We start from the raw sequence: 57,372 nt of genomic DNA on the forward strand, positions 1-57,372 counted from the left end.
GTCGCTTCGGTCGCCCACACGGATTCGACTGAAAAAGAGAAATGGCTTGCTTTGGATAGCAGTTTTATCCCCTCGGTGGGCGGGTCCGAGTGCATCATCCAAGGGAGGGACCTATTGGCGGCTCTGGTATAGAGAGCTCAGCAATTACCTACCCAACGGGCAGGCGTATCCCATACGTAATGTCTTTGGTGGTTGTCTTCTCTTTCAGGGAACCAGGGTTACGGTAGGTAACATAACGTTTTGCAAAGAACAGAAAACACAGCTGCAGGAGTTTGAATGCATTTGTACTGTGGGCTCAGTTTTGAGGTGCTGGAATGTTTTTTTTTTCTTTTGTAGAATCGTTTTCATACTAACTTTTGTAATAATATTCATTTAAAAATTAAATTGATGCCTATGATAAATACGTTTTTTTCACTAAGTAGCTATTAACATTTAAAATATTGAGTACTTTGATGTATGTTTAAATATTAACTAAATCAAATTATGAATCAAACTGATAAATCTTGTTACATACCTGTAATTGATTTATTAAAATGTTTGGATATACTGCTATTTTATTGATTACTGGCTCGCTCACAGTCATCTTAAAATAATGCTAGCATATTTTTTGTTGGAAAATAATAATATTCTAATTTTTTTTTTTTGGGGGGGGGTGGATGTTGCAAGCCCACTGAATGTGATTTTGCAAGTTGTATTTAGTTGTGCAGAGTAGTTGTGAAAAAAGTAACTTATGCAAGGCTCTTGTTTCCTTCTGTATTGTCGGCATGACAGTTATCGTATGAGGTAACAGCTGGAGGATTTAGTTACACAGTGTTCAGAAATTAGGATTTAAGAGTTATGTTTTTATGCACGTTGTACTGGTTTTACTCAAAAGTGATTCCTGTTCAGGTATTTATGAATGGGAATAATAAGAGACATGCACTTTCGTGTTTGACCAAAAAAAATAACTGCATTTCTATAATTTTCAGTTATACAAAGGTACCTAATTTAAAAGTTTGAAAAACGTCTGTTTAGTTTTTGCAATTTATTTTATTCACTATAATTAAAGTGTTTACATTTTTTTTTCACTCAGTGCATATTCTGTGTGATTTCCATCTTTCACAATATTTATTCAAATGAATAAAGGACAGTTTAGATTAGCTTTATTTATAATGTTACAGGTTTAAACATATACAGTGTTTTTAATTTGACATTTTCACAAGGAGTGCTAATAGTGGGCCGAGTGCCTAATGCAGCTGAACAGGTGTGACTCAGGTAAAAAAAAAAAAAAAAAAAAAAAGTCTGGGAACCCCTGCAATAAATTGTCTTGTTGTCTTTTGTCTTTAAGGATAACAAATAGGCTCTTGTTTCCTGCAGAAAACCACTGATGCTATGCATGTTGATGTGGCGGAGTGCGGCTTGTGTCCTCCAGTCTGGGGGTTTCTGCTGTTGAAGACATCAAACAGTCAACCCACAGTCTAAAAGAAAGACAGAAGACAAACGTTATATAGTACAAGTCACAATTACCATACACATGACACAACAACCCCATTCGCCTACCTCAATGAAATGTACAGTTGGCATACACCTGGAGAATTTAGATTTCAGATATAATTCAACATTTAACTGGCATGTTAATCTGGGAATATAATAAATCAAACCATGAAAAAATACATTAAACTTAAATCAGATTTTTACACTTGGCCAGTCAACATTTAGCTGACAGATAAATCCGAAATAAATCTTTGAGGTTAGCAATTGAATCTGAAAAAAGAAATCTGGGAAAAGAAATCTGGGTTTTGTCCAAATAAATTATTTATCTATGACCAAGGTACTCGACTCTTTACTTCATTCTGTCACACTGCGTGCAAAGGGTTGTGAGATAAGGAGAGAGCACATTTTGCAATTTGAAGCTGTCTCTTCTTCTTATCTGTTTTGTAATTTGCTTGTTTGGTATTTTTTCCATTTCGCAATTTGAGCAGAATGATTTGCTCAAAGACCGAAATAACCTTTAAATCTGATTTAAGTTTAATGTATTTTTTCATGGTTTGATTTATTATATTCCCAGATTAACATGCCAGTTAAATGTTGAATTATATCTGAAATCTAAATTCTCCAGGTGTATGCCAACTGTACATTTCATTGAGGTAGGCGAATGGGGTTGCTGTGTTGTGCATATGGTAATTGTGACTTGTTCTATATAACATTTGTTTTCTGACTTTCTTTTAGACTGTGGATTGACTGTTTGATGTCTTCAGCAGCAGAAACCCCCAGACTGGAGGACACAAGCTGCACTCCGCCACATCATAGCCCCAGTGGTTTTCTGCAGGAAACAAGAGCCTATTTGTTATCCTTAAAGACAAAAGACAACAAGACAATTTATTGCAGGGGTTCCCAGACTTTTTTTTTTTTTTTACCTGGGGCAGTAGTGTGGAGTAGTGGTTAGGGTTAGTGGTTAGGGCTCTGGACTCTTGACCGGAGGGTTGTGGGTTCAATCCCCAGTGGGGGACACTGCTGTTGTACCCTTGAGCAAGGTATTTTACCTAGATTGCTCCAGTAAAAACCCAACTGTATAAATGGGTAATTGTATGTAAAATAATGTGATATCTGTATAATGTGATATAATGTATAATGTGATATCTTGTAACAATTGTAAGTCGCCCTGGATAAGGGCGTCTGCTAAGAAATAAATAATAATAATAATAATAATAATAATAATTTCGTTCTTTGATAATTTGTAAATGCTTAAATTGCGAAATGGTTATTTATATTTATATATATATATATATATATATGTATATATATATATATATATATACATACATACATACATACATACACTGAGTGTACAAAACATTAGGAACACCTTCCTAATATTGAGTTGCACCCCCTTTTGCCCTCAGAACAGCCTCAGTTTGTCGGGGCATGGACTCTACAAGGTGTCGAAAGCGTTCCACAGGGATGCTGAACTCATAGCTCAATCGTAATTAATGTACTCTGGAAATGTAGTTTATTGGTGTCCACTGCCCACTGTTAATCACACATTAAAAGCTACAAATCCCATACCCTGCCAATTTCACTGATTTATCAGTGCGATGGCTACTAGTTTCCAGACAGTTTTTCAAACCAAAATGAGGAAAATAACAAATTCAATAATGTGGGCGTCTTTACAAGAAATGATCAATGCAGGTATGTCAAAAGATGAAAGCGAACAGGGAACTTTGAGTTAGTTACAGCGTGTTCATAGTTGTAACCAACATTGGCTGAAAGATTTCCCCTGGCTTAAGTTTGACAATGTTAAAGGAAGCCCCATGTTTTGCACGTTTTATCAGGATGCAGGGGAACTGATGGCAGGCAAGACTGCATTTTTAACAGGGAGCCAGAAGTTCAAACATGAAAATATATTAAACACAGTGCTTCAAAATCGCACACAATGTGCCTAGAGGCAGCCCAGCTCGCTACCATAAACAGGCAAGCAGCACATTCTCAGGAACATGCTACCAGGCAGCTAAAAAACAAGTTGTCCATTTTAATTTTGTTGATGCAAAAGTATTGAACTGCACAAGTGTTATGTAAAAAAAGAAAAGAAATGTAAGGATCTGTAGATATTCAACAATACATTTGAGCAAAAATTCTATTATTATTATCATCTAAATTTTTCAGTGCACGTTTTTTTTTTTTTTTTTTTTTACTCTGGTGCACATGTGCCTAGAAAAAGTTAGCGTAGAGCGTTTGTTACGTTTTTGTTGTTGTGGTTGTTTTGTTTTATTATTGCTATAACGTATTGGATACGATTATATTAAATCCCGCCAATAATTGTTGGTCATAGCTTACTGGTGGATCACGGAGCCCGTTGAGATCCACCAAAATGGATTGCAGTGTTTGGTGTACTGGCCACCACTGTTCTACAAAATACAGTCCTCCATTATAACAACGCTGCCTATGAGCTCTGCGAAATGAGTGTACAAAACAGCGCCTTTAAAACAAGTGTTTATTATTATTATTATTATTATTATTATTATTATTATTATTATTATTATTATTATTATTATTATTATTATGTCTTTCCCTTGGTAATGGATTTGAATATTTCCTAGATTATTATTATTATTATTATTATTATTATTAATGCTTCTGGGAAAGTTGCTTGTAATTGGACAGTAGAAGGAGTGTGATCTTGCTGAAGATGCTGACTGAACGTCACCTGCAGCAGACAGTGCTTGGCCAGGTTTTGCCTTGTACTTCGTTGATGTTCCAATAACTTTTAAAGCTACTTCCACATCGATAAGCAGTCACAGACCTGCTTTGTAAACTAACGCTGGACAATAACTGGACCTAAATGAATTATTTGTGTAATATAGAATTTGTGGAGATATTGTAGGGCATGTTCACCTGGTATATCCTGGATCCCTTGATTACTGAACAAATGCAGTAGGTTACTTAAGCACTGCTGCAGATCAAGTGCACCGAACACTGCTGCACTTATACCCTGATGCAGATGATAATGCACCCATGCACCGTGCCAGAAGCAGGGGCAGGAGCATGACAGAGACTTCAGGCATCTTTCATGGCCACCACAATCCCCAGATCTCAATGATGAATGATGCATTCATCACTCCAGCTTGTTGAGTCTATGTCACGTCAAGTCAAGGCTGTGATTACTGCAAATGTTTTTCAACTCGATACAGGGTGCAGGTCCTAATAACATGTCAGGGTAAATTAAGTGACAATGAGCAACTTTTCATGTTACTGATGGATCTCATTTTAAATTTCCATTCAGCCATGCTTGTTATTTTTGCAGAAGAAATAAAGACAATAATACATGTCCAGACCACAGTAGTGAGATATTTTTTTATTTATTTCTTAGCAGACACCCTTATCCAGGGCGTCTTACAATTGTTACAAGACATCACATTATTTTTTTACATACAATTACCCATTTATACAGTTGGGTTTTTACTGGAGCAATCTAGGTAAAGTACCTTGCTCAAGGGTACAGCAGCAGTGTCCCCCACCTGGGATTGAACCCACGACCCTCCGGTCAAGAGTCCAGAGCCCTAACCACTACTCCACACTGCTGTCCCGTAGTGCTTCAACGCACGCTGCCCTTACAGTAGTATTTCAGCTTTAAACCACTTCCTGAGGTGGTCTGAAAACATCTTTAAACAAGCCTGCACTGGTTGGTCAAAGTGTGTGTGGATGTGTGGATAGGAACATGTGCAGCTCTTCCTCTCTTCATTAGAGCACTAGCTATAGAGATGGAACACATTTACACTGAGCTGCAGACACCAACTCAGGATATGTACTCTGGTATCTCACCAGGGGTGAAAGAGCCTGGAAGACACACAGGTAATTAATGATCCTGGATTTTCTCATATATATATATATATATATATATATATATATATATATATATATATATATATATATATATATATATATATATATATACAAATATAAAAGTGTTTAATATTGATATCTCTGTTTCCGCCCTGAGACATTGCACAATTTTATTAATTTTATTGTATCGATACAGGGATGGTTATATATATATATATATATATATATATATATATATATATATATATATATATATATATATATATATATATATATATATATATATTAGTTCATATTTTTTATTATATATTTATTATATATATATAGAAGATAAACGCTTAATAGAAGTTAACGATTCAGTCACAGACAGTTCCACATACAGTGGTAGTGACTGTTGGGATGATAATCAATAAATCTATATCACTCTGAAAGGGGTTCATAATACAAAATACTGAATTTTTACATTATTGCATTGATCAGTTAACACGATGATTGCCATATTATGTAATAATGTACACAATCAAAGAAAAACTATAATGAATGCATGTTTGATCTGTAGAAACATCAACCTGAAGTGAGATTCTGTGAATCTATCCCGCTGACAAATAGACCAAAGCCAGGAAACAACATAGCCGTGCTAGTATCATCTACCTTTCTATTTTCAAAATCTCAATCCCACCACTTCTAGCTCGACTCCACGTGTTGGAAAACCAAGCATGGATGTGGCACGACCTAGTAAAGCTACTTTAATTAATGTTTTTTATTTGCCATCCCATGTGTGTAATAACCAAAAGAAAATACCTGCAAACTCCACGGGCAAAATGCCAGAAGTTCATAATGCTTAAAGTAGCTGTAATATTTGGTTAATTGACTCCAGATTAAGTATTCTCAGTAGCTTGTTATAGGTGTCCTTAAGGTAAACATATAGTCAATTAATCACTAGCTTGTTTACGTACATATACAGTATATATATATATATATATATATATATATATATATATATATATATATATATATAACCAAAAGAAATGAGGTAAAATCTATGGAAATAAAATAACGTCTGGTAGATCAGGGGATCTCAGGAGCAATGACATTCTATGTGTTTTTTTCTATTAATAGCGAGAAGCAGGCGTCGGCGGCAGCTGCAAAATAAAGTGTAACAAGGGAGTATTGGCGGACTGTCAATCAAAAGCAGAAATTCACAAATCAGAGCTAACAGAGTGCCTACCTGTAGGCGGGATGTAGAACGAGAGCTCTGACAATAGGGCGGTGTTAAGGTCATGTGATCGCTCTGCTGGCAGATGTAAAAAGTGTAATAAAATTACAATATCTCGAATCTGCTAACAAAGAATACGTTTTGCAAAGTATAAAGAACAAAAAAAGCTACAACAGATTGAATGCATTTGTACCGTGGGCTCAGTTTTGAGGTGCTGGAATGTTTTTTTTTCTTTTGTAGAATCGTTTTCATACTAACTTTTGTAATAATATTCATTTAAAAATTCAATTGATGCCTATGATGAATACGTTTTTTGTCACTAAGTAGCTATTAACATTTAAAATATTGAGTACTTTGATGTATGTTTCAATATTAACTAAATCAAGTTATGAATCAAACTGATAAATCTTGTTACATACCGGTTTACTTGCTCTTATTGCGCTTTACTTGCTCTTATCTGCCCCCAATTTTACTGCATTTATAGTTGTAGTATTTTATATTTAATTATATCCTGATGCAACTATCACTGTTGCTGTCACTATCATTATCTGCTCCATTATTGAATCATATTTTGTCATACTTGTACTTGCTAGAACCAAAGTCATTGTATTTATCTTGCACTTAATTGTATTATTACTTGTACTGTGATTCTTGAAATAAATAATAAATAATATGTTTTGTTGGAAAATAATAATATATATAAAAAAAACGTTTTTTGACAGATTCAAATTTCACTGCAGATGGATTTATTTTTGTAAGTTTTCTTTTGGTTAAGTGGCGCAGCTGCACTCCAATTTATTTATTGTTTTTTTTTTGGGGGGGGGGGGGATGTTGCAAGCCAACTGAATGTGATTTTGCAAGTTGTATTTGGTTGTACAGAGTAGTTGCGAAAAAAGTAACTTATGCAAGGCTCTCGTTTCCTTCTGTATTGTGTGCATGACAGTTCCCTTTCAATTCGAAGATGACCAACAAAGACATTACGTATGGGTTATGCCTGCCCATAGCGTACTGATAGAAAAAAAGCTTCTCGAGACGAATCGGGTCGATTGTATTTCCCTTGCATTCGTGCTGAAAGCTGGCTTGCTCACTTTCCCGGAATCAACGACTTTGAAAAGACAAGCCTTTTTGCCTTTCTGTCTTTCAGCAGCCTCCTCGCTTGCATGGTAGGCCGCTCTTTGTATCTGTCTGTCGTGTGTGAGCGAATCCGCAAATGGTTGTCTTTTCTTCCGGAGAGTACACAGTTCCTCCACAGGGGTAGGCCTTGCTGCATCCCCGCTGTCGAGTAGACCCTCCCGGCTGTGTAGACCCGCCCACCTTGGTGAGTCGGGCCTTGTAAACAAATCATGTGCTCTCCCCTATACTATCTTTTCACGTGTTGCTGTCTGCTTCAACTCGCCCACCGTGGCTTCGGCTTTGTGTCCCCCTGGTACAAGCTACGCGCTGACCAGGTGTGTTGACCATGCGGTTAGCGTAGGCACATTGCGTAGCTGCATCCCCGGTGCTGTGGTACCATGGCGCACGGATAGCCCTTGATACTCAGGTATCTCGGTGCACGAGTGCTCAGTGCGTACAGCACACAGTGCCCAGTGCCTCAGCGTCAGTGCTCAATCACAGCGCTGCATAGTACGCGGTACTCGGTGCGCACGGTGCTCGTGCTGCATACGAAGCTAGTATGGGCAAACTCAGAGCTGCACGGTACACAGTGCGCACAGCCCTCGACGGTGCATGTGGTATTAACCACTGCCTAGACCAGGCACATCAGCTCATGGTGTTGCACGTTACTCAGTGCACGTAGTGACATGGTACTCGGTGCGCACGGGCTCAGAACACGGCGTTCACACTTAACCAGTGCTCGAGCGCAGTGTGAGTGGTGTGTTTCTGCATGTCCCATGCAAAACAACCGGCCCATGTCAGGCAAGTCAGGTTTCCACCCTTTCACAGCCTGCAACACCAACATCCCGCAGGAAGACAAGCATTCCCTCTGCGTGCGATGCTTAGGCGTTCAATATGCCACCATGGCCCTCGAGAAGGAGGTGGCTTGTAACTTCTGTGAGGCCCAGCCCCGGGTGAAGGAAGCTCGTTTGGGGAGGGCCACGAGGGCGAGCTCTGCGTCCTCTATGGCCGGACCGTCATCTGGTTGATAGTTTATGGACTGTGAAAAAGTTTAGTTAGTACGCCAAGGGGAGTTAGGTTTTTGTTTTATTATTTTGTCTTTGTGAATAATAAAATTGCACAAAAGTGCTAAACTTACACATTACCATTTTGTTCCCCTGTCACTCAGTGTAGTGTTGCCAGATTGGGCGGGTTCACGCTCAGTTGGGCTTGTCTTTTATTTAGTGTGTGTAAAATGGCTTTTGACGGGTGCCTAATTTTTTGGTTAGTTTTGGGCATTTGTGTGGGTATTACGTTTTGGATTTGTATTGAATAGTTTTAAAGTCTTAACAATATTTAAGCAAAATACTAAGCTATATGTACACAACCCTTAGTGTTTACATCCTGTTGCTAAACAATGTAGCAATAACATGGATCAATATTTGTGGATGACGTACTTTCCATTATGGGTAGCGTATTACTATTACGGCTACAAATATATTTTAATCAAATAGGAAAACACTCCACTCACATTTCCACCCTCCTTGTTTCCTCCCATTAACCACAACAAAGGAACCCTGAGCCCCGCCCCCTCCGATAGCTAGTTCAGTCACGTCGCCTCCAATTCATGACTGACACTTTGCTTACAGTACTAGGGTGATGACTCCTTGTACGTAACTGCCGCTTTCTTAAATGGACGGCTTCCGACTGCCCCTGGAATGAACTACCCAACCATTCAGTACGAGGTGCACAGTTCCTGTTGTACAGCACCCTCACATGTCGAGGGGGAGATTGTTGATTCAGATTAATTCGCTGTCTGTCACATATCCCATCGCTCAGAGTGGAGCCGAAGGAACACTCGGCTGAACCTACCTTGCCCATTACACCCCCCTCCCAGGAAAAGTAATCTGCATTTTGATGATCTTTCCCTGCACGGTGTGTCATGAAATACATGAAGGGTTGCTTCTATACAAGATGTTGTTCTACTAAGGGTGTTCTACTCCATCGACTTGCTGGGACAAGACTGCTCCCAGACCAACATCTGAAGTGTCGGTGTGGAAGATTAATTCCTTATCAAAATCTGGTGTGATCAGAGCCAAGGCTTGGCAGAGTCGTCGCTTAATGTTATCAAAAGCCCCCCTGACATTATCATGTCCATTTAATTAAATTTGGTGCATTCTTTCTAGGAGGTTCACTAGAGGGTTGACCATTGTGGCATACCTGGTATGAATCGTCGGTAATAACTGGCCAACCCCAAGAGAGACCTCACCTGGGACTTGGTTTTCGGGATTGCAGTATCCACCAAAGCCTGGACTTTGGTGGTGACAGGTTTCAACATGTCCCATAATAAATATTAGGTTTCTTCTTTGGCAAATGCACATTTACCCAAGTTGGCTGTCAGCCAGGCTACCCTCAGAAACTGCAGGATGGCTGTGACCCTATCCAAATGCTCTCACCGGTGGAGCTGAAGATAACCACATCATCAATATACGCTGCTGCATATTCAAGATGTGGGTGTAAAAGCTGGTCCATTAGTCTCTGAAAGGCAGCGGACGCACCATGTAGCCCAAACGGCATGGTTGTGAAATGAAACAGACCATCAGAAAATGATGTTCTCACATGATCTGCAGGTTAAGGGAATCTGCCAGTATCCCTTCGTCAGTTCTGAAGTCCAGATGAACCTTGCTGTCCCCAGTCTGTCGAGAAGCTCATCGACCTGAGGCACAGGATATGCATCGAACTTTGAAATAGCGTTCATCTTGGTAGGTTTCCCATTCATTGTGGCGATCGGGCTGCCGAATTTCATAATTTATTTTCCCTACAGCCTGAATCACCTCATGTGGCCCCTACCATTTAGCATATTGTTTAGATTCCGATGTGGGAAGCAGCAGCATTACCTTGTCTCCTGTTCGATAGGTCAGAATCCATGCATTTTGGTTCCAAACCGTTCCACCAAACCGTCCATCTGTGGATGATAAACAGATGTCCGGATGGGATGTATTTAATATTTTATACAACTGCTGTAGCTTTTGAGACAGAAAGTTAGTCCCATGATCCCTACTCTCGACATAATCTGCACTAGTTATTTGGCTATTGCAGCGGCACTAGTGGACCTCAATGGAACTGCCTCTGGATATCACATTGATAATCTACCACTACTAATGTGTGCATATACCTGGAATCAGAAGGTAGCAAAGGGACCACTATGTTCATTGCAATGCATTCAAAGGGAGTGGAAATAATTGGCAGTGGGACTAAAGGGGCGGGATGCACGCGACCTGGCGCTACTCGCTGTCAGTCTGGGCACGTGGTTACATATTTTGACACTTCCTTATGAAGCCCTACCCAATAAAATCGAGCCAATATGCGTTCCTTCGTCTTGTCGGCTCTCAAGTGTCTGGAAAAGTGGATGTCATGCGCCAACCTCGTGACCTCTGGCCAACAAGACGGGAGAACCATCAGTTGTTACAGGCTGTCCTGTGTGCCTGTGGCAAGGTTTACCCTATACAGTAATTGCCCCATTTGAGTGGCATTTGATACCATCTACGCTCTCTCCCACCAGTCCCCAGCCTCGTTTTAGAGATGCACCTTCCCATTTTTCGACTTTTACGAAAAAGGGGAGAAAATAGGTCAGCTTGCAGGGGGGAAATTTCACCAATAGTTTCTCCTGCTGTGTCTGCCTTTTGGATGAATTGCCAATACTATGGCCAGTCCCAGCCTAGAATTACGGAGTGCAGCAGCCTTTCCACCACCCCCACTGTGAGGTGGCACTGTGTCTGACCTATCGACACGTATGCTTTTAGGGTGGAGTATGTCGCCATATCTCCATGGATACAGGAGATCGCCAGCTTGCCTTGTGGCCGCCGTGACACACCGCCTGAGAGAGCTGATTGAATTAAGGTCTGTGCACACCCTGAGTCCACTAAAGCTTGTGTAGTCACATTACCAACCACCACATCAATGATACAAGGCCCCGCCCGACCATTTCTCTGTTCCTTACTTGCTTCAGATGCCAGATAGCACGTCACCATGTTGCACTCCACTGCCGAGGGGCACAAGAGGGTGATGTATCCAGGTTCATGGCACCTAAAAGAAACAATCGGGGCAGAAGGTGCTGGGGTTAGTAAATCTAGCCAGCCGTCAACTCCATGATGCACCCGTGCCTTGGGTATTGCCATCACGGGTCCCGCCGGTGCTGATACCGACCCTCTCAATCAGAGCCGTGTATCCCTCCTCTCTCTCTCTCTATCTGCAACCTCTCATCTGTCAGCCAGTGCTTTCAGCAGCCTGGATAGTGCAGAGACGTCCATCCCACTTCCATAGTGCACCTGTCGAGGCGAGGCAGTGATTATAAACAACAGTTCAGTGGTCAAAACAAAGCTTTATAGTTGCTTTCAAATCATACGACCGACTACTGACTAAACACAACAATGTGAACAGCCAGTCAAAACCACGGGGTTCAGTCATGAAATAACACACACTTTAAAACACCTACGTGATCATGTGTCCAACAGTGAGTGCTCCAGGTGCAAGTGGTGTTTTGAACAGTGAACAGTAACTAACAGTGCAGTGCTGTCTGGGTTTGATGCTGGGAATAACATATTTGTCTTGGCATGTTTTATGTTTATATAAAAGTATTACATAAAGGTCGGGGCCCACAATAAGGTACCAGCATTTATATATTTAACATATTGCCTTTTTAAAAATTGTAATCACATGTCATAGGTCATAAATCAAACAGGGAATACATTTCTCAACATTTGCCAGAAGAAAAAACATCTCTTCAAGATCATAATGTATCCAGATTACCAAAAAATGAACTCGATTTGTGTTTCTTTTTTTTTTTTTTTAATGTGCCACTACCAGACCAGGCAAGCGCCATGGCTTCACATGTAACAGTTACTGTTACTCAGAGTTCCCCCCTGAACAGTGCTGGCCAGGCTGCACCAGGAACAGAGGCAAGACAGCTGCCAGGGTCGATGCAGACATTTCTACGAGGACAGCCCAAAGCTTTGGGGGTAAGTCAGCAAAATATTCACATTGTGTGTAGCGATTTCTTAAGCTTAGAGAGCACAATACTGGCAGAAATACTGTAGCACTGTATATGGCAGGGGTTCCCGCACTGTGGTCCGCAGCCCAAAGGTGCGCCGCGACACCGTCCCGGGTGGGCCACGGGAGCAATGACATTCTATGTGTTTTTTTCTATTAATAGCGAGAAGCAGGCGTTGGCGGCAGCTCTAATTATAGGAAAATAAAGTGTAACAAGGGAGTATTGGCGGACTGTCAATCAAAGCAGAAATTCACAAATCAGAGCTAACAGATTGCCTACCTGTAGGCGGGATGTAGAGCGAGAGCTCTGACAATAGGGCGGTGTTAAGGTCATGTGATCGCTCTGCTGGCAGATGTAAAAAGTGTGTTCAGTATTAATAAAATTACAGTATGACGAATCCGCTACCAAAGAATACATTTTGCAAAGTATAAAGAACAAAAAAGGCAGCTGCAGGAGTTTGAATGCATTTGTACCGTGGGCTCAGTTTTGAGTTGCTGGAATGTTTTTTTTTCTTTTGTAGAATCGTTTTCATACTAACTTTTGTAATAACATTCATTTAAAAATTCTATTGATGCCTATGATGAATACGGTTTTGTCACTAAGTAGCTATTAACATTTAAAATATTGAGTACTTTGATGTATGTTTAAATATTAACTAAATCAAGTTATGAATCAAACTAATAAATCTTGTTACATACCGGTAATTGATTTATTAAAATATTTGGATATACTGCTATTTTAATTACTGGCTCATTCACAGTCATCTTAAAATAATGCTAGAATATGTTTTGTTGGAAAATAATAATAATTAAAAAAAAAAAATTCACGGATTCAAATTTCACTGCAGATGGATTTAGTTTTGTAAGTTTTCTTTTAAGTTAAGTGGCACAGTTCTGATTTTTTTTCTTTTTTTTGGGGGGGGTGGGGGTGGGGGAGGATGTTGCAAGTCCACTGATTTTGCAAGTTGTATTTGGTTGTACAGAGTAGTTGCAAAAAAGTAACTTCCGCAAGGCGCTCGTTTCCTTCTGTATTGTGTGCATGACAGTTATCTAGGAGGTTGCGGCTGGATTTTTATGTTTTTATTCTATATCATGTGTTCCCAGACTTTTTTTTTTTACCTGAGGCCCACCTGTTCAGGAACTGCAGCCCACTATTAGCACTCCTTGGGAAAATGTCAAATTAAAAAACATTTATATGTTTAAACCTGTAACATTATACATAAAGCTAATCTAAACTGTCATTTTATTCATTTGATTAAATATTATCAGGTAAAAAAAGTTTGGGAATCCCTGGTATGTGGTATATATATATATATTACACATGCATACTTATATACACACACGCACGCTGTAGAGAATCAATTATCCGATCTTTGATCAACCTTACTGTCTTATCAACCAAACCAACTGATGACTTACGCGTGGTGTATTACACACACAGCTTCTGCTGCTAAAACGGCAACGAAATTTAGCTACCAGAATAAAAGGACCAGCAGACTGAGGCAAATGAAAGTTACAGAATTATTCAGACCATCAAAACCTTAGTGGAGCATTGTGTGCTTTAAATTGTTGCAGTTAAGCAAATTAAAACAGTCACCTCGTTCTTGATTTTTCGTCTATTTTGTCAGTAAGGGCTGGAGATCCTATCTATGTTCCTAAAGTTCTGTAATTTGTCAAAGTTGTGCTGAATTGTATTTGATGGATTTCAAAGTTTGGTATACGTTTAATTACAGTATTTCATTGCCTTAACTGTAGGTGTTTCTGAATTGCTTAAATTTCATGATTTATAAGCTTAGTCATTTTGTATGCTTAATGTGATAGAATAGGTTACTAGCTCTATATCATCAGTAGGTACTTGTGTACTAAAGTACAGATGAACCTGCTTTATATCACGATTGTCATGCAGGCGTAATCTGTAATATAAGGCGGCTCATGATGTAAACGGAGTTTCACGTTTGCCTATGACAGCCTACAAGTGTGAGGAAAAAAAAAAGAAAGAAAACTAACGGTGAATTAAAGAGTCATGCTTTAATACTATACGTTCAGTCATTCTTTACATTTAAACACATGCCTATAGTTTACTAGGACAAATACGTTTTATATCATTAATTGGAACAAAACAGTTTGTGTCATTATCTAAAAAAGGCATGAATTGTCGACTGATGAGAGCTATCAGTCAGGCGCTGCACCAGGCGCTGCACCTGGTGTTTTTTGTGTGTATTTGTATAAGACTGTTGAAGAAAAATTTGGCGACGTTGGTGTTTTGTAACTGAATTGTATCCTGTTAAGATTGCTCACGTAGCATTTGACAGGCTGCACAAAATGTGAAAATAAGCAGGTTTGTGAGACAATCGTGATAATAAACAGGATATGATATTAAGCGAGGTTATATAAAACAGATTAATCTGTACTTGTGTATGTTAACTTTATTCTAATCATTATTAAAGGTACAGTAATTGTTATTAATACCTGTTTGATTATCCATACAAATCGATTATGTGAACTAGTATCGGGCCAAATTAGTTTGGATAATTGACTCTACTGTATGCGTGTGTAATTATATATATATATATATATATATATATATATATATATATATATATATATATGGAAGGGTGGTGGGCAATTCACTGACACAAGGAGACTTTATTTGTAACGCCGCTCAGACGCACCAATTTATTTTGTATAGTAGATGGCGCTGTTGTCCGTGGACTGGATACTGACAACAGTAACCAGAACCACGGTGTTTACCAATACAGGTACAGGCACAACAAGTGCTCGTAAATAATAATGAAAACCAAAGGCGAAAGAAAAAGGAAAAATAAAACACAGTAATAAAACTACAAACAAAAGTGCTGTTATGCAGTGCCCCCACTGCCGCTAAGCCGGTCAGAACGAGCCTCCCTCCTACGCTCAGTTACCCTATACATTGGGATGGCCGGAGTTCCCCGTACAACTAAACACGTCCCCTTGGGTATGTGATGATTTCTGTTATTTATTTCCTCTTTAAATTATTTTAAGGTCAGCTGTTTTCCCCAGCCAGGTTTTCCTCGTTTTGTTTTAAAACTGACGTCTTCTGTCAGTGTCACTGTGTGTTCCCAAACACAGCCACCCGAGTGCACAACCGAGCCAGATCTTAAGGGCCGAGCAGTCTCCCAAGGCCCGCCTCTCAGCCACTCAGAGAGTGGGAAAGCACACACACCCTCTTCCCCACCTCTCCGTGTCTTCGCCATGACCGACAGGCGGATCCCATGAGACTGCTGCCCTCCACCTGCAATAATACGGATGTGCCAGATAGTCAGCCAGATCTCCCCTGTTACTATATTTTTCTTCAGAAGGATTAATTATTATTATTATATTAATTCTATTATTAGAATGGAATGTTCATTCCAAGAGGTTCCAAAGTTCCCAGTTTGAAGATAAACTCGCGTTCCTTTTGTTTCCGAGCAACATTTGTTCCATAGCACTGATTGATCACACCGACTGTGATGTCTTCAGCAGTGTGATCATCACTGTTGAAGTGATGGGCTACTGGAAATGCAGTGGTGTTAATGCGAATGCTTCTGAAGTGTTCTACAAACTGGTCTGCTAAATGCATTTTTGTTTCCCCAATATACAATTTGTTGCATTTCTTGCAGATAATGCAGTAGCTATCCCTGCACATGTGAAAGTGCTGTGTTCTCTGCACTACTTAGCCTCTGGTTCCTTTCAGACCACACTTGGAAATGTCTGGAGGGATAGCCCAATCCACCTTTCCCAGAGTGCTAGACACATTTCTGGATGTCACGTTCAAAAGAGCAAGCCAATACATATCATTTCCTAAGGATACAGTATTAGCATAACTGATGTGTGATTTGTGTTTTTTTTTTTTTTGTTTGTTTTTTACATTTTGACCACTTTTTTAAACTTTTAAATTGCATTCCCTGCCTCAAGATGGCTTCACAATATTATTATTATTATTATTATTATTATTATTATTATTATTATTATTATTATTAGTAGTAGTCGTAGTAGTAGTAGTAATAATATGAGAACATGTCAATTATATGCCACTGTTAAAAAATGTAAGTGGCACTTTATTTTATTTAAAAAAAATAAAATCTTTACATATATTTTTGTACTTTTGTATCTAGCCAGTTTTTACAGAGGCTGTGCCCTTAATATAATCTGAATCCACATTTGAATGAATCGTTTAGCTCTACGATTTAAACAACAATGTGTGATACCAATTAAATGTTTTCTCTATTTGCAAAATGTGTAAAATGTTAAAATTCATGAGTTTTCTTATCCTGAAATCTGCTTTTGTTTTGCAAGGTCGTGCAAATAATGATTGGTATTGTGAGTCTGCTGTTTGGTCCCGTCCTGATGAATGCTGACACGGTGGAAGGAATCATTGGATTACCTTTCTGGACTGGTGTATGGGTAAGGAAAATAAGTAATACCTTCTTTTCTTCATGGATTTTACCCCAGATTTTCTTCACAATTTGAAATGTCACAGAGTATGCTCCAAACAGGCAGAGAGATAAAATAACCCTTACATCCAGGATCAATTCCAGTGGAGACCCAATAGGCCATTCTGTACATTTCTAGAAGACTGCTCTCAATTTACTTGAGGTAGGCACGGAATATCTGGGTTACCGTTCCAGAAATGAAAGCTCACATCCTGCATCTTCAGAAGATTCTCAAGGGTAACAGTCCCATGCATGGCGCTCTGCGGGATCTTACCTTGCTAGATATATTGTTTGCAGATTTTTTTCAACCTTAAAAGATGGAAACCCAGTTAGTTCTGCTTGTTGCACTTTAACCAAAACGTACAAGAAAATGTCAATATAATGCAGATAAACTTGTCAAATCATGTGGCCTGGTTTTCCACTGTGGCAAATTGCACACCTACCTCATTTCTATGGCACGGGCAGTTTGCATTTTGGCCACAGTGGAAAATATAGACCAAGGACTTGCTCAGTTATGCAGAAGTAACAAATATTCTGTTCTACTTGGCTTCTTCAACAACAGACTAGAACAGTTAATAATTCCAGAGTTAACGCGTGTGGAAAGGCTCCTGCTGTGGTATGTGGTGTTTTTAATAAATAAAGTGTGTTCACTTTATGTTTTATAATTTCACTAGTTAATTCATTTTGGTAATGTTTACACGTTCATATTGACATTTTAGTGTTGGCTTGTTTAGTTGGTAAGATACTATTGCACTGGAGGGTAAAGGGGCTGCACTGCAGTGTTGATCCTAATTGACTCACTGATCTGTTTTGTCACAAATTCTGAGGGTTCAGATATCCTACATACTCTTTTTATTTGCTCAGCACACACTCTTATCTCAGGGGAGACGTTAGGAGGACAGAGATGTTATTACTCCTTGTGGGGTATTGTTCATGCACTGGACCCACAATATATCCAGATGACTATTTTAGTACTCAAGAAATTCACAGACTCATGTATTTAAAGTTTTTTTACGAATCAGAGTATGATCAGTACTCATTCGATTTATTAACGGTTAAATATTGGATTGAGTAGCTACAGGCTACTTCATATCCCCAGCTGATAGACGCTCTGGGCAGTCCAGTGTCTTAACAGATATCAACGTTAACACTTTAATACATTAATATGTATTTGCAAGGCCTGCGGGCAGGCCAAGAACACATCACCCAAAGCACCCAATGGTATATTTCAGCACATTCAACAAAATACTCTCCTATTTCTAAAACATAGTGTGAGTCCTTTATAGCAAGGCATGCGATACATGTGAGATAAAATAATAATTGATTAATGCTTACCCTTCGATACAATATAAATGCAGCATTAAAATACAAGAATTGTCTTCACCAAGCAAATGAAACTGAGTTCAATCAGCTCAATTGTGTAAGTCTGCAAAGGATGGACCACCTCACCCTGCCTGGTGTGAGTGGGGTACTCCATTGTAATTACTTAGGAGTTATATAGGTTTTTCATCTCATTGGAATACATGGGACGCCTCAATTAAATCCAATCATTAATCTGTTGAGACAGTTCTTATCTTTTTTACAAATAATAGTTTTCAAAAGATCCGGGCCAACTTTTCAGAATTAATTGGAGTCATGTACCAATAAATTCAAGACTTCTATTTGTCCAACTCCAAACCTATGATCTCATCCCTTCTTTCCTCCGAGCCCCTCCTTTATCTGAAAATTCAAGTGAACCAAGGTTCCCAGGATCCTGGTTTATAATATAATATAAAAAACACTACTGTTATATGTGCATGCAAAACACTATTTTTTATATGTGTTATATATGAGAGATGTTTTAATAAGTGACATCATCTCTAATTGATTATATTTTGTTAAATTAAAAATATGTGTTTCTTTTAACCTCATTGTGTTTCAATATGTTTTTAATGAGTCAGTTTTGATTCTATATACTATTGTCTAACAGAGTATTTGACAAAAGATTGCCTCATACAATATTCAATTAGTTTCACCAAGTTTAAGTGGTAATAATTTTCATTACAATTATTTATTTCTTAACAGACATAATATACCAGGCTTCTGATCTGTATCTGACTCTGAGAATACGCTATTGCAAGCAATTTCGACAGTCTCTTGTTTTTTCAAGGCTAAAGTCTGTGCAAGCACTTTTTTTCAGATATATGACCTATCAATGTCTGTTATGCCATAATTTTTGCATATTATTTCAAGATATATTTTATCTGTATTAAACCACTAATTCCATAAACCTTAACACTCGCAGTTTTTTTTACTAAAGTGGAATGTGAGAAGACCCCTCCTTTTTCTACAGCCCATACATCTTGATAAGGAGAGAGGCCCCTTTTTCTCAATGCTAGGCAGCAGTTTTAAAGAACCACATTATAATGACTCCATCTACCATCATTAGACAATAGTATAGTGGATTAATAACAAGGTACATTATAGTATATTATTACAAACTAACACAAAAATATAGCATAATACCTTTTTATATTCTGTAATTTAATGGATATTATAATGTCTAAAGGTCTTTTTGTTTAATAGAAGGAGAAAGAAACTGAACCAATTCCCCAATTAATTAAATTGAATACTGCTCTGGCTTTTAATCTTTTTATCACTACAGTAAAGTCATGAACAGGCAATAACACTCGTCAGTTTAAATAATATGTTTTCCCATTATACCAAATACTTAAAACATATTATTAATCCTATGAAATCAAATAGGTATTTTTAGTTTCAAATATCAATCTAGTCTAGAAAAGGTTAATCATTTATTTTATTAATTTGCAATACCTTTGTGTCTAATTTCTATTTTTTGACCATTATAAACTATAAACAGTGTCAATTAGCACTGAACCTTCTTTAACTATAAATGTCATTTTAAGATACACTTTAATTAATTTACTTCAGTTTAACAGTCACTCCTAGAATTTATAATATCACTTTATTTCTTTGGTGATTCCCTCTAAGATTTGAATGGAAATACAGGCCAGTATTAATGCATTCAACTTCCATAGCACTGTAATGTCTGAACTAAGTTTGACCCTGTCCTTTGTTCATACAAAATCCAGCCGAAACAGGTTTTTTCTTAAGACCTTGGCTGCTAAGTTTTAATGTTGATTTATATGTTGCAAAGAATCCCTTCCTAATCTTGTCTTTGGAAACATAAATTTATAGGTGGGATTAACGTCCACTTTTTTAGCCGAAATTGTGCATTTTTATCAAGCGTCATGCTTTCTAAAGATAAGATATACCAGCAATTATTTTATTTTCTTAAAGACTCCAGGTTGTTTTCTGGACAAAACAACTAATGGACTGACCTATTTCATGGAGCAAGGGAGCCATCTACTGGCGGGATGCTCTTTCTTTATCCTTCCTTCAAAAAAACCCCTAACCCTTTATTTTTTATATCAAAGTACATTCCATATTTGAAATCGTCTAGTACATGTCCAGCATATCCACACATTCCCAGCAGGATTTAAATTCTGTACCAGCTTCAGCTCTAGTTGGTTCCATAACAAGTCCCTTGATCCAAAGTTTCTCATCACAGATGTCGATTTCCATGGTCTGACTTTATTCCTATAAGATACTTGGACACGTTTAGCTGTACATATTATTTCTATATATTTCCTTTTTCATCCAGAATACTAAAGGAGGCCAAAACCCACTGTTATTCATATTTCTGAACATCCAATTACTGTTCTGCTCGACTTCATCAGTTGGCAAACTTAACATAACTGAATCTGAATCAGTTGATGAACCGTGTACTGTAGCTTACTGAGATGCTCCATGCAAAGGAGTCCAATGTTTTACTACACGGAATAACTAGTTCAGCGTCACCTGCGACAGTTTGATAGTTCATAATTGTCTTAGTGGTTGTCTTATTTAAACCGGCTTGGCCCACTCACTCCAGGGAAAAGGGGAGGGCAGAGGCAGAGGCAGAGGCAGAGGAAGATTTGACCCAGATGGTTTCTACCCTATTCAGACCGAAAGTATAGTCTGTGCGATTATAATTTGTAAGAAGTTTGAATTCTAGGCAGACTTGTAATATGGTTGCCTGTGTTCTTTGTTGGGTCCAGAGACTGCAGTCTGAATTGGCTTGGTACTTGATATTGCTGCTTTCTGGGAGGACACAATTAGCTGACAGCTGTTTACTGCTGGTTGATTACTGAACCTCCACTAAGTTTTAGAGTGAAGTATTGACTTTGTGTTTTATTTCTCTCTCTTGTCTGCTCATTTTGTGTAGGAGGCTTTAAACAGGAAGTAAAATTGATACTGGTTAGTTATCGTTTCACGGGGCGTGAGCTGGGTTGAAGAGTAAGGCAGAAGAAGCAGCAAGGAGCTGTTAGTAGGACAGAAGGTGGTCACTGACTGAGGGCGACGATGCCGACACATCCCAGGGGTAGAGGACCCAGCAACCGAAATGAGATAGACAAGATGATCGCTGACTGAGGGCGACGATGCCGACACATCTCAGGGGCGAAGGACCCAGCAATCGAGGACAGGATAGAAAAGAGGTCGCTGACTGAGGGCGACGATGCCGACACATCCCAGGGGCAGAGGACCCAGCAACCGAAAACACTAATGAGGGTTATGACTCGAAAAGCCGCCCCTCGAGAGGAGATTGGAGAGGTACCCAGCATCTGAGACTTCTGTAAGAGGCGCTTGTAAAACCCCTGATAGGCCGAGACGTCACGCTGCCTGGGACCTGAAATAAGGACAAAGCATTGAGGTTAGTATAGGACTCAGCACGAGTGACCACGTCCTGAAAGAGAGGCAGAATAGAACAGAGCCTCGAGTAAGGCAAGATGAGCGCAGGAGCTGCGACAGGACAGAGTTTGGCCGGGGGTCCGCTCTGACTCACATGGTGAGAACACCCCTGAAGGTAAGGGAGGCGGATGCCTAGCCCTGAGGTCGGGGAAGTGAGACTCACTTGCCCCCCAAAGGATGGACCCCCGGCACCTCACGAAAACTCCCACACCGTGCGACAAACAAGAGACAGTACATGCCTACGCATAACAAACAAAAGACCAGAAGGACAAACAGGACAAACAGAGGGAGATTAGTAATTTGTTAGTAGGATGCGACTATGTGTATACCTGCCGCTCAGTGTAGAGGAAAAAAACCCCTGAGGCCGATTAGGGGAAAACCTCTGGTGGCTCCGGCAGACAGGTAGCCCCCACTCCGGGCATGCTAGCGATTTTAAAATGGGCTGCAACTTTATGAGAGGAGAATGAATGAATGAAAGAATCCACTGCAGAAGAGGGCCAACTCCCCACACTCATGATCTAACTGTGATTGATGTTGGCCCTTGCAGCAGAGGGGGCTGTGCCTACAGAATGATTTGGGGGGGGGGGGGGTAGGGGAGGCGTGCTCTGGAGGTGAGGTAGGTTGAGATCCAGTGACGAGTGATCCGAGGAGTGGGGTAGAGTAGAGGAGGGAGGCTTGCTCTGGAGTGTGGAGAGGTGGGTTGAGAACCAGCGATGAGAGATGATAGGAGTGAGAGGAATCAATGAACTGAGGGTCTAGGGGGCGGGGGGGGGAGGGGGGTTTAAGGTTTCTTGCTGGGGAGATACCTTGATGTTGAAAAGAAGGGAAGATAGGGGATTCTACTTGACAGCTGAATGAACTAACCATGCTGAAATTGATCCATCTTGGAGGTACGGCAAAATGATGAAGTAAATTAGAAGCAGAAGAAACTTCGAGTTCTGAGGAGACTGAAGAAGGCTGAGATGCAGAGAAATACCTTGACATTGAAAAGAATGGGCAGATAGGGGACTCTGCTTGACCGCTGAATGAAGTGACCACGCTGAAATGGATCCGTCGTGGAGGTACACAACTGAATGATGGAGTAAAATTAGAAGTAGAAGAAACTGTGGATTCTGAGCTCCTGAGAAGACAGAAGAGGGCTCAGATGCAGATGATCTCCATAGGTAGATCCTTGTATGGGGTGAAGTGGCATTTCCGAAGAGTAGAATGAGCAAACAAAGAATGTTCATTGATGTAGACAGGTGGGAAGGGGAGGCAGAAGGGAAGGCTCTTAAGAATCTCACGGAGGGTCAGGCGAACTGCTGGTATGGAGAAAATGGGGGGGGGGAAAGAGAGAGAGAATCCCTGCCATGGATGATGAAAGCCAGGATCTGGTTTTGTTTGAAGGAATAAGATTAATCTGATTCTGGGCACAGAAGGCTGAACACACTGATCAAGCTGTCGAATATGAAGCTCTCGAAGAAGGGCAAGGGATGCAGACATGAAATGCGGAGCAGATTGAAGCAGGTTACTGAGAGTAGGATTCAGTCAAATAGCAGCTGATGAAGCTGGGGAGTCTGGAGGGGGGGGCAGCAGACGGGACCAGCTGACGGAACTTGGATACCAAAAGTAGAGGCCGAAGGGGAGCTGGAATTGAGGGTTGAGGTAGCGGCTGGAACTGAACGAACATTGTAAATTGACAATCTGGAAACAAGGGAAGAGAGATGTCGACCATCCTATGTGTTAGTTAATACAGGATCGATCAGCGGTCTGCTACTATCCTGTCTGCTTGAAATGGAAAAGGTGAACTCACGTTCGGAGATTGGGTTTCACAACTCCAGTCATTCTCCTAGTAGTGGAACTCCTTAACTCATAATCAAGACGGATTTCCAGTCCCATACCACGTCTCTCACCATGCATTAATGCTGTAATATTTGAGAGAATGTGAGGACATCCGAATAGATTGCTGAGAAGGTCAAGCACCTCGTATTTTGATTAGATGGGGATTAGCATTAGCCTTGATTGTGGAATGCTGCCGTGATCTGCATATTGGAGGAAAGCGGAAGCGTTGGAAGCTCTGGAGTAGTGCAGGTACAGATTTAAACTGTAAACTAAAGCAACTTTGCATGCTATAATAGTGAGTAGATCTGAAGAGGAAGCAGAGATCTGCTGCAGTGAGGAGCAATTAACAGAGAGGACGGGATCTGCTGAATGGTGCGGAGATCTAAAGAAGTAACGATGAAACGCGGTCAATGATGAGCAGTGGTCTGCTGCAGAAAGAGAGATCTGCTGAAGCAGTGATCTGTTATTGTGAATGGTGGACTACCATTGGTAGAGTGTGGTGGTCTGCTGCAGAGCGCAGAGATCTGCTGAAGCAGTGATCTGTAATGGTGAACGGTGGACTGCCATCGGTAGTGTGGTGGTCTGCTGTAGAGCACAGAGATCTGCTGAATGCAGTGGATATTGGTCTTTGAGTGAAAAGTGATTTAGATAAAGCCAGAGATGAAGAATGCATAGAGCTGAGGCCGCTGTAGAACCTGAGAGGATAAAGAATGCGTTGCTCTGAGGCTATTGCAAAATCTATTGATTTGGTCGGGAGCAGTCTGAGTGTATTGTCTAATCGCAGGGTAGGAGGACACTTGACTGAAATGATGATAGTTGTAGGACATGGTTTCCGTTTCTGACTGGCAGCTCACGTTGCTGAAATGAAAACTTGAAGGTTGAATAAGGTGCCTTGGTGAAATTTGTCGGTTTGAAGGAGAGAAGCCAGATGAGGAAGCACGAATCCGGGAACAGGAAGAGGTCGCTGGAATGGAAGCCTGGTGCAGGGAAGCTGGAAGTTAATGTGACGGTAGATTCGGAGCATCTCAGAAAGCCGACAAGTGCGTGGCTTCATGACCATGTCCTCGAAGGGTGGTGGGGGGGGGGGGGGCAGGTAGAGTTGAAATTGAAGAATGTCGGTTGATATAGATAGACAAAGGATGAGGCAGGAGTGGAACTCCCGAGAATAACTGCGAGAATAAATAGAAAAGCAGTAGTGTCCGAGCTTCGCAGCGATACCAAACTCGTTTAATATATAGAGAGAGAACTTGTGGTATTATACTGCCATCCAGAGGTTATGATTGGAATTAAACCATTGACTTGAGTGAAGCAGGGTAGAATCTATGAAGTTATTACGATTAAAATCCTTGTCTATGTAGAACAACATTTGCTTATTCCCTTAGATTTAAATAATAAATGTTCTAGAGATGTTAGGACAGTTAGTCATGTATATAAATAAGTAAACGCAGTACTTAGAGGTCATGATTCGGCGCATTGAATTCGTCTCCACCAGTTGTGAAAGCGCAGCAACAGGAAGCCGGAAGACAGCAGTACTGAGGCACAGAGCACGCAGAGCCTGATGAAGCTGCCTGGTCACCATGACAACTTACCACTCCCGCAGTCACTCAATGACGGCGTTACCGTGGTAACCGTGGTCTGTAAGGCGCCGGTGGAAAAGTTTCAGTGCAGCACTGTCGTTGGAACATGTTGTGACCAGTCAAACCACGAGCCGACACTGGTTAAAATGGGCAGGATACGTCTTTTAAAAGGTTGAATGTAGCTAATGGAGGTCCAGGGCAAATTATATCATGAAGATCTGAGTGTGGTTCTGCCATGCTGTATTTATTTTTCTAACTACTTTAGTGTATATATTTCAATCTCAGCCATTTCAATTAAATCTATACTTTTCAGAGCTATTTAAGGTTAATTGGAGAGAGTGTATATTGTAGGGAATCATATTTTATAGCTTATGATTCAAGTCCAAACGGTGATTAAGAGTATAACATAGTTCCCTTTATTGATTCCAATATTCAGTGGTTACTCACATATTATTAATATTATCATTAGCAACTAGCTATATCCCCAGCTATCCCGGATTAACTCGTTTAACTCATTTGCTATCTTCCTAATTGTAGCTGACAACAAACCGCTTCCTTCTCGGTTCTGCAAAATGTGTTCTTCTAGTTGTCTGGAAATGTCCCAACCACAAGGCTTAAACTGTCGTTGCCTTAGCAACCTACTTTTGTCAGCTTCTGTTCAGCTAAGATTGGTTTCCTGTTCAGAGTACAGCTGTTTGCTGAGCAGGCCTTATTAGCAGACCTGTTGCTGAGCATTATCATTGCTTTTCCTTACATAGATTTGAACTACAAACATGTTTCTCTCTATAAATGGCACCTACTGATACTTTTCAAAAGGTATTTCCCTACAATATTAAGTGTTTATTTAAGTGATAGTGCCCGTCGATGTTTTTATTAAACAAATGTTTTACTTGTCAGAGTTGCTTAGAGTTTATCTGAACACTGCCAGATATCTGAACAGCACAATGTTACTGAGCGCCAGTCAAGCTGACAGACTATGATTGGCTGACTCTGCAGGTACAGGATTGGTTGCTTTGGTAAGTGCAAAGAATTGATTGACTGGTTTTGCTCAATAATAAAATATATTTGGACCAATTGTCTCTGTTTAGTATTTGCTGTCCAATAGATATGAACTGAGCTTTCATTAAGGCAAGTCAAAATGAAAAAGCTGGCACTTGCGCGGATTAATTTTAAGTTTGATTCACAGTAGATGCCGTGACGTTCTAGAGGACATCCACTGTCTGATAGAAGCCAGCTAGAGCTGGAAGCTGATTGGCTGATAGTACTGAAGTGTTTTCTAATATTTGATTCAGTATTGCTATTTATAATCTATATCCGATTTATAGTCAATGCTTAAATGTGAGGTCTGTTTATTGCATTAGAGGTTGTTTACCAATTAAGGGTAGGGATTCAAGTATTTCAGTTCTATTATTTATATGAAATACACATTTCCATGCTTAAATTATTAAATACATGTATTACATAAGAACATAAGAAAGTTTACAAACGAGAGGAGGCCATTCAGCCCATCTTGCTCATTTGGTTGTTAGTAGCTTATTGATCCCAGGGTGTCAGCTTCAACAACATTACTGGGGAGTTGGTTCCAGACCCTCACAATTCTCTGTGTAAAAAAGTGCCTCCTATTTTCTGTTCTGAATGCCCCTTTATCTAATCTCCATTTATGACCCCTGGTCCTTTTTTCTTTTTTCAAGTCAAAGAAGTCCCCCGGGTTGACATTGTCTATACCTTTTAGGATTTTGAATGTTTGAATCAGATCGCCACGTAATCTTCTTTGTTCAAGACTGAATACATGTATTAGTATGTGTTGAGTTATTTATTGGTGTCTTCACTAAGGTAGTTCTTTTACATGCATTGAGAACTATTATTATTGTATAAGTGTGTCTGTGAACTTGGTCCCTCCCATGAGCTTTAACTAATTTGATTGTTTCTTTCAGTGCTGTATTGACTGTGTCCTGCCTGTTGGAAGTCCTATACTACTGAATCTTTTTACAGTTTCAGTTGTTTTTTATAATCATGGCTTACAATGGAAATCTTGTATCTCTTACAGTATATTATCTCTGGATCCCTGGCTGTTGCAGCGGAGAATACCCGCAGAAGAGGTCTGGTCAGTATACTGATACACAAATAGAAATACCTGCAATCTGTAACACACACTTTTTGTGTAGCTGAACTTTCTTAAATCGACTAATTCATTTAATGTGTAGTTAATATTAAGGCTCTTCCTAGGTCAGCATTTCTCAAATGCAGCCACCAGTGTTATTTTGTGCAGCCACAGCAGCCCCCAGCAAGTCCTCTTAATCAACCTTCACCTTAATAGGCACCGCAATCCAGCTTTCAACCACCTTTGACCAAAAGGCCAACCCAATATTCCCAGAATCAGAATAGGTTAATACCAAAGACTATTTAAATAACATTATAAAAAGTAGATGGCAGAAAGGGAGATTGACAGCAAAAATAGGATTGCTAGGTTTAATTAACAAACTGTTTAATTTCTGTACCACACACAATACTTGTTATAAGAGTAATTTTATAAACACCAGTAAACCAGGTAAATGCCACACAAGTGAGCATAGAACAGAGTGAGAAACCAAATAAAACTATTGAAGCGCAGAGAAGGGCCAAGAGGAAAAGGAAACAATAATCATCATTGCCAAATCACTTTTGCCTTCCACCCACGTAACAGGGAGTAGATGCAATGAATATAAAAATAGCAAAACAAGCAATACAAAACAATGTCCCCATTTATAATATCATCAGTTCGGTCTCACCGGCTGGTGTGGCTGTCCATAGGCACTCCAGTTGGCAAAAAAGAGGAAAACAGGTACTGTCAACAGCAAAACATCCACAAGACCAAAACGCCTTACAGTCGAATTAGAAAAAACAATGGCTTTTTTCCAGGTAAACGACAAGGCAAAAAAAAAGTGCCAGCCAGCCAAGTTGCTAAACAGAAGAATTTTTTTTTAAAGCTGTACTAACAAAACAAAAGCTAGTCAAATGTAGTGAACTTTCTAACTTAATGCAGTTTTACATTAGCATAGCCATACTTACTGTCGCAAATAAGATGGATGAGAAGAGACTTTAGTAGTGTGACATGAAAATAGCGGTAAGGAATAATATTATTTTTGTTAGTGCTGGGACAAATATCCAAATATTATAACAAACATTGCCCCATCTGTATTCTAACAAACACTGCTCCTTGTGTGCATCCATCCATAAATTACATAGTTGATAGATATTAGAAAGATGGATCTCAAATTAAAACTGTTCATTACTGTTCATACATACCTCTGCTTAACTTGCCAGCACTTCGAGTTGATGACGCTGTCCTCTTTGTAAACACTCATATGTGCAGCTCTCCACATAACTTTCACATGTCATTGTACAGTGTGTCAGTCGAGGTGAAGTGTTTCTTACAACAAGTCTGCATTGTCACCTTAATACAAATGAAAGGGTACATGTATGCAAATAGTTAAAAAGGAGAAAAGATACCTGTAACAATTGCTAGGTTTACAATGACTTCTGGCACCCAGAATGGAGCGTTCTTCTAGAATTGTGATGTCATCATACCGTTACCTTACTATACTTTTCTAGATTTTGGAAACATGGCTGACTAAATTATCGTACTTGTCTTACTAGAATTATAGTAGCTATGACCTTTCTTTGACAAAGTAATTAATTTGGAATAAAGAATCATAGATCTTTAACCAGAAAAATGTTATTTTACTTAAAGCTGTACAAATTTGACAAAGGGTTGTATTCATATTCCAGTGAAGATATTGATACTGCTGATCTCATTGCTGATGAGGGTTAATTAAGCACATGAAACACATTAACAGCACACATGCAATTAGTAGTAATGGAAACGTTTAACAAATAATGACACGTAGCCATCCTCTGAGACCAGTAGAACGAGCCAGTTCCACCTGGTAACCTGGATGGACACTATTAGGTAAGTACAATGAGAACTTGTGTAATATCATTCACATCATTATTGAAAACCCATGTCACAATAAAAAAGGACAGGGTCAGTAGATTTTTTTTTTCAGAAATAATAGAACTACAATCAGTGTGCATGTTGTAAATGTAGCCCTTGTGAATATGTGATCATATAAGAGATAACGTAGACACTAGTTCTGAATGTATTGATCTGATTAAGAATAAAACTTGTATTTGTAATGTTGTTGTTTTATTTCACTTCTAGGTGAAGGCATGTTTAGGGATGAACGTTGTCAGTTCTGTTTTTGCTGGATTTGGAATTATTCTCTATTCAATAAGCGTGACCATATTATCTTTCCGCATATCTCCACCTTATAACCAGTTATTAATCGACGTGGATCACATGGTAAGTGTTTGCACCGCCTGCAATCTTCAACCTCTCTCTTCTTTTATCATTTTAGTTTTTTTCCTTTTTTATCACCTCCTTTTCAACTCTTGTCTCATTCATGTGCTTCTCTTTCACTGTTTCACTGTCACTCCCTCACATACAACAACAGAAATTTTTTGTCTGATTTTTACCAGTTTCTTTTCTATATCATTTGTACATACCATAAAGAGTAAGTAGCGGGTTTCTGGAAAAGAAAATAGTGAAACACGTCCGCACGTGTTGCTACAACTGTTTAAATAACGTACCTGTAATTTTTCTTTTCAAAATGGCCTCTCTAGTGCTCAGGTAGTGTAAGGATTATTGTCCAGAGGTAACACAGCAATAATGATCCATGATGTTGTACGGAACAGAAAAGCCAGAGCACGGGTTTTCTTTGGTTAAGTGGTGCAGCTGCGCTCCGATTTATTTTTATTTTTTTTGGTTAATTGGCACAGCTCTGATTTTTTTTGGAGGGGGGGGGGGGGGGTGTTGCAAGCCCACTGAATGTGATTTTGCAAGTTGTATTTTGTTGTACAGAGTAGTTGCGAAAAAAGTAACTTATGCAAGGCTCTCGTTTCCTTCTGCATTGTGTGCATGACAGTTATCGTATGAGGTAACAGCTGGAGGATTTAGTTTACACGGTGTTCGGAAATTTGGATTTAAGAGTTATGTTTGTGTGCGCGTTGTACTGGTTTTACTCAAAGTGATTCCTGTTCAGGTATTTATGAATGGGAATAATAAAAGACATGCACTTTCTTGTTTGAGGATCCATTTAAAATGTCTTAGTTTTTGCAATTTATTTTATTCACTAAAGTGTTTTTTTTTTTTAATTACTTGGTGCATATTTCCCTCTTTCACAATATTTATTCAAATGAATAAAGGACAGTGTAGATTAGCTTTATTTAGAATGTTACAGGTTTAAAACATAAGATGTTTTTAATTTGACATTTTCCCAAGGAGTGCTAATGCAGCTGAACAGGTGGGCCTCAAGTAAAAAAGTTTGGGAACCCCTGATTTAGAGGACAGATCTCAAACCCCAGTACACTAGAGCAGACATTTTGAAAAGAGCTTTGAAACAGACTTTTAAGTTATAAGTGTAAAAAGTTGTCAGGATGTTAACAATGAAAATAAAAATTGCAGGTAAGTTATTTAAACAGTTGTAGCAAACCAATTCCAAAATGTTTTTCCAATATTATAACAGCAAGAGAACATTCAAAGAGGAGGTTAAATGTCTAAGAGACACAAATGGCAAAATCAGAGATAAAGAAAAAAAAATAGCAAATATATTAAATGATTACTTTTCACAGGTTTTTTACAAAGGAGGACACGGACAATATGCCCCGCATGTCGACCTGTTCCTATCCAATTTTAAATAACTTTAGCATAACTTTAGCATGTTAAAGGGACTAGGAGCTCTTAAAATAAACAAATCCCATGGGCCAGATGAGATCCTCCCAATAGTACTCAAAGAAATGAAAGAAGTTATTTACAAACCGCTAACCAAGATCATGCAACAGTCTCTTGACACAGGGGTTGTACCGACAGACTGGAAAATAGCAAACGTAATACCGATCCACAAAAAGGGAGACAAAACCGAACCAGGTAACTACAGACCAGTAAGCCTGACTTCTATAATATGTTAACTTATGGAAACTATTCAAAATGGAAAATTACCTATATGGTAACAATATCCTGGGAGACAGCCAGCATGGTTTTAGGAAAGGGAGATCATGTCTAACTAACCTACTTGACTTTTTTGAGGATGCAACATTGAAAATGGATAACTGCAGAGCATACAACGTGGTCTATTTAGATTTCCAGAAAGCTTTTGACAAAGTCCAGCATAAAAGATTAATTCTCAAACTGAACGCAGTAGGGATTCAAGGAAATGCATGCACATGGATTAGGGAGTGGTTAACAGGTAGAAAACAGAAAGTACTGATTAGAGGAGAAACCTCAAAATGGAGTGAGGTAACCAGTGGTGTACCACAGGGATCAGTATTAGGTCATCTGCTATTCCTAATCTATATTAATGACTTAGATTCTGGTATAGTAAGCAAACTTGTTAAATTTGCAGACGACACAAAAATAGGAGGAGTGGCAAACACTGTTGCAGCAGCAAAGGTGATTCAAAATGATCTAGACAGCATTCAGAACTGGGCAGACACATGGCAAATGATATTTAATAGAGAAAAGTGTAAAGTATTGCAGGCAGGCAATAAAAATGTGCATTATAAATATCATATGGGAGATAGTGAAATTGAAGAAGGGAACTATGAAAAAGACCTAGGAGTTTATGTTGACTCAGAAATGTCTTCATCTAGACAATGTGGGGAAGCTATAAAAAAGGCTAACAGATGCTCGGATATATTGTGAGAAGTGTTGAATTTAAATCAAGGGAAGTAATGTTAAAACTCTACAATGCATTAGTAAGACCTCACCTAGAATATTGTGTTCAGTTCTGGTCACCTCGTTACAAAAAGGATATTGCTGCTCTAGAAAAAGTGCAAAGAAGAACGACCAGAATTATCCCAGGTTTAAAAGGCATGTCGTATGCAGACAGGCTAAAAGAATTGAATCTATTCAGTCTCGAACAAAGAAGACATTCAAAATCCTAAAAGGTATAGACAATGTCAACCCGGGGGACTTCTTTGACTTGAAAAAAGAAAATAGGACCAGGGTTCGTAAATGGAGATTAGATAAAGGGGCATTCAGAACAGAAAATAGGAGGCACTTTTTTACACAGAGAATTATGAGGGTCTGGAACCAACTCCCCAGTAATGTTGTTGATGCTAACACCCTGGGATCCTTCAAGAAGCTGCTTGATGAGATTCTGGGATCAATAAGCTACTAACAACCAAACGAGCAAGATGGGCTGACTGGCCTCCTCTCATTTGTAAACTTTCTTATGTTCTTATGTTCTTAACATGTGATGATGTGTAATGCTATATTTTTTGGAACCCCACTACTTACTCTTTAAAATTGAGTTTTATAGTTATAGATCATTATTGTAGTTAAAATCCCATTATATTATTATTAACTGCCTTGTATGTAATATTTAATATTATCTATAATATTACTATACTAGGATGCATAGTACGGACATAACACCCCTGACATGCAGTCGAATCTGTAACTATTGCTTAAAGTTAAGATCATTGTTGAGAAAAGACTACTCCACAAAGTCCTGCATCAGATCTCCGGACTCACTACCTTTACCATCTTATAATGAAACCCAGCCTCTAGTATATCCTATAATAGGCTTCATTCTTGTTATAATGTGCTGTTTAGACAATGGCTTTTTAATGAAATGATTTGTGTTTTACAGACTTTAGGCATTGTAGCAGTTCTTTTGGTGCTGAACATTTTGGAGATGTGCATCGCTATCGCTACATCAGCCTTTGGATGCAAATCTGAATGCTGTTACACTGCCATGGTAAATGTGTATCATTATTATTATTATTATTATTTATTTCTTAGCAGACGCCCTAATCCAGGGTGACTTACAACTGTTACAAGATATCACATTATACACATTATACATTATTTCACATTATACAGATTACATTATTTTTTACATACAATTACCCATTTATACAGTTGGGTACTGGAGCAATCTAGGCAAAGTACCTTGCTCAAGGGTACAGCAACACTGTCCCCCACCTGAGATTGAACACACAACACTCCGGTCCATAGCCCTAATCACTACTCCACACTGCTGCCCTGTATTCTATTCTCCATAAACATGCACCATCATCCTATTCACACTACCTGGACAATGGGTGAATAATCATGCTGTTGTGTGTTTTCTTTAAGTGTAATGTAACAAACTTAATAATATGACTCTGCTGTTAATTTCTATGTAAGATAGCCTGGGGTTTGGCTAGGATTAAAGGCAATTGAACATATTTACACACCTATGGAAAAAAGTAAAATGCAGGTAAAAAGCAAAGCTGCCCTCAATGTTCCACAGCAAGTGCCTGTAGTCAGAAATCAAGGCCAGCGACCACATATGGTTTCTTTTGATATTTGTGCAACATTAAGGGTTATTTTCCAAGCTCATTTCATTTTATTTTTCTGAAAGGGAACATTTTCAAGTACGATTCTAATTTAGACTGCTTGCAAGTTCTAAGAAATGGCTGAGTTGTTGTTTTTGTTTAATTTTTGGAAACAGGCTTCACACTGCTGTTTTACTGGACTTTCCCATCCTGTACACTTCCAGTTTTCACTGTTACTGAACTAAAGATATTCTCATAATTTTGATTTTACCCCGGCAAAGCTGAATTTCACTTGCCACCCCGACCCTGCTCGCTCAGCAGCACCAGCAACGCCTTGTCAGCAATAAACGTTCATTTAGATGGCTTAGACAATCGCTCCACCACCATTGCAGTTCCTCCTTCAGCCTCTTGTGCTAATCTCCACCCCCTCCTTCTGCACTGCCCTGCGGTCATAGACACACATACGCTCTGCACCGCCCCACGCTGACAGACAAACATACGCTCTGTACCGCCCCACAGTCAAAGACACACATACGCTGTTCATCGCGGTCTCCCACGGTTTCTCTGAATCACCCTGGACACTGTCAAATCCGAAGCCAGCCTCCCACTCGACAAACCTGGCGTGCATTCGTCTGCGCAAGTATCAAAATCAATCTCTAAACGCAACCCGTTATCTCCCCTCGGCTAATTCAATTTTGCAATGCACATTATTCCCCAAGGCAGAACATTCATATCGCACCTTCTCACTCTCACCTCAACTGCAAAAACCTGGATTCTCATGTAAAAATATCTTTCATGATCAAGAAACCCTCCTCCAGAGCTTCCAGTACTCCAGCTTTCCTCCAATAATCGGATTATGGCAGCCATTTCTGCAGTCAAGGCTAACGCTAATCCCTATCTAATATGTCCGCTCATCCTTTCAAATACTACAAGCATTAATACATGGTGAGGGACGTGGTACGAGACTGGAAATCTGTCTTGATTATGAGTTAAAGAGTTCCACTATTAGGAGAATGACTGGAGTTGTGAAACCCAGTCTCTGAATGTGAGTTCACCTTTTCCATTCCAAGCAGACATGATAGTAGCAAACCACTGATCGATCCTGTATTAACTAACACATAGGATGGTGTAGCAGGGCGATTGCCCTGCACGTGTGTATTTAGTGTTGGTATCATTTGTATGGGGAAATGGGTTTATTGTGTATCGTTTTGGAGTTGATTTGTTTAATTACATTATTGTTTACAGACGGGCGCTCGATTGAGACTTGCTGCCTGCTAGGCTTGGTTGAGGGGAAGGGCAGCAAGTGATTGGCTGTGCTGGACCTCAATCAGCAGGTGGGCGGGTCTTGACCGAGTGTCCGTCAGTTCAAAAGCATCCGCGGGAGATGGTCCGGGGTGACTGTAACACCATGCCAGAGGGGAGCGGCGTATACTCGAGAGCAGAGCGTCCGCGCTGCAGGAACGACAGCTACGCAACCCTGAGACTGCAAGCGGTGCTTGTGAACGCAATGCCCAGCCAAGGCTGTATGAAGCAGCACGAGTCGTTGTATGAATACCGGCTCATGAGTAGGTTAGTTTAGGGGATAGTGATCCCATGTGATGTATAGCGAGGGTTACGTAGTGTAGCCGGTTCCTGGAGCGGGACGCCTCGGTTTAAGGCTAGCGCTCGATCTGTGGCACCTTTTATTTGTAGTTTTTGTACTGTGTTTTATTTTGCCTTTTGTACAGCTTGCTGTATGTGTCCTCTGTGCATTACCATGGCTGGTAACGGTACATGACCACCTTTTACTTCCTTTTCTGTTTGTATTAATAAATCCTGCGCGCCTGTGCCGGCGTTTCAACTCCACCCCCAGTTGTCTCTCTGTACTTTGTAAACAGCGGCTACCCACGCACGTGACGTAAGACCCTGTCACAGATGGTCAGCACCTCATGTCTCTAGACATCAGTATGTGGTACACCTTGCTGCAACACTGGAACAATCAACGAATAAAGTTCCAGCAGCTCATCTTTAATTGTTTGGATATCAGTTTCTCACAATTTCATCAAACAAGCTCTCCATCTTCCAAGCATCTACAATAATGCATCCATCCCAGCAGTACATCTGACACTCCGAGGAATCACTGCAGCTCACCAGTCTATAGCTAGTATGCCCGGAGTAGGGGCGCACTCTCCACCAGGACCACCAGAGGTTTTCCCCTAATAGAAGGGTTTTTTTTTCTTCTCCACCGGACGGATGGCCGACACATAGCTTGTTCCACTAACCATCTATTTTAGTTATTTTGTTTGTCTCTTCTTGCTTTTGTGTTATACTTTGGCACATGGTCTTTGTCTTCACAGGTGCAGGTTCAGTGGGGAGCCGGTGGTCCATCTTTTGGGGGCATAGTGAGTCTCACTTCCTCGACCTGGAGTCCCAGTAATTCTGCAGGTTCTTTGTGTGGTCAGAGGGGACCACCGTCCACACTATTCTTTCGCAGCTCATGCGCTATATCTTGCCTCAAGAAAGAAGGCTCTGTCTTACTTCCTTCTTTACCCTCCTGGGACGTGACCCTCTTACTCTTAGTACTTGAGTCCCGTAACTAACAATTATTTGTGTTCTTTCAGATTCTCTTTTGTTCCTTACGTCAAGGCTTCATATGAGCCATTCCGTCCTCTGAGGGTCAAACCTGGTCGCTAACTGGGACCCAGTTGCAAGGCTGGGCCTATAATGACTCTCCGAGAAGTCAGAGGACTCTGTTTTCAGCGGCCTGGAGGCCCGACAGGGCCAGCCTCGACTCCATAGGGAAGGCTCTGTCGATTGCAGCCCGTCCCGTTCTCTCTCTCTCTCTCTCTCTCTCTCTCTCTCTCTCTCTCTCTCTCTCTCTCTCACCCCTGCTCTAGAGACTGCGCCTTGAATCCTAAGTTACAAAACACTCACTTCCTCTTGCAGCCCTGGTTCCTGCCCCATGAAATGAGAATGAAAGAGAGAGAGAAACTCTTCTAAGTTCAGTAATGTGCATTTCATTGTCTTTTTCAGCCGGAGGTTGCTTTTCCACAGCCATGAATCCAGTGACCTGGGTGCAGATTTGCTCAATCGAACTATAAGAAGCATGCAGTCAAGAAGACAACTGTCCCTCCGTCTCCTCTAGCAAAGCTTAGCCAGCGCTAAAGACTTCATCTCTGCAAGGTGTTATTATCAGAACAAGTTAAACAACAATGAAATCCTCCCATGTGTAAACTGTCAGGGAATTTGTATTGATATGAAAATGTGTTCATTTGCTTTGGATTTGTTGGTTTTGCTTATGATTTCAGTAAGATAATTTGTATTTTGAGTATAAGTTAAAAGTTGAAATGTTTCACATGTTCATTTATGATATTGTTTGTATATTTTAATATGTTTTCTGTCAAAATAATGAAAAATAAACATGGTAGGAAAATGGTATACAGAAGTGATAAGTTGAGATATGTTTTGGTGTTTTATGATATATTGCTTTGCTTAATAAAAAAATAAAAAACTTCTTTGAATTTTCAAATGCCATCCCAGGCAAACACTTTTAGTCTAGTTCTATTTGTATCTAAAGATAATTTATATCTCTTTACCTGTTAAACCCGGGGTGGAATAGCCCTCCAGGACCGTGATTGGACCCCTGCTCTAACACTAGGGCACAACGCGCATGCACCTCATTTTGATGAGCAAACTGCCTTTGCCCTGTAATGGATTTGTGGTGACATGCTTTGCCCCATCCTTGTCTGCGTTAGTGTCACAAGGTGACCAAGGCAAATTTAGAGGTTTGTTTTGTATTGCACAAATGTTTTTTTATGTATTATATTTATGATTTTATAAGCACTTTGTGTGTTTCCTTTTTCTATTTGTGATTTAATATTATTTTGGCAATATTGATGTTGGCTTATTTGGTTTTGATTTAGTAAATTATATTTGTTTTGTTGCACGAGTGTATTGGTGAATGACATGCCCTCCTGAGATGGATTAGTACTACCAGCTGAAACTCATTGAAAATTTAAAGGGGATTTGATTGAATGTGACTAGGGATTGGATTAATGTGGCCAGGAGGCCGCAGTGATTTTTGTATTTCTAGGAAGTAGCAGTGGATACAAGATGCTTGTTAAGAGAAGAGAAAAGCGATAACGAGAGACTCGTGACAGAAAGAGAACGGACAAGAGATACTGAAATGAAAACTAAACTGCAATTGAAACTTAGACGGGGAAGAGCTGCAAGACGTAAGTGATACAGAGATAGAGCTGGAGTGGGCGCAAGAACAGCTATACTGGATGTGGGACAAAGCCGGTCAGGAAGCAAGCTATTGGAAGGTTATATAATAAACAAAAAAACACGGGATGAGAGAGAGAGAGAGAGAGAGAGAGAGAGAGAGAGAGAGAGAGAGAGAGAGAGAGAGAGAGAATACATCAGGCTCAGCCAGAGAGTGTAAACAACGCTATGTGTTCGCTTTGAGCCAAGTGTTCACTTGTTGATTTGTATGTTTGGTGTAATTGGGTTTATAATTGCAATATTTTATTGTTTACTTAGAGCTCGCTTATGTGTACTTTTAAGTAGAAGTGCCTGACACGCAATGTGTAGGTGATTTGCACACGGTTATAATCGGACTATAAGCAATGCTACGTGTTTGCTTGGAGTTAAGTAATTATTATTATTATTATTATTTATTTCTTAGCAGACGCCCTTATCCAGGGCGACTTACAGTCCTAAACAAAAATACATTTCAATAACTATATGCTTGATATCATTGGGTTTAGAACTATAGCGCTTTCTAGTCTAGTTCAGCCTTGTTTATGTGTACTTTTAGTGTTTGGTATGCAATGTTTAAGTAATTTGCACACCGATTTACTATATAGAATGTAATCAGAGTGTAAGAGAGTAATAGATATTTGGCTGACTTAATTAATTGTGTGCACGCCACTAGCGTAGAGGAGGGAGACTTCAGACCAGACAGGGAGAGAAAGCTGGGTGACTGTGGGTCGAAAGGGAAGGAAAGGGTGTGCACGCCGTACAGGGGCGACAACTCCAGAGATTGTTGTGTCCAACCGGTACCAGTCCTTACTGGATGAGGATTTGGACTCTGACAGCTCGGAGAGAACTGGGAGGTTAAATGGGCCCCTTGGCACCCAGGAACTTGCTGCCCCCAGAAAAAGGGAATCAGTCTTAGGGGGCGATTCAATTCAAATTAGGAATAGACTTCAACCCCTTAGTCAACATGAGAACTGAGACACATCTGATAGCAAGATGCTCATAATGGGAGATTCTGTTATTAGAAATGTTAACCTAACCCTTAAAAAAACTCTCATAAGGTGGCAGTAAATTGCTTTCCAGGAGCAACGGTCTCTGATATTGAGGCCAACTTGGATAAGATGGCTGGAAATCATGATTAAATTAATTAATTATTCATGCTGGAACAAACGATATAAGATACAGAGAATCTGAGATTCTCAAAATTATTATTATTATTATTTATTTATTTATCAGCAGACACCCTTATCCAGGGCGACTTACAATTGTTACAAGATATCACATTATTTTTACATACAATTACATTATTTACAATTACAAAAAAAGTACATTTCATTGTCACAAGGCGAAGACATTGTGTCAGAATCTAATTGAAGCATTTAGTAGACTATCTTCCCTAAATTACTGGTTATCTAAATGGTGTACATCTGAGAAACTAGGTTTTGTAGATAATTGGGATAGTTTTTGGGAGAGGCCAGGTTTCTAAAAAAAAGGTCTCCACCCAAATTGGAAAGAATCACCTAGGTTAACAGAAAACACAGGACACTACTGTAAAAATGTGTGACTTACTGGATCATCCTTTGGGACTCAGTTACCTAAGCAGATTCAATATTATTATTTATTTCTTAGCAGACATCCTTATCCTGGGAAACTTACAATTGTAACAAGACATCACATTATTTGTATATACAATTACATTATTTTTACATACAATTACCCATTTATACAGTTGGGTTATTACTGGAGCAATCTAGGTAAAGTACCATGCTTAAGGGTACAGCAGCAGTGTCCCCCACCTGGGATTGAACCCATGACCCTCCAGTCAAGAGTCCAGAGCCCTAACCACTACTCCACACTGCTGCGCTTCCTATTAAAATAGTATCTGTCCCCCTTCTTAGAAATGTATATTTTACCCAGGGTGCATGTACTGGAAATTCAATCAGTATTAAAAACCTAGCCAGGAGTAAACCTAAGAGTACTACACAAACCTCTTTTCAGCTTTCTATTCATATTGAGGTTTCTGTTGAAGGTGGCATAATACCATTGAAATCTTTAGGGCAAGTCGTAGGCACTATTCTGGTATATCTAGTTTAATTCAATGGTCAAATGTTAATAATCTTATTAGAGTTCCTTTAAATAGAGCTACACCTTCTACCTTCTAATAGAGCTACACCTTCCTCATCTGAGTGTAACACATTACATCTAGATCTAGCTTTTATTTTGAACTGAGACCTGGCATAGTGTGGATGATAATACTTATTTAATTGAAGCCTCTCCCTCCAGTTATACTTTCATCCAGCAAGCACATGCAAGAGGATGGGGAGGTGGGCTAGCTGGTATTTTTCTTGATATTTATAATTGTAAACAGAACAGTATTGGGGAATTTTCATCCTTTGAATCTTTATCTTTATTAGTAGCTTATTGATCCCAGAATCTCATCAAGCAGCTTCTTGAAGGATCCCAGGGATGGGGAGTTGGTTCCAGACCCTCAATTCTTTGTGTAAAAAAGTGCCTCCTATTTTCTGTTCTGAATTCCCCTTTATCTAATCTCAATTTGTGACCCTTGGTCCTTGTTTCTTTTTTCAGGTCAAAAAAGTCCCCTGGGTCGACATTGTCTATACCTTTTAGGATTTTGAATGCTTGAATCAGATCACCGCGTAGTCTTCTATTTTCAAGACTGAACAGATTAAATTCTTTGATCTTGTCTGCATATGACATGCCTTTTAAACCCGGGATAATTCTGGTCGCTCTTCTTTGCACTCTTTCTAGAGCAGCAATATCCTTTTTGTAACGAGGTGACCAGAACTGAACACAATATTCTAGGTGAGGTCTTACCTAGAGGTTGAGTTGCTGGGACCCCACACGGGGTCGCTGGGGCCCGTGCGCTTGGTGGGAAGGTGGCAGGTATTGTTTCCTGAGCTGCTTGGACCCCGCACGGGGTCGCTGGGGCCCATGCGCTCGGTGGGAATGTGACAGGTATTTTTTCCCGAGCTGCTGGGACCACGCATATAATGGTTTGGTTGTAAATCTCCCTCGTGACCTGTGAGGGTGCTAAGCAGCGAAAGAGAAAGGCTTTGGACGGGCTGACCTGACAGTTCTTTTCCTGGGACGGGAAGTCGGTCAGTCTGGAAGAAGGCGAGACTCTGTTGCAGGAACGTATTGACCCAGAAAGGAAACGATGTAGCAGCTGCAGACAGTAAAGACAGCTGCAATCGTTTACCAAGGCGTCATGCGTAATGGCATAAAGGGGCCGGAGAATCGTAAATCTTTTCCTTCGCTTGGTTCAGAGAAGCACGAAACTGGAAGTTCCTGGAGAGATTCCCCTTTGAACTGTGAAATAGTATTTGTGAGTGTTTTGTTTGTTTGTAGCACTGTTAGTAATTGTCTTTTGTTTTGTGAATTCACTAGATGGCTAACACGTCTCCGGAGCTGTCGCCTTGGGCCAGCACTACCCGGAACAACACCACCACAGTCAGTGTTATTTGTTATCACCCACTTTGAGCACTACTGCACGCACCCGGACTGGTGACTGTGTTAGTATTATTGTGGGCTCGGATAACGTGTTATTGTTTGTTTTGTTTTGCAAATCATTATTATCATTTTCCTGGTGAGCTTTACACATTGGTGTGTATTGCCGGAGGATTATTGTTTGGTCACCAGACCGGGATTTTACAAAATAAAGATCCCTTTTCCAAACCGGATTACAGTTTCCATTTGTGATTCTGCACTGCATCACCTCTGCACCTGTTCTAACTGAGCAGCCACTTTGCCACAAGGTCATACTTTAGATTTAGTCTTCTCTCGAGGACTAGAAATTAGCATGTCCTCTACTATAGACTCTGCAATATCAGATAATTTCTTTATTTCATTTGAGGCTATACTGCCTCAATGTAAAAAGACTGCAGTGCATACCGTTAAAAGGTGTATTATAAATCCTGCAGTTGTTCAAAAGTTTTCTCAAATAGCTATCTCCACCAACCTCAACAAATTTTCTATCAACTGATGAGTTAGTTAACAGATATAACCGCCAACTAAAAATTTCTCTTGATACTGTGGCTCCAGTTCAAATGAAAACTATTTCTGTAAAACGTAGGACACCTTGGATGAATAAAGTTATGTCAATTAAAAAGAGATTGTCATAAGGAAGAACGCAAATGGAAAGAAAGAAAATTACAAATACATTACGATATTTTAAAGCAGTTTTTATCAAAGTATAATGAAGCATTAAGGTCAGCAAGATATGCTTACTTCTCTAATCTTATTGAGGAAAATAAGAACAATGCTAGTGTCCTTTTCTTTGCAATTGATAGATAAGTTAACCCATCTTCTTCACCTGAAAACGGCATTATGGCCTCATCTATTAAATGTGAAGAATTTCACAACCTATTTTGATGGAAAAATACTTTGTATTAAGGATCAAATTTCAGAAAATAATTCTGAGCTCTGTGTGCCTGTGATCGAGCAGCCGTCAAGTGGCGTGTGAGGTGATGTCACGGACCAGGAAGTAACAGAAACAAAACAATGGATGGGCGGGTGAAGCTGAACGCTACGGCACTCAGCGTATTTATTAAATAATAAACAAAACAAAAGATTTAAACAAACAACAAAACAAAAGGGCACGTTGGCCAAACAAATAGAAATAAACAAATAAAGATACTTATCAGTTGTTTTTAATTCTCTCTCTCTCTCTCTCTCTCTCTCTCTCTCTCTCTCTCTCTCTCTCTCTCTCTCTCCCCCCGAGCACGGACAGCTGCAGGTTCTTATATTCTGGACCAGGGGTTAACTAGCTGTTCATTATCTTATTACCCCTCGGTCACAGTCTGCATGAGTTTAGTTAGGATGCGTGACTGTCAGCTAGTTAAATAATCAGTAGCTGATCAGCCACACATCTTCACAAGGTTTTTAAATTATAAAAACAACAACAAATACGCGGTGCTTTGATCTGCGCCGCAAACAGAAATACAAATAATAATAAATATATATATAGGGGCGGGACAATCCACCACAGTACCATCTAAAACAATCGAATCAGAAATAAATTCCTTCTATTTGATTAATTTACAAGATTTAAATCAAATACTTCTGCAAATGAAATCTTCTACCTGTCTTTTGGATCCTATACCAACCAATCTCTTAAAGGAGGTGTTTAGCAAGCTGTCCAATGATGTCCTTCATATAGTTAATAGTTCTTTGTTATTAGGGTGGTTTCCAGCTTCTTTAGTGAAACCTTTACTCAAGAAATCGAATCTGGATAGCTCAGTTCTAAGTAATTTTAGACCCATTTCAAATCATGAGATTTGATACAGTGGATCATGAGATTTTAATTCATCGTCTTAGAGAATGGGTGGGCCTTTCTGGTATTGTTCTAAATTGGTTCAAACAAACCAGGTAAGGGGAGATTTATCTGTAATGCAGGGGCAGCAAGTGGTGAAAGAGAAGGAACATACTTTCCAAATAATCCAAATAATAATTTTTTAAAAAATATATATGACAACTCGCTCAATAAAATGTGTTTGGAGAGTAATGGAGCATACATATTGGCAATTTCTGAAAAATGTATTTCAGGGGGGGGTGGGGGATGACAAAACCCCCTGTATAGCAGGAGGATATCTCCTCATATCTGTGACTGGGAACTGCCCCTTATTCTACATATATAACTAAATGAATGCATCAGGGAATGCATGACAAGAATGAAATCATTTTAACAGTATTTTATATAAGCACATGCAACATGCGTTATTCCAGGTCAGAACACAAGACTATCTCGTTTCAACGGTCAATTGAGAAGAAGCTAGTCCTGTCTTCCTCTTGGTCCGGCAGGCCTTGGAAAAGGAAACAGCCTAAAAAAAACAAGTACAATTATTCAGATATTAACAATGGAATGCAAACCAGTATGTTAGGTCACAGACTGCAGACTTTATACATGATTTAATGTGTTGTTTCTAATCGGGGGGAGGTTACTCATATTGTAGTTTTTCAGCACAAACTATAACATCCTGAGTTTCTGAGTTTGTAATTCAAATAATATTATTTCCTTCATTTTCTCAGAGCACTGAACAAGATGGTTTCCTCCAAATAACAAATGTTTAGAAAATAAGCATATGTAAAGTCCACAGCTACTACCATCTGTTTCCTGGAACACCACCAGTTTCTTTCTAACTTTGGGGGTTTAGGCAACACTTCTAATATTTTCACAGTAATTGTTGACTCCCAAAAGTTGAAGGAACTTGCCTTTTTTCTAGGGTTTTACTGACTAAAAAACAGAGATATGCATAGGCCAACTTTGCTTGTTTTCAGCTCTCTGCTCCATACTAAAAGCCCAGCAGCATTTACAATGACATAACTCAACCAAAAGTGTTTTCTATTCACATACTGTCTCTCGTTTACATTTAACCTCATTAATTGTATTTGCAATTGCTCTATAATCCAAAGCATTTACTTTTTTCTTTTATATTTTTTGTGTTCAATAGGCTCCTTTCAACCATGTGCTGGACACCTCCTCCCTTTTAGCTTCTTCCAATTTGTAAATTCACAGAACAAAAAATATGAACTACATCTTGCAGTATTTGTGTGTGGACTCACCTTGCTCCCTGTACTCAAACTGGTTTTAGAGTGTCCTTTTCTGACCATTTCCTTTATTGTCACATTACCTGCTCTCAGCCCTTCCTCCTCCCCTCTTACTGTACCTGCTCTCATCCCTTCCTCCTCCCCTCTCACTGTACCTGCTGTCATCCCTTCCTCCTCCCCTCTTACTGTACCTGCTCTCATCCCTTCCTCCTCCCCTCTCACTGTACCTGCTCTCATCCCTTCCTCCTCCCCTCTCATTGTACCTGCTCTCATCCCTTCCTCCTCCCCTCTCACTGTACCTGCTCTCAGCCCTTCCTCCTCACCTGTCACCTTACCTGTTCTCAGACTGTCTGCCTTACCTGTCTTAATCTGCAAAGCTGCCTCACTCTTAGTAAATGACTGACTTATCTGATTAGCGTTTCCCTTTCTTTTCTCAGCCTTTGTCTTCTCCCTTATTTCTGTTCTTGACTCTTCCCTCTCTTTCTGAACTGTTCTGTATTCCTGAGGGTTGCACACGGCTGATTCAAGGATGTGGTAAACACTACCACCACTCAAACCCTGAAATGAGGCAACAATACATCAAGATAATAATCTTTTAATATGATAATAAAGCTGGGAGTACAAAGGTGTTTGGATAAATTTGTGAATTGTATGAGGGAATGTGGCTGAGATTACAATTAAGTAACCAACACTCAACTTTTTTCTAATTTAATATGCACATTTCAAGCATTAATAGAATGCATATACAACAAAAATGCAACTTGGATACATGCAATACAGAAATAATAATAATAAAAAAAACATTAAACATACTTCTATCTTTTCTAATTGTTCTATTGAAAGATATACATTAAAGCAGAGATTCAGCTTTATACTAAAACAACAAATTATTACATAGCATGCATAAAATGAAAAAATAACATGCAAAAAATTATTTTCATACTTTGACCAAAGTATTTGGGCAATCAACATATTTCGTATGAAACCCATTCATTGCTAATTATTGACAATCACCATGATTGAAAACCAACACCTGATGATAATTATAGAATAAAGAACTACATAATTATCAAGTGCTGAAAAATAAATTGGAAATATGTGATTTAAAAAAACAACAAAAATGGTTAAAACTAAAGAGTACAGCAACTATCTCAAAATGGCAGTGATACAACTAAACAAAAAAGGAGAAACTGCCAGAAAAATAGCAGAGACTCGATTTACCGAAAAGCACTGTGTGGGCTGTTATTGACAAACACAGGAGAACAGGAACTACTGTTCCTCCAGGTGTGGAAGAACAAGAAAGATTTCTGCAAAATCTGGAAAAAATAATTGATTGAGCAGACCGGCAAAATCGTGGATTACTGCAAAACATTTGACACAAGAATTGAGAGAAGATGGTCGTGAAATTCTGTTTGCAGGTACTGTATTTTTGTTATTTCTCTTTTACTGTTTAAAAGAAAGCTGAAAAGAAAACCACTATACGATCATTAATGGTATTACGTTTAATTGTGGTATTAATTATTGTAATTGTATGCATGTTTGCAGTCCGCGCTTTTACACTCAGAGAAAGCTGAGAGTTGCGCTAATGAAGAGGGACAGCAACCCTGATTATCATTTTCTGTTTGCAGCACAATAAAGCAATCGTCTTGTGAAGCCAGTAGTGTGAAGTCTTGATTCCAGTGTGAAGTGGCATGGGGAAGAAAGAGTGACCCAGGTTACAATAAAAAGAAATAAAACAAGTGTTTTGGAAAAAGTAAATGCAAACGCATCCGCACACAAAGTAGGGCTTGCAGTTTTCAGGTTTTATTTTTAATCCGGTGATGTCCCATTAAACAAATTGAGCTGATTCTCTTTTATAATTAAACTCTGAAAAAGCTGTTAATTACAAAACAATCTTTGTTTTTACCTTCACATCTTGCCTGAGCCTAATTCTGGTCCTCTTAATTTTATTTCAAACAGAGATGATAAATTACGTGTATTGTTCATCCTCGATCCTACTTTTAACTCGCATTTCATTTTTGCAGTCGCTAAATTTAACATTCATTGGTGTATTAACGTTATATATATATATATATATATATATATATATATATATATATATATATATATATATATATAATAAAAGAAATCAATTTGGCTTCGTTCTGTGTTTTTTGCCTTGCTGAATTTCAGTGCTGTTTCTCTATCCTTTTCAAACGCGTTTTGCGCGGGTCCTTTCCGTAGTTTTCAGTGATTTGGTCTTTGCTGGGTAGTTTAAAAGGACAGAGAAGATTCGGTAAGGAGATCAGAATTTCTTTTGTACTGATGTGATAATGGGGGCTTTAAGTTCTATCTTTTAGAACTATGGTTTAGTTTACCCATTTATTTTATACAGCTTAATTTTCGTTAGTTTGTTGTTAGATGTCAGGTCTAATTTAGAAGTCAAACGCATTTCCTTTTCTTTAATTCAATTTGGTTGGACTTTAGACACCAACGCAGCTTGCACTAACTTAAGCTTTGTTTTTTTATTAATAAGTTTACCGTTTATTTTGCTACTTTCTTTACCAGTTCTGGATCAGTTTGTTCTTTTTTTCTTTTGATACTTTGTATTCGTTGTTATGATTTTTGGAATGGTTTCATTTTTTCCTTCAACGGCGGATTACAGCAGTTTTCCCCATCGAAGGATCAACCACATAGCTGTCAGTTTATAGACCGGGGTGAGATCTATCTAAGAGTTGTTTTTTTTTTCCCTGCTGCTGGATTACACATTTTTGTTTTAAATGGACATTCAGTTTTGGTTGTTTCAGGAGGTATTTTGGGGGTTTTTTGTGAGGATACTCGGGACTTTAAACATTAATTTTGGACTTGTTGGGGGGGGTTGCGTTATTTTTCAACGTGTTTACAGAACTGCATTGTTTATTTTTGTTTGTTTATTTCTGCTGTTAGCTTTGATAGTACAATTTCAAGATATAAGTAGTTATTTCATTTGGTCAATTCAAGTACTGTTTGAGTAGTGTTTAAAATCACTGACGTCTTTCTCAGTCTGGTATTTTACTACAGAGTGTTTTTGTATACTACAGTTAAAATCGGATGGTTATTTTGGGGAATCAGCCTATTCTACTATTACACAATGATGTTTTGTTTAGTTATATTTATTTATCTAATGAGTACTGTTGAAACAATTAAATATTTAATTACATGTTGGGTGATTATTCTAGTAGGAAGCAAATAGTGTCACTGGCATTTACCAAACTTAGATGTTTTCTTTATTGCTGTACCTGGTTGCTTTATAAAGATTAAGTGATGTGTTACACACTGATAGCAAGTCCTTCACGCGTCTGTTCTGAGTATTTCACCAAACATATCAGAAAGCATTTTGGGATATTGTAGGATACACAAAAAAGTAGTTTGGTATTACAGCAGCCACACTTCTGACAAACCGCACTACCTGATGTGATCTAGACCCAGACTCGAAACTGCCCTGTGAGGGGTCGAGTACGGTATTAAACGCTGCGTAGTGTGGACGCTAACCGTATTTAGCACTTTTAAGCTGGTTTAAAGGCAACTAATACGGTTTAAAAGCATCGTGTGGACAGGGCCTTAGTTACGTTTTGGGTCATCTCGCTGTTTGTTGTAATGAACGACACCTGCTGGCCGGATAGGCACATTGTATGCATAAAGACACTGACTCCAATCCTGTTAAAGGATTCCCCCTTATCAAAACTGTAGCGTCTGGCTTTAGTGCTGAGGGTCAGCGGTTAAGCAGGTAAAAAAAATAATAAATAAAGTCTTAAAGTGTGTGTTTTGTTTTTAGTCTTTTATCCTGTTTATGCCTTATTGATGTAAACAAGTCAATGATCACAATCACCAGATATCCACAAGGTACAAACTGCAAAACAGTGTAAAAAGCAAATCCACATTGGCTTGTTAAACATGTCAAAATAAAACCTAAATGACATAAAAGCAATTAAAAATCTCAATAAACGCAATAAACGAAGTACCCAGCTTTTGTGTGCAAATAAAATAAATACCATAAAACAGAAACGCACACTGAGAGCAAAGACCCAAAACTTGCATGGTAGCGGGAGGAAACTATAAAAAAGGCCAACAAGATGCTCAGATATATTGTGGAAAGTATTGAATTTAAATCAAGGAAAGTAATGTTAAAACTTTACAATGCATTAGTAAGACCTCATCTAGAATTCTGTGTTCAGTTCTGGTCACCTCGTTACCAAAAGGCTATTGCTGCTCTAGAAAGAGTGCAAAGAAGAGCAACCAGAAATCCCAGGTTTAAAAGGCATGTTGTATGCAGACAGGCTCAAAGAATTGAATATGGTGAGTCTTGAACAAAGAAGAGTACGCAGTGATCTGATTCAAGCATTCAAAATCCTAAAAGGTATCGAAATTGTCAACCCAGGGGACTTTTTCGACCTGAAAAAAAGAAACAAGGACCAGGGGTCACAAATGGAGATTAGATAAAGGGGCATTCAGAACAGAAAATAGGAGGCACTTTTTTACACAGAGAATTGTGAGGGTCTGGAACCAACTCCCCAGTAAGGTTGTTGAAGCTGACACCCTGGGATCCTTCAAGAAGCTGCTTGATGAGATTCTGGGATCAATAAGCTACTAACAACCAAACGAGCAAGATGGGCCGAATGGGGGAATTTGTAATCGCAACTGCCATATTCAGAGATGTACTATGTTCAGTATACCCAAACCGCAGAGCTGAACTAGACTCCTACGAATTATACATTGGGGAGCTGTCTGTCACATATGGAGGGACCATGTTTTTTAACTCTCACAGCATTCTCAGCAAACGCAGCAGCTATATTGGCATCAGATAACCACATCATTGACTGGGCACAACCTGTTTCATATTTGTTCAACAGGATTTTCGATGGTCAGGGTCTGCCGTTCCACTGGTCACTCAACATCTCTCTGCCCAAAAGTGACGATAGTATCAACCTCCTCCAGTCCTCACTATTCAAACAGAATCTCCATCCCCCAACTCCATACACTCTTCAGCCCCCCCCCCCCAATCCACAAGGCAAGACAAATATGGGTGCAGAATAAGATTTGCAGGAGGATGACAAATCTTCAATAATTTCAATACCGGTTTCAAGCAGGCAATGCAATTTCATTCACTTGTGCAGTACTTGCGGGGATGCTCACTCTAAAGCAAAGATGTTGAGTGACCAGTGGAACTGCAGACCCTGACCACCAAAAATCCTGTTGAACAGATACATGTGGTTACCAGTAGCTCATGAGTGTCTCATCCTCTATTTATCAGCACAGCGGGGGTCAAGCACCAGCAGCATCAACTCACTCATTCCTCACGATCAATTTTCTCTTCATTACATCACCATCTCGGATGCAATTCATGCAATTAAATTAGCAGGCCGCAGTTCTTGGTTAGCAAAAGCAGATATTATTATTATTTATTTCTTAGCAGACGCCCTTATCCAGGGCGACTTACAATCGTAAGCAAATACATTTCAAGTGTTACAATACAAGTAATACAATAAGAGCAAGAAATACAATAACTTTTGTTCAAGTGTGACAAACCACAATTCAATAATACAGCAGATAATAGTGATAGTTACATCAGGATATGATTAAATAGTGATAGTTACATCAGGATGTGATTAAATACAAAGTACTACAGGTTAAACACTTGGCAGATTACAGTATTCTGAAGTACAGGATTAAATGCAGTAAAATAGGGGGCAGATAAGAGCAAAATAAAGCACATTTACATGAAGGGTGATAGTGTCCCAGGATACAAACAGAGGAGTTCTACAGGTGCTCCTTGAAGAGGTGAGTCTTAAGGAGGCGCTGGAATGTGGTAAGGGACTGGGCAGTCCCGACATCTGTAGGAAGGTCATTCCACCACTGCGGAGCAAGGGTGGAGAAGGAGCGGGCTCTGGAGACAGGGGAGCGTAGCGGAGGTAGAGCTAGTCTTCTAGTGCAGGCGGAGCGGAGAGGTCGAGTGGGGGTGTAGGGAGAGATGAGGGTCTGGAGGTAGCTGGGTGCAGTCTGGTCAAGGCATCTGTAGGCTAGTACAAGAGTCTTGAACTGGATGCGAGCGGTGATCGGGAGCCAGTGGAGCGAGCAGAGTAGTGGAGTAGCGTGGGCGAAGCGAGGCAGAGAGAACACCAGGCGGGCAGCAGAGTTCTGGATGAGCTGGAGCGGACGGGTGGCGGACGCAGGGAGGCCAGCCAGGAGGGAGTTGCAGTAGTCTAGGCGGGAGAGTACCAGGGCCTGGACCAGGAGCTGGGTAGCATAGTTGGTGAGGAAGGGTCGGATTCTTCGGATGTTGCTCAGGAAGAATCGGCAAGTGCGTGCCAGAGTGGAGATGTGCTGGGAATAAGAGAGGCAGGGGTCCAGGGTGACTCCAAGGTTCTTAGCTGAGGAAGAGGGAGAGAGTGTGGTAGATTCCAGAGGAACAGAGATAGAGAGATCAGAGGAGGGGGAGGAGGAAGGAAAGAAAAGGAGGTCAGATTTAGAGAGGTTGAGTTTGAGGTGATGAGAGTGCATCCAGGAGGAAATAGCAGACAGACAGGTAGAGATACGGGAGGAGATGGTGGAGTCAGAGGTGGGGAAGGAGAGGAAAATCTGAGCATCATCAGCATAGAAATGGTATGAGAAACCATAGGATGCGATGAGGGGGCCCAGGGAGTGGGTGTAGAGAGAGAACAGGAGAGGACCCAAGACTGACCCTTGGGGGACTCCAGTTAAGAGAGGGTGAGGTGTGGAGGTTGCTCCACGCCAGGTTACCTGGTAAGTGCGGTTGGAGAGGTAGGAGGAGAACCAGGCCAGAGCAGTGCCAGAGATCCCCAGGTCAGCAAGAGATGATAGTAGAATAGAGTGATCAACAGTGTCAAAGGCAGCAGAGAGGTCGAGGAGAATTAGGACAGAGGAGAGAGAGGCAGCTCAGGCACACTTAAGTGAGTTGGTGACAGACAGGAGATATATCAGATGCATTTAAAGTAATCCTTCTCTTCACCACCTGTTTGGGATATGCTGGGAAGAAAAGTTTTATTTTGCTACTCAGTTAACTCAGCCGCAGCAGCCCGAAGATATTCGACACTCTCCCAGAAGCATTGTGCTGGATACTTCTCAATGCATACCATGTTCCATTTCTGCTCCACCTACTTGATGATTTTCTATTGATCTCTCCTCCGTCAGATCTGCCAAAAGAAGCGATCACTAATCTTAAGAGTTTATTTTCAGAAGTTGGCGTCCTGCTTTCAGAAGAAAAAACAATCGTGCCCCTTCATTCTCTGGAATTTCTAGGAGTCATACTGGACACAGAAAAGTTCAAAACCAGCCTCCCTCTGTCTACACTCAATCACATTTGTTTTCTTATCCAGAACTTTCAGATCAGTAAAACGATCCGGAAACGTGCACCGCTTTCTTTGCTGGGTCATTTCAACTTTGCAATTCACATATATCTCAATTACTTGCTCTTGCATCGACAGCAAAAAACATGGACTCCTACATCAATATTTTTTATCAGAAACTAGGAAAGATATTAAAATGTGGTCAGCTCTTATTCAGCACTGGAATGGCCTGTCTATGTTTTATGATGATTTAATTTCAGCACCACATGATCTGGCTTTGTTTACAAACTGATGGACACTCGCAGTTAAAACGTAAATGAAATACAGCACACCCTCGCTATAACGAACCTGTTGGGATCCAAGCCTTTTGTTTGTTATATTGAGGGGTTTGTTATAGCAAAAGGACAATCAACATGAAGGATAAACTGTTGGAGTAAGTTAATGAGATGAGATTGTGAATAAAAGTAGAAAGACATGTACCTGTTCACATGTTAACATGCAAATAAGCCCATTTGAAGCCTAGAGAGTTATGTCGACTGGAGCATGTCACCACAATTGCATGACAGGGCAAAGGCAGTTTGCTCATCAAAATGAGGTGCATGCGCATTGTGCCCTAGTGTTAGAGCAGGGGTCCAATCACGGTCCTGGAGGGCTATTCCACCCTGAGTTTAACAGGTAAAAAGATATAAATTACCTTTAGATACAAATAGAACTAGACTAAAAGTGTTTGCCTGGGATGGAAATTCTAAGATATTTTTTTTTTTTTTTTTTATTAAGCAAAGCAATAAACACCTAAACATATCTCAATGTATCACTTCCATATACCATTTGCCTACCATGTTTCTTTTTCATTATTGTTACTGAAAACATTAAAATATAAAACCAATATCATAACTGAACATGTGAAACATTTCAGCTTTTAAATACAAATGATCTTATTGAAAATATAAGCAAAACAAGCAAATGATCCAAAACAAATGAACACGTTTTCATTTTCATATCAATACAAATTCCCCAACAGTTTACACATGGGAGGATTTCATTGTTGTTTAACTTGTTCTGATAATAACACCTTGCAGAGATGAAGTCTTTAGCGCTGGCTAAGCTTTGCTAGAGGAGGCGGAGGGACAGTTGTCTTCTTGACCGAATGCTTCTTATAGTTCGATTGAGCAAATCTGCACCCAGGTCACTGGATTCATGCCTGTTGAAAAGCAACTTCTGGCTGAAAAAGACAATGAAATGCACATTACTAAACTTAGAAGAGTTTCTCTCTCTGTCATTCTCATCTATAATCATACACAATCCCTGCTTTCTACTTTTTTCCATAGGTGTGTAAATATTTCCAATTTCCCTTTATCCTAGCCAAACCCCAGGCTCTTACATAGAAATGAACATCAGAGCCATATTATTAAGTTTGTTACATTACACTTAAAGAAAACACACAACAGCATGATTATTCACCCATTGTTCAGGTAGTGTGAATAGGATGATGGTGCATGTTTATGTAGAATATGATACACATTTACCATGGCAATGTAACGACATTCAGATTTGCATCCAAATGCTGATGTAGTGATAGTGATGCACATCTCCAAAATGTTCAGCACCAGAAGAACTGCCAGAATGCCTACATACTGTAAAACACAAATCATTTCATTCAAAAGCCATTGTCTAGACAGCACATTATAACAAGAATGAAGCCTATTATGGATATATTGAATACTGGATGCTGGGGTCCATTATAAGATAGTGAATCCGGAGATCTGATGCAGGACTTTGTGGAGTAGTCCTCTCTCAACAATGATCTTAACTTTAAGCAATAGTTACAGATTCGACTGCATGTAAGGGGTGTTATGTCCGTACTATGCATCCTAGTATAGTAATATTATAGATAATATTAAATATTACATACAAGGCAGTTATAATAATACAATGGGATTTTAACTACACTAATTATCACTATTATTAACTATAAAACTCAATTTTAAAGAGTAACTAGCAGGGTTCCTAAAGATACAGCATTACATCCCCACATGTTGCTAAAACTGTTTAAATAACATACCTGTAAATGTTCTTTTCATTGTTAACATCCTGACAACGTTTTACACTTTACAGTCTGTTTCAAAGCTCAAAATGTCAACTCTAGTGCACTGGGGTTTGAGATCTGTCTTCTAAATCACTGCAGAAAGAGTGATAAAAAACAAACAAACAAACATAAAAACAAGTGCTCTGGCTTTTCTGTTCTATACCACATCATGGATCGTTATTGCTGTGTTACCTCTGAACAATAATCCTTACACTATCTGTGCACTAGAGCGGCAATTTTGAAAAGAGCTTTGAAACAGACATTTAAAGTTATAAATGTAAACTGCTATCAGGATGTTAGTAATGAAAAGAAAAATTACAGGTACCTTATTTATACAGTTGTAGCAACATGTGGGGACGTGTGACGCTATATGTTTCGGAATCCCGCTACTTATTCTTTAAAATATGTAGAAATTATATAGAAAATAAACTAATAAAATCTGACAAAAACAGAAGTTCTGGTGCTGTATGTGAGGGAGTGACAGTGAAACAGTGAAAGAGAAGCACGTGAATGAGACAAGAGTTGAAAAGGAGGTGATAAAAAGGAAAAAAATAAAACGATAAAAGAAGAGAGAGGTTGAAGATTGCAGGCGGTGCAAACACTTACTAGAGGTGTGTTGAAGTAAACCATTTGGAAAGGTACTACGGACACTCTTATTGAATAGAGAATAGATCCAACTCCAGCAAAAACAGAACTGACAATGTTCATTCCTAAACATGCCTTCACCTAGAAGGGAAATAAAACAACAACATTACAAATACAAGTTTTATTCTTAATACAATGCATAATCAGATCAATACATTCAGAACTAGGGTCTACGTTACCTCTTATATGATCACATATTCACAAGGGCTACATTTACAACAAGCAGTGTAGTGCTATTATTTCTGAAAAATAATCTACTTGACCCTGTCCTTTTATATTATAATGAACAGTTTTTATTTGAGATCTCTCTTTCTAATATCTATCCATCCATTATCATTAACCGCTTACTCCTTTACAGGGTTGCAGTGAGCCGGAGCCTAACCCGGCTTACACAGGGCTCAAGGAGAGACTACACCCTGGATGGGACACCAGTCCATCGCAGGGCACCACACACACACAGGGAAATTTAGAGTGACCAATCGACCTGGACAGCATGTCTTTGGACTGTGGGAGGAAACCAGAGTACATGGGGAGAACATGCAAACTCCACACAGACAGTACGCTAAGCTGGATTCAAACCTAGGACCCTGGCGCTGTGAGGCAGCAGCGTTAACCACTACACCACCGTGCCGACCTTCTAATATCTATCAACTGTGTAATTTATGGATGGTTGCACACATGGAGCAGTTTCTGTTAGAATACAGGTGGAGCAATGTTTGTTAGAATATTTGGATATTTGTCCCAGCACTAACAAAAATAATATTATTCCTTACTGCTATTTTCATGTCACACTACTAAAGCCTTTTCTTGTCCATTTTATTTGCGACAGTAACTATGGCTATGCTTTCATTGAAATGTCGAAGAAAATAAACGTTTCTGCACATCTAACAGCAAAAAAATGGATTTCCATTAAAACTGATTTCTAGTGTATAAACTGGTCAACGTGATGACGTCATGGGTGGGGCTAAGGTTATTCACAAGCTAACAGATAGCAGCTAACAGAAACACTATGAGGAATTTAAATAGAAGCTAAAACAGTAACAGCAATGAACTATGCTGAATGACAGCTGGATCGCGGTGCCTATTAAAGTAAAGGTTAATTAAGAGAGGACTTGCTGGGGGCTGCTGTGGCTGAACAAAATAACACTGGTGGCTGCATTTGAGAAATGCTCACCTAGGAAGAGCCTTAATATTAAGTATAAATTAAATAAAAAGAATGAATCAGTCAATTTAGAAAACGTTCAGTTACACAAAAAGTGTTTGTTACAGATGGCAGGTATTTCTATTTGTGTATCAATTTACTGACCAGATCTCTTCTGGGGGTATTCTCAGCTGCAACAGCCAGGGATCCAGAGATAATATACTGTAAGAGATACATATAAGATTTCCATTGTAAGCCATGATTATTATAAGTAACAACTGAAACTGTTAAAGATGTGCAGGTTAACAATGCATTGCTGTCGACACGTTCCTTTATATTGTAACACCACATGCAACTCTCTACATGTGTCTAAAGTAAATGGCAATACATTTATATTGTAACACCACGTGCAACTCTCTAAATGTGTCTAAAGTAAATGGCAGTGCATTTGTGCTTGGATTATGACTTGTTTTCTGTTTATTGTATTAGGTATTGTAAAATGGGCTAGATTCTCTGTACAGTAAAGTAGGTTAAATCTACTTTTATCCCATCAATTGAAATAATTATCAAACACTACCATGAACTGCTTCTCTAAATACAAATAAGCAATCTTTTAAAATACTGTTTTGAATACAAGTATAGTGCAGGGGGCATCTGATCAATACCCAGGGCGAGATTAATAATGAACCAAATTAGCAGAACAAGCCAGTAGCTGACAACACCATGGGGGAGGAGCCACACCCGGAATATTATTTATAGATTTGAACTTTGCCCCAAAGTGTTAAAATGTTTTATACCAGGTTATTTGCAATAGAGGATGGTGGTTGGTTTAGTCAACAAAATGAAGAGGAGACAAGAACAAAATTCAAGATTTTCTATTATACATTCAAATATTCACATACTATTTAAAAAAATAATAATCTAATACTAGGTTTAAATCTTAAATGTCTAGCATTCAATAATCATTAATACAACATACAGTCAGATTAATTGCAGTTGTAAAAATCTAGATTCAGTAGTATGGGACTTCCAACAGGCAGGACACAGTCAATACAGCACTGAAAGAAACAATCAAATTAGTTCATAAACACACTTATACAATAATAATAGTTCTCAATGTATTTAAATGAACTACCTTAGTGAAGACACCAATAAATAACCCTACATATACTAATACATGTATTTAATGCTTTAAGCTTGGAAATGTGTATTTCATATACTTAACAGAACTGAAATACTTGAATCCATACACCTAACTGGCAAGAGTTAATAAACAACCTCTAATGCAATAAACAGACACCACATTACATGACATGCTTTAAATAGGATATAGATTATAAATAGCAGTTCTGAATCAAATATTAGAAAACACTACAGTACCAGCAGCCAATCAGCTTCCAGCTCTAGCTGGCTTCTATCAGACAGTAGATGTCCTCTAGAACGTCACGGCATCTACTGTGAATCAAACTTAAAATCAATCCGCGCAAGTGCCAGCTTTTGCATTTTGAGTTGCCTTAATGAAAGCTCAGTTCATATCTATTGGACAGCAAATACTAAACAGAGACAATTGGTCTGAATATATTTTATTATTGACCGAAACCTGCCAATCAATTCTTTGCACAGAGCAAAGCAACCAATCCTGTACCTGCAGAGTCAGCCAATCATAGTCTGTCTGTCAGCTCGACTGGCGCTCAG

General features: G+C 39.4%; 2 protein-coding genes across 4 annotated transcripts; one reads left to right on the forward strand and one right to left on the reverse strand.

Moving 5' to 3' along the window:
• The first annotated feature begins 5,157 nt into the window (after positions 1–5,157).
• Positions 5,158–37,170, forward strand: LOC117404722 (membrane-spanning 4-domains subfamily A member 4A-like). 3 transcript variants are annotated; one of them, XM_034914917.2, is made up of 7 exons: positions 5,162–5,328; positions 12,494–12,645; positions 16,991–17,098; positions 27,364–27,420; positions 29,518–29,658; positions 33,008–33,115; positions 36,690–37,170. In XM_034914917.2, the coding sequence occupies exons 1-7, from the start codon at positions 5,238–5,240 to the stop codon at positions 36,714–36,716; spliced, it is 684 nt and encodes a 227-aa protein (XP_034770808.2). In that variant the 5' UTR covers positions 5,162–5,237; the 3' UTR covers positions 36,717–37,170. The 3 variants fall into 3 exon arrangements, with proteins under 3 accessions (XP_058870591.1, XP_034770808.2, XP_058870592.1); XM_059014608.1 differs by lacking the exons at positions 33,008–33,115; positions 36,690–37,170 and adding an exon at positions 31,197–31,625 and having other exon boundaries at positions 5,158–5,328; XM_059014609.1 differs by lacking the exon at positions 16,991–17,098 and having other exon boundaries at positions 5,163–5,328.
• A 15,407-nt stretch (positions 37,171–52,577) lies between these two features.
• On the reverse strand, positions 52,578–56,038 carry LOC131721225 (membrane-spanning 4-domains subfamily A member 4A-like). The gene is made up of 4 exons (XM_059014651.1): positions 55,843–56,038; positions 54,498–54,617; positions 53,332–53,439; positions 52,578–53,027 (listed from the first exon to the last, which is right to left on the reverse strand). The coding sequence occupies exons 1-4, from the start codon at positions 56,026–56,028 to the stop codon at positions 53,001–53,003; spliced, it is 441 nt and encodes a 146-aa protein (XP_058870634.1). The 5' UTR covers positions 56,029–56,038; the 3' UTR covers positions 52,578–53,000.
• Positions 56,039–57,372: the final 1,334 nt, after the last annotated feature.

Source organism: Acipenser ruthenus, chromosome 48 (genome assembly GCF_902713425.1).
Source record: "Acipenser ruthenus chromosome 48, fAciRut3.2 maternal haplotype, whole genome shotgun sequence".
In the NCBI taxonomy this organism is placed as follows: domain Eukaryota; kingdom Metazoa; phylum Chordata; class Actinopteri; order Acipenseriformes; family Acipenseridae; genus Acipenser; species Acipenser ruthenus.

Coding starts and splice junctions, on each gene's coding strand:
- LOC131721225 (XM_059014651.1), bottom strand. CDS start 56,028: ATGTGGTGTTACAATATAAAGGAACGTGTCGACAGCAATGCATTGTTA. Junction 53,440..54,497: donor TTTACTTCAACACACCTCTA/GTAAGTGTTTGC, acceptor TGTGTTTTACAG/TATGTAGGCATTCTGGCAGT. Junction 53,028..53,331: donor AATGTCGTTACATTGCCATG/GTAAATGTGTAT, acceptor TGTCTTTTTCAG/CCAGAAGTTGCTTTTCAACA.
- LOC117404722 (XM_034914917.2), top strand. CDS start 5,238: ATGGAACACATTTACACTGAGCTGCAGACACCAACTCAGGATATGTAC. Junction 5,329..12,493: donor AGAGCCTGGAAGACACACAG/GTAATTAATGAT, acceptor TGCCACTACCAG/ACCAGGCAAGCGCCATGGCT. Junction 17,099..27,363: donor CTTTCTGGACTGGTGTATGG/GTAAGGAAAATA, acceptor TATCTCTTACAG/TATATTATCTCTGGATCCCT.